Source organism: Mastigoproctus giganteus, chromosome 2 (genome assembly GCF_048544385.1).
Source record: "Mastigoproctus giganteus isolate SK-2022 chromosome 2, ASM4854438v1, whole genome shotgun sequence".
Taxonomy (NCBI): domain Eukaryota; kingdom Metazoa; phylum Arthropoda; class Arachnida; order Uropygi; family Thelyphonidae; genus Mastigoproctus; species Mastigoproctus giganteus.
In genome coordinates, this window is record NC_143576.1 from 195406995 (window position 1) to 195479083 (window position 72089).

At 38.3% G+C, this 72089-nt stretch overlaps 3 long non-coding RNA genes across 3 annotated transcripts; all 3 read right to left on the reverse strand.

The window, feature by feature from the left end:
* Positions 1–26868: 26868 nt before the first annotated feature.
* LOC150089882 (uncharacterized) lies at positions 26869–34176 on the reverse strand. The gene is made up of 2 exons (XR_016546688.1): positions 34133–34176; positions 26869–27101 (listed from the first exon to the last, which is right to left on the reverse strand). It is a non-coding gene; the product is annotated as an uncharacterized LOC150089882 (long non-coding RNA).
* A 4555-nt stretch (positions 34177–38731) lies between these two features.
* On the reverse strand, positions 38732–43083 carry LOC150089883 (uncharacterized). Its single transcript, XR_016546689.1, has 2 exons — positions 43011–43083; positions 38732–39058 (listed from the first exon to the last, which is right to left on the reverse strand). It is a non-coding gene; the product is annotated as an uncharacterized LOC150089883 (long non-coding RNA).
* Positions 43084–49788: 6705 nt separating this feature from the next.
* LOC150089884 (uncharacterized) lies at positions 49789–51760 on the reverse strand. The gene is made up of 2 exons (XR_016546690.1): positions 51719–51760; positions 49789–50110 (listed from the first exon to the last, which is right to left on the reverse strand). It is a non-coding gene; the product is annotated as an uncharacterized LOC150089884 (long non-coding RNA).
* Positions 51761–72089: the final 20329 nt, after the last annotated feature.

Below are 72089 nucleotides of genomic sequence, written 5' to 3' on the forward strand. Positions count from 1 at the left end.
TTAAGCACACCACATTATTTCTGATATGCTATAATTCGCTTTAAAATTAAACAGTTCGAATATATGTATAGAAACGGGAGATTTACAATAAAAAATAAATTAATGATAAGTTTCGTAAAGATCAGTTTTTCTCGGTTAAAATATTCAGTGGATTAATTGCAGATGGGGCTGCATCCTCATGGCATCCTTTCTTATCCAACGATAGGGTTCCTTTCAACACTCATTTTGGACAATGTGTCTGCCTATAGCCTTTGGTCATTGAGAAACGTGGCGGGATTCCTATTTCTCCAATCTGCTTGATCGGGATTATACTTCTGGAACAGAATCTTCAATAAATGTCAAGGTCCTCTGATGTCGGAACGCTATGCTGTTTTCATCGTATTCGCCCTTTGCTTGCATTATCTCCTCAATGTAACAGTCCGATATGCTGAAAACTCATGTAAAGACTCTCAATTGATGAATATGAAATACTGGGCAAGCATCAAAGGCAAATATTGTTGAGATATCAGAGACGTAGTGTCACACAGATATAAGGGATGCCGAATTGGAATTTGGGGAGTACAATGTGTACAGAAAGGGAGGACGGGTTAGGCTGTTAGTTAAGAAATACATGCAGTCTAAGGTCCAAACTGACTCAACAAAGCACCATCTAAGGATGGTGCAATGTTGAGTCCATTTGGTGTTAAATAAGCACTGAGAAAGCAAAAAATAACTGTAGGAGTGTGTAACAGGACGAGTATAATGAACAACTATACAGAAAAATAGTGCGCCGGTAAATCAGAATATTTTATAATGGTGGATTTTAACTTCGCAGATATTGACTGGAACTTGTCGATTTGTCACTCGCACACTAGCAACTGTTTGTAGATTTGTCGGATCATTGTTTTTTAAGCAGCATGTTCGGAATGCACCAGATGGAGTAATACTCTTGATCTGACTGATTATCTGTAATGATTCTTGGTTGGGATCAACTTATGATTCTGCCAACGGTGAATTCTAAATGAGAAGCATTCAAGGAATTAACCTTGGAGGTTACTAGACTTTCCACTGTGAATAAGAAATACTATTCAAGATTTAGGCTAAAATGAATGTCACATGAACTGAGGCTCGTGGCAGAAGAGAAAATGTATGAGATGCATTTAAATTGTCTGGAGAAACAGAAGCCTATGCTAGATATAAGCTACTCTGTAAACAAAACAAAAGAATGGTAGGCTAGTGAAAGCAGAATAAACTTTTGGCAAGAAAACCAGCAAAGACGTCCTCACTTTTATAAATTCTAGAAGGAAGGGGATTAATCGCATTTGTTCAATTGATATCGATCGTTTGACCGTTGACGATCATGCTCATGTAGCTGAAAAACTGAACGAATATGTTGTATTTTCATTCACACATGAGAAATTCTCTAGGGATGTGGAGGGGCGAAGCTTTTAAAACGCTAACACGGAGCTGAACGATTTTGTAATAACTGAGAGCGAAGTGGAGGATAAATTCTTGAAGTTGAACATAAGGAAGGCATCTGGGGTGGTTGGGATCTGTAAAGTTATATTTTTGCAGAATCATCAAGGCAACACAAGTTGTAGTTCAGACATGGCATGGGTTTGTTAGGAGGAAGTCTGTTCTGACTAACTTGATTGGATACTATATCGTGTCACAATGCAACTGGATGCAAAAAGTAATTTTGATATTATATACTTAGATTTCAGGAAAGTTTTTGACATTGTTGCACATGGAAAACTGCTGTACACACTGGAGTAGTATGGCACTAAGGGCAAGTTGCTGCTATGAATAAAGAGATAGTTCAGTGCAAGAAGACAGAGTGAAAATCAATATATCAGGCTTAATGCCCAAGTTTGCAGAAGATACGAAGTTTGTGAGGACGATTAATGACAGTACACCATTGCAACAGGATCTAGAAAAGTTGGGCAGATGGGTTGAGAGGTGGAAACTGAAGTTTAACATTGACAAAACAAAATACTGCATGTAGCAGAAAACCCAGAGAAACATACCAACTGTGTACTACACTCAGGTTGTTCGAGAATTAAATAGACCTGGAGGTAATTATTCCCCCAGATACGAAGTTTTCAGAACAGTGCAGAGAAGTTGCCAGAGCAGCTAATGGGTCTTCTTCGTGATATAAAGGAATTTTGTTAGCAGGGATAAAGAGGTGATTATCCCTTTGTATAAGGCAATCGTCAGGTCACACCTTGATTACTGCATACCGGTTTGGTGGCTTCATTTTAGAAAGGATGAAGACTGCAGGAACGAGTAATCAGAAGGGAAACGACATTCGTGAGGGCAGAAAAGGATTGCTCTTTCCAAGAAAGGTTTAATTTCTGCATATTGCAGCCAATGGAGACTAGGCACCTACGACGTAATTGACTGACGTCAATAACGCCTTCAATGAATTTAGCAAGCTCAGTGCTGATGGGATTCTTCCTCTTGCTCAGATTACAAACCTGAGAGAGCATAAACTGAAATTAAGGAAAGACAGTTATAGATGTGCGGAAATTTGACTTTATCCAGCGGATGGTTGATTGCGGAAACAAACTTCCAGTTGTCGTTCTGGAAGTTGATAGCTTAAATAAACTCAAGGAGGAACTAGACAAACCTTTGGAGTGAATGGACATTTGAAATGGGAAGTTTTATTATTTATTATTATATTTTTTCTCTGGCTTATACTGTATAAGCTTGCTTTCTAATCTCCGTTCCATCCACTAATGCTAATTGGCGTTTCTTCTCCCTCGTGGCTTGTGTAGATACTCTTTCATTAATTTAATTATTTTTCCCTTGTTTTATTATATGTACATTTAACTTTAATATTTTAGCAGTATGGTTATCAAGTTTATGAAGACATGGAAATTGGTGAGATGATAAGCACTTCAACCTCGTTAAGTTTAATCTGCTTCCAATTACTTAAAGAATTTAATTATTCTCAAACAAATAATGTTGCCTCATGGCAGTTGTTTAAACACACTAACTTCAAAATAGTTTTTTGTACTACAGATTTCTTTTTAATATTACGCGAGGTGCAATTTATGAATAGTATTTCTACAAATAACACATTGGTATATCATATGAAAGGCAAATATATTCACAAGACTGAAATCAACGTTAAAACAAAAAAAGAGAGTGAGAGAGAGAATTAAAAAGCAATAAGTTTACAAAAAGAGCATATAACAGTAATTCGGTTATGTCTAACTGAAACAACGATTAATACAGCTTTAACATTTGGAAATTGTTAAAAGTGTGTTACATTGACACATTGCTATTTTGAAAAACCAGAAGTTACCAATATTTTCTAAAAAATAGTTCTCCGGATTAAACCAAATTTAAAAGACAAATTAATGGAACAAATCAACAAAAATGTACATCGATTAACCAATGAATTTTGCCCATTCAATACTTGTTATTACTCTTTACTGATAGAGGTGTTTTTTTTTTTTTTTTTTTATGAAAACCCCAAACACGAGAGGTATTATAACCTACAGTATTTAGTTTGGAGGTTGGAAATACGAGAGAAGATATTGGTTGACATTGGACATGGACTTCTGTAGAATAATTTTCAGGAAATACGTATGAAGGAAGGTTGTTCCAGAAAACGGCAGTTGAATGAATAAACGAGGAAGATGAAAAGTTGGTTCAGTGAGTTTGAAGTTGGACAGTAAACGGATGTTAGCTGGTAGTGACACGTGTTCGGGCTGTTTTGAAAGAGAGAGCGGGAATTATAGAAGCCAATTCAGAAGAACAGTGCCCATGGAAGTATCAGTAGAAGAAGAGCATGCAGCAGAAACAGTACGTCTATGAGACAGCGAGTGGAGAGACTCTGTTAGAGACGAATCATTACTTAACCTAACTGCCACTTCTGAATGGAATCTAGAAGAGGGCTGATTTTCGATTTATACAGAATGAACAGCTGTTTGGAAGAAAAGTAACGCCGAGAGCAAAAGAGAAACCCAGGTTTTTTTAGATGAAGAGGAAGCAATATTTGAATGTGCTTGTGCCAAGAGAGATTAGAAGTCAGGGTAATCCCCAGAAGAGATATATCATCTTGCTTAGAAATCGGAGTGTAACCAAAGGTAAGCATAGGAGCAGAAGAATCCTTTTTGCTAGATATAAGACAAGACTGAATTTTAGAAGGGTTGAAATCAACTAAGTTGTCTTTGCCCCACTGGAGAATTACCTGAAGATCGGCATTTAAGGAATTGGTAGCAGATTTTCGAGAAGTTGAAGCTGGTTGAACAGGGCAAAGTTTCTCAAAATGGAAAGTGGAATGCAATGTGCTATCATCGGCAAAACTATGGATAGGATTTCCAATCAATTGAAGAAGGTCATTGATATACAAGAGGAAAAGAGTGGGGGAAAGAACTGAACCTTGGGGAACACTAGCATTAGTGAAAGAGTTAGTAGACAGAGAGCCATCTACCATCACCCGCAATGGGCGATCAGAGAGAAAACTGGATAACCAATTACTAAAAACAGTTGGCAAACCATAAGATGGAAGCTTGTTTAGAAGACCTTTATGCCAAACACGATCAAAAGCCTTTGAGATGTCAAGAGCAACTACTTGTGTTTCACCTAACCTTTCCATTGAATTAGTCCTAAATGGGTAACATAAGCCAGAATATTTCACCGAACCTTTCCAATGAATTAGTCCATATGTGCGTAACATAAGCCAGAATATCACAAGTGGATCGACACTGACGGAATCCATACTGGCGATCGCTGATCAGACGGAAGGTTTCTAGGTAGTTTAAGAGTTGGCGGTTAATTGATTTCTCCATTATTTTAGAAAGAGTAGAAGTATTTGGAATGGGACGATAATTGGATGGGAGGGATTTGTCACCCTTTTTAGGAATTGGCTGGATATGAGCAAATTTCCAAGCAGAAGGAAAAACACCTTTGGAATAAGAAAGTGAAAAAAGGCGGCAAAGAATAGGAGTAAGTTCAGGAGCACAGGCTTTGAGAACAAATCGAGAAATACCATCAGGACCTGCAGCTTTCTTGGCATCAAGATTCGTCAAAATCCTTCTCACATCCTTTTGACGGAAGACCACAGTAGGCTTTGAATGGAGCAGGTTGGGAATGATGGGAGGTGTTTTACCAAGATCATTGATAAACGAATTGGAAGAAAAATGGAATGCTAGCATGTCAGCTTTATCCTTGGCTGAAGTGACAACATACCATCTAGCTCTGACAGAGTTGGGAGCAAAGATGGGCAAAAGTTCCGTCAAGAGACCAGAATGCTCAGCTACCATTACGGCAAATAGCAAGTTTTCTACTCTTAGCCTGTTAAAAATCTAGTTTGGACAGATTGATAACTGCTTTACAATTGTTGCGAGCCTTTCTGTAGGCAGAAAATAAAACTGAAGAATTGGAAACAAGCTAATTACGATATGCAACGTTCTTCTCTTGAACAGCCTTAGCACATTTATTGGAAAATCAAGGTTTAGATAAAGGACGAGATTTTAAAGTTGAGTGCGGAATAAAGGATTCCATTCCTGCAAGAATAATTTCACTGACACGATCTGAACAAACGTTGACATCCGAAGTTTCGAAACAGTAATCCGACCAAGGAAAAGAAATCTCGAAGGTCATCTCATTTGGCATTCTTGAAATGCCAAACAACACGAGGTTGGGAATAGCCATGAGATAAAGGCTCCATTGGAGAAGAGACAATCACCAAGTTGTGATCTGAGATCCTGAAAGGACCAGCCAATTCGAAGGTGTACTTAGAAGAGTTGTTTGTGAGAAAAAGATCAAGCGTGTTGGCCGTATGGTAAAGATTGTCCGGTATTCTTGTAGGTAAATGAACAATCTGTACAAGGTCATTAGTAATTGCAAAAGCCTCAGCATCTCGACCAGCTGGGTCAGTGTGACTAGAAAACGGAAGCCAGCTGGAGTTGTGAACATTAAAATCACCAAAGAAAATTACTTCACTGTTAGGAAAGTTGGACTTCAGAAAGTCAAGTTGCAAAGAGAGGAAGTCAAAGAGCTCCACGCAATTAGTGGAGTTGGGAGAACGGTAGAGACAACAGATGAATTTGACACAATGAGGTAGAGAGATTTTAAGCCAGAGAAGATCAAAGAGAGGAGATTCCAAATTGCCAAGTCTCTGACAGGAAATATCAGAACGGACATATGCACAAGTACCACCTTTGAGGTGAAAGGAATCATACAGTGATTAATTTGGGCAACTGAGATGAGCAGTAGTTGAATCAACCGATAACTGAGATTCTGTCAGAAAAAGTACATGGGGTTTGGCAGAATGCAAGTGGAAATGGACATCGTTGAGATTAGAATTGAGCCCACGTATATTTGTGAAATGAATTAGGAAGTGCTTGGGAGGTTTAGATCTTTTCGCAGATAAGTTTACTCTATTAGTTTGACAATTCATGGTGTATTCAATAGTAAGAAAAAGAGGAGGGTCAGGCTGTATGAAGTAATGAAATTTTTGGATATGGCATACACATAGTAAGAATATTCCCAGATCCTTGACATAATGTCGCCTCGAAAATACCCCATGCATACACACTACTCGGACTCCTTCCGGATCAGCTAGTGCAAGATTATACACTAGCTGATCCGGAAGCCTCCTAGAGAGTTACCAATAGGTTCGGTCCGGTGTACTAACTAGCAGCCGGCCTGGGAACACCGTTTTAGAGTAAATAATTATTTTTAATAATACAGTACTTTAATAACAACTGACCTAAATTTAATAATAATATTTATAATGACTCTCTTCACTCTTCATGTTTTGGCTGTCCCCAAGATTTTAAACTGCATTTATAACACAATGCTTTTAATTCTCACACGACAACAAAATTCACTATGTATCAAGTTGCGCTGGTATTGTACTACTTTTCAAGCCTTTAGGGCACTTGTGGGTACCACAGTTAATATAATCCCCGTCATCCCCTCACCTGGTGGAAAAAAATTCAATTCGAGTCCTGTTGATGACGGAAGAATTTTTATACTCGTTTTCAACAACGTGGCTAAGTTAGTCTCTCTCAGGCCAGGGTAGCATGGTTTTTTCTGCCGGAAACTCAAGTTTGTCGTCCACAAACAGAAAATCGAACCACAGAACACACCTAATTTAAAGACAGTATACACGGAGCAATATGGCATTAGTCGCTGATACTCCAAACACCCCATTCAACAAAAGAAATACCTTATTTCAGCTGTATCACAACTTGGGAACCTGAAATCGCATATTGCACGGCAGCTCACTTTCTGCAAAATACCTGAACAGCTTTTAATATTGAGACTCAAGCTGTCCAAATTGCTGAGGTGTATGAAACCAGTCATAGAAATATAGCATTATCTGAGTTTGGGCCCAAGGCCGTGCCTTCAGCCAAAAATCCGCTGCTTGTCTGCCCAGGTAATACTTAACCAGAGTCCGAAGCACTGGCGTTACAAAAGTAATCCTACTCCAATCAATTCTTCTTTTGTAGTCTTCTCGGGTGGGTTGTAAGCCTCCGAAATCGAACGTGGCTGTAATACCAACATTTGAGTACTGTCTGCTAACTACAGGGTGTGACAGTTACTATTCGATTTTTCCGTTTCGGACAACCAATTAAAGTTCCCTGTATGCTTTCGTTTCATTTCTTCGTTTACTTGCTGCCTGAAGCCTTTTAAACTTTGCGGTTATTCTATTCCAAAATGAAAACATGGTGAAGTTTAACTATTTGGCTGAATGCAATGAAACTTTGTAAATGCAAGTTTTTTCTGCAATGAGAAATAATTCCATTGCAGCATCTATGACTTTTCTTGATAGCAGCACAATCTGAATAAAGGGAAGAATAGACTTCGAGCATCTTATAAAGACAGAAAAAACTCACTCCTTTCTGCGGTATTTTTTAAAGACATTTGCAGTCTATAACTGAGATAGAGAGACAAGTGGAAGAGAAACTGTTGAAGCTAAACATGAAACAGGGGTTTAGATGGATGAATATCATATCGTATCTCATTCGTATTTATAATATTTCTTGATCTCAAACTAGATATCATAGGGTTGAATATCAAGAAATCTGTTGTATCTGTACACGAATGACTGCTTTGTAAATTGGTGGACTCTAATAATCGTATTAATAAAGCCAACCACTGTTTAGTTCTAGATTTTTTTCTTCTTTTCCCACAAAGCATTTCGCTTGTTGGTTTAGAAGTGATCATCGTTCCATATTTTTTCAACCTTCGTTTACTGATGGGGCTCCACTTCTTTTTAAAATACCAGACACGGATGCTGATATCTTAAATAGAATAATCGAAAAATCAAGGGGAACTAAATGTGAATAAACAGTATATATTGAAGGTACCATTTTCCAACAGTGGGCCAAGAAGAATTTCTTAACAATGTCACCGACAAAGACATCGTCGGCGCTGCTTAAAGGAACCCTGCAACTGAGACGACCACCCCAGATTACGATTGATGGGACAACTATCAAGTTCGCCAGTCAACTTAATTACCTGGGTGCCATACTAGACAGTAACTTATCCTTCCAACCATACCAGTGATCAGCAAACTATTTGAGAGAATGCTATATGCCCGAATTGACACACATTACAAGAGTGCTGAACTGCACATGTCTACCCAGTTCGGCTTTAAGCCCGAGTCTTCGACAGTAGAGGCACTTAGACATCTGCTGTACGGTGTGACCAGTTCCAACAGTAAATACTACCTAATCATCTCCATAGATTTTGCCCGGGCTTTCGACACCATTTGGTGGCCAAGTGTCCTGGCAAGGCTAAGGAGGGCCAACCTTCACTGCAATTTGTATCTCACTATCAAGTCTTACCTTACCGACAGGAGTATTAGTGTCGTGGCACCCTATGGTAGGGTAAACCGCAGTGTCTGCAGGGGTTGCCCCCAGGGTTCTGTCCTGGGGCCGCTGTTGTGGAACATTGTCTTGGAAGAGTTCCTGGCCATGGACCTTGGTGATGTCCAAACCCAAGCTTTTGCCGACGACTTAATCTTGAAAATTGCTGCCAACAGTAGAACCCAGTTGGAGGTAAAAGCAAACCATGCCATCAAGATACTACAGGACTGGACCACCTTACACTGCCTAAAAATCTCACCAACTAAGACATCCTCAATCTTACTGAAAGGCACCCTTGACCTGCACAGGCCACCTCAAATAAAGGTGAACAACACCACAATGAAACTCCAAAGCCAGCTTAAGTACCTGGGGGTGATATTAGATTGTAATCTTTCCTTCAAGCAACATCTCACACATCTAAGAACAAAGATAAGGAAGTACTCTGCACTGTTAGCACGTGTGGTCCGTCGTGACTGGGGACTGAAACGTCGCGTACTCTCCTTATATTATAAAACGACATTCCTACCAGCTATAACATATGCCTCTGCGGTTTGGTATCACAAGGCATCAACCGCCGTAAATAGACGCATAATCGACTCAATCCATAGAACTATCCTGTTAACCATTACCAGAGCCTGCAGCACCACTAGCACTGTTGCCCTACAGGTCTTGGCCGGAGCCCTTCCCCTTGACCTGGACATCATACGTACTGGAATAGCCTATTATATAAACAAAGGAATGCCTTGCACCCACCTAGACTACACAGTGGATAACAATGCAACCCACAAGGCTGAAAAGAACAGGCTGCAGAAATACCTAAAAGAAACCTGGCAATACCGCTGGACAAACACAACAAAAGGGAATATCACCAAAAAGTTCATCCCGGACGTAGACAGAGTTTACCCCATTCTTCCAACCTGGCTGCAACCCGGACTTTACACGACCTACCTCCTTGCGGGTCACGGGGCTTTCAATGCAAAGCTTACAGCATTGGGAATAGTGGAGGATCCGCGTTGTACTTGCGGGGAACAAGAAAGCTGGGTGCACATTATGTTTGAGTGTGCCCAATACGAAGACCTTAGATGCAGACTAATAACTAGAGTTCACTATCTACCGAGGGATCTTGAGTCACATCTACTAGATACACAAGAGGAATATTTAGCCTTAACTGATTTTGCCCAGGGATTATTTACCAGGCGCCAAACACTAATCGCCATATACAGAAGACCTTAAAGAAATGAGACAAAACAAACCTGCAAATAGCAGCGAGATGACACAGAGGAGCCGACTGTGCAGACCTTGGACTGAGTACAAAATGAACTGGGAAAAGACAAGTGACAATATATTGTCTAACCACAAGAGTCATGATTACCGCCAATGGAAGCGAAAAAAAAAAAAAAAACACCTTTAAATAGTTGTGACATCAGAACAAAGGGACACTGCCCCCAGACCTTGCAGCATAGACCCACTATATAATGACAAAAAGTAGTGTGAGGACTATCAAACATCACGGAAGGGATAAAACCCCATAATGACAGCCAGTAGACTTGATTATGACCCCAAGATAATGACCAGAAAATAGGACCCAGACCACATGCAGTCTGGAAGGATGACATCCCAGATTTAACCCCCTATTAGTGTCCCACCTAGATGAGACTCAACGGCCAGCTTTTAGGGCCTGAAAACAGATGGAGACGACATACGTGGCACTCTCCCGCCGGAACAGCCTATTGGCGACCCAAATCAGCACTCTCTTGAGCGGATCTTTCTTTCCAAACTCCTGGGGAGGAGAGGCTTGCCTCTCCTTGCCTCCCCAATTTTTCTCACTCTGGTGGGGCACGGGAATGCCTCACTACCTGCAGGGGCTATCTACTCTGTCGGGCCCTTATTTCCAACTTCTTCCCCCCAGTCTTCATCCTTCCCCCAAACTTTTGTCTTGCACAGCGTTTAGCCCTACATTTCAAAATCAAAAGAGAACATCAAAATTCTTGCCCGAACCTATTTGGTTTTTAAAACTCACTTTCACCGCACAGCCCCACGTCGCATACTATTAATACTAACTTGCTAAGTATCACTAATATCAACCTCGATTTATTTATTTATTATAATATTTTTTTTTTTTTCTTTTGGTCCTAGCCACTGAAATCCCAGGAAAGTAAGTGGCAAGACCAGCCAGAGTACAAATATTGGTAACACCCGGCCGGCCTCCCTGTGGCAGGTATTGGTAACGTCGGGTCTCACTAGGGGCCCGGCGGCTAACAGGTCGGATGAACAATGGGCACAACAAACTACACAGTACATATCCCACACACTTTTAAATCTCTGGCTTGTCCGATACAGAGAACATACGCGGAGATGGGAGAAATCCCAGGTGCCGTCAGACCCCGAACATACCTAATACCTAATAGTGCTTGGAGATATTTATTTGCAAAGGAAATCTCCTCCCCTGGTCTACAGTACAAGGATATTACGTAGAAGGCTCCCATGGCTGTAATCAGGTGGGCGCAAGCTGCCCATGGCATACAGAACTGTGTAATTTTCGTTACTGTAATGCTTGTATAGCGCACAACAACAGCAGTCAGGTATTATGCTGGTACAAGCGTATGGTCACAATTCGATTTGAATGCAGTGTTCGCTGAAAAATCCGAGGTAACTCACGACAGAAACTTCTACCGCCGACGCCTAAGAATAACTTACTAGAGCTTCGATTTAAGAAGTCTTTAAGAATTCCTTAGATCGTACCCGACAAGATTCGCAAACAGACAACACCACCGCTTGAGTAGCCGGTGAACATTACTGCATCTCGTCCACCTGCTACCCAGCTTCTGCGCCGCCATTTTGAGTTTTTCTTGATTTACTCTACATTACACTTGTGGAACTATTAAATTTTATTCTGGATATATTTGTTCATTAATTGTTATCAAATATCGGTTTAATTAAATCGAATATTGTCAACCAGGAATTTGGGGAAGGATACAGGAACTGATATTAGTACAACGACCGATATATGTAGGGGCTGTATTGCATGTTTACGGAAGAGATGCGTCACACAAACCAAACATAACACAGAGTCAACTTGCTTTTGCACAATCCATCGTAATTGGTCTCTTGAAATTAGAAATCCGTGTTATAGAGTGATAAATCATGGTACACGGTTTTCCAGTCTGCTGGCTGTGTTTGGGGCGAGCTGGTGGATGTCTGCAGAACTTTATTTACCAGAGTGTGCCATCGGAAGTGTGATGTTAGGCAAAGCTGCTGTCATTCTGGGATGTTCCTCGTGTCTTGGACCACTAGTCGTAATTCCTGGAACAATAAAAGCCTTGACATTGACATTCTGGACAATTTCGCTCTTCCTACACTGTGGTATCAGTGTATATTGGGAGAGGCACTTTTCTGTTTCAGCATGATAATGCCTCGTGTCATACTTCATAACTTGTAGTGACTCCCAGAGCATACACCTGGTAAACAGATCCGTATGCCAAGATCAGTTTCTTTCTCACGGTATCTCCCTAATTCCATATGCAACTTTAGCTTTACCATAATGCCCTTAATTGTTCTGGAGACATAGGCGTGTATACGCTTCATTAGCCTCTACAGAGCGCCGGCCATAACCCCATAACCATTGGAGTGAATTACATTGCTCGACAAAATTAACAGAACACGTAGAAAACGTTGTGTAACTCGTGAAGCTTGCGATGAAACGGGAAAAAAATTGGTATGGTGGTGTATCATAGAATAACGATGAAATGAGGAAACAGCTAAAAACATCGGACAGGTATAAGGGATATTTCTAGGGTGTGTGTGAGAATTATCAAAAAGGTCACATTACAGAAGTCGATACAAGATGCTCGAAAATATGGTCACATCATATGAGATCATTACGGCGTATGATCCCCTCCAATAGCTAAACAGATCTGACAGCAGCAAATCATGCTCGATATAAGGGTGTCTATGAGATTCGTGGCAACAAATCCCATTTTTCCAACAGCTCAAATATTATCTCACCAAGTGACCAAACTATTATTTTTAGGCCACCCGAATAATATAAATTCATCTTCCGTGAATTGTGTATTATATTCGTGAATTGCGTGTGTTCTATGGTCGATTTTCCTGTTTTGAGAGACGAACAACCCGAGTTTCCGGGAGAAAAAACCTTCCCACCTACACCTGAAACCGACTAACTCAGCCACGGATCTCACGAGGAGTTGGCTGTCGTCATACAATGCGACGCCCAAAGGCGTCCCACACGTATTCAATCGAAATTAAGTCTGATGATTGTGCTGACCACGGCAGTCCTTGGATATCTGCAGATTCAAGATACTCCTCCACCACTTGAGCCCTATATGCAATGGCGCTGTCGAGCATGAAAAGAAAATCTATTTGTAGGCTAAAACGGGACTCATCAGAGAAGAATACTGTACCCCATTTGTCAGGGGTCCACATCATATGTCCATGGCACAGTTTCGACGAGTTCTGCGGTGGTTTGAGATGAATAGAATACAAATCACTGGCTTCCTTGATTAGAGTCCACTGTAATTGAGCCTTGTTAACAGCCCAGTTGGAAATATTTTCCCCTGTGTGTGCATCAACCTCAACAGACAGCTGATGACGGAACCCTATGATGTCTTGCCATCAACTGTATATTGAGGTTGATGACAGGACATCGTAGGATTCCGTCTTGCTGTTAGAGCCAGATAGCTGTCTGTTCTGGTTGCCGTAGCCCTTGGAAAACCTTGGTCAGCTCTTCTTGTAATGGTTCCTGTCTCCTGAAACTGCTTCCATAATTCCGAGACGACGCTGCGTGACACATTAAACCAACGTGCCACCTGCGCCTGCAACTAAACGACTTCAAGTCGTCCACGGCCCGCCATCTCAAAGAATCATCTAAATGACGATGACTTACCATCCTGAGTACTGGAGATGTGGCTATCCCACTGAACAAGCCAAAAAACTGGAATAAAGTGATGTGATCGCAACCCGTGTTTTTATAGGTATGAATAATTTGCATAACGTGCGGCTCTGTAATGTAGTAAGATCGATTTCTATTGGATACCAGGAATTTCACACTAGAGTGCGTATTATAACAAATATTTACCTTCGGCAATATTCATGAAAGACATTTTGTTCTCTTGATTTTATCGAGCAGTGTAGAATATTGGCTTCGGGCCAGGCTAACACACCCTCAAATGATCTCTACATTGAAGGAGAAACAGATCAAAATGCCACCTTCTTTTTACAAATATTGATTCAGAAAAGGCCAACAACAACACAGTACATAATTAAGGCTCGTGAGTCGTATTATATCAATAAAAGGTTCTTCTTTGAAACATGCAGGTGTCCTTTTACTTTTGGAAATATTGTACTTATACTGCACTTTATTATTATACTTTTATATCAGCCATTTTAATCTCTGCGAGAATCGTTTTCGGTTGCATTTTGTAAATGTCACAGGTAGTCTAGTGAGAACTGAGCAGTAAATTTTTTTCCAGATTTTGAAATAATTAGAGAGTGGTACGCTCACGAATTTCCTAACAAATTCATAAAAAAAATTACCAATGAAAAATTAATTTTCAGGATTTCAAAAAAGGTAGAGAACATTTCGTGATTAGCAAACATAAAAGGTGCTTTTTTTATGTATTTTTTTAATTAAAGAATTAATGACAAATTAGTTAACGCAGTGATTTTATCTAACAAAATAATTTTCAACTGGTGTTTGTTTAACTATTTATTCCAGCTCTAGGGATTATGAAGATGAAAAGTATGATTTTCCTAATTGAATAAAATACCTTGAATGGAACAAAATCTTTTTCTTTAGATAACCGCTGAAATCCTGGATCTGGATGCACCAGGATGCATTTATTCGTGTTGGTATAGTGCCCTTTGGGCCCACACAGTAACTAGGCAGCTGTTTTTCAATGGCATGTGAAAAAACGGCCTACGTTTCACTTCTGTTGAATAAGAGGAAGTTTTATGAGCTTTTCTTCACATTGTGATAGTATCAGTGAGTCTCCGGCGAGAGTTCTATGGTTTTTTTAATACCAAAGACTCCGATTTTTCAATCTATTGATGTTAGAAAAACGTACAGAATAAAAGACCATGAAACTGATGTCTCGTGGTCTGTTGCCTCGGTATATATTTTTAGAATCAACGTGATGTCTTTAAATTGCACGTAATCTGTAGTTGTTGCTAACTGATTTTTCACCCAAGCACCTAGGGGCAGGAGGTGTGAGTATATTGTTCTTGTAAACTGCACGCAGTGGTTGCCTGTTTTACTGGATGAAAAACTCGTGATTCCGAGCATAACAAACGTCTACAACAACGAAGCTTTAGTGGAGATACGCTGTCACTTTGAGAAGCATATTCAGTGATAGAAATTCTAAATCGAAGTATTTAAATGTAACTGAACTGAATAATCAGATAAAAATGGCGTCATTCATAGTTTCTCCGATAAAAAGTCTTTAAATGAATAACTAAACGTGAATTGGCGTTGCACCTCGAAAATGCAGTGAAGATTTTGTTGTGACGCCCATCTTTCTTTATAACTGCAACTGCAGACAGCTTTTCGAAAGTTAATTAATAAGACTGATGATCAACGGCGATAGAATTAAAGTTGGTTAGACGAGTAGTGATTTCTGTTTTATTGATTGGCTCAGCGATTTCATGTGATTCATCGTTGCTGTTTTTAAGGCAAAAAAAGAGTTCTCTTTTTTATTTTTTGCTGCCTAAAACCCTACACAACCAACAATCTACTCTTATATTTGACATGAACAGGATAATCCAATGAAACAGTCAATAAGTCGAAAGCCTGAAATTAAACCCAAGCAACATTGGTGCTGGGTGAAAAAGACTGAAGTCGTATCAGTGCAAAATACAACGGAATATTTCTTTGGATGGTCCCATCCTCTGGAACCGTTCAATGAATAGCGTTACCGAAAGATACAATATTACAGACTCAACATTATGAGGCTTTATAACCTTAATTGCTTTGGCACTTAACAAACATCTGATCTATTTTAACGGTAAATGCCGCATACTACTACTGTGCTACTAATCGTTTCTATAGAAACATTTGCACTTAGCAACACGAAGAAAGGACTTTCCTTTCCTGGAGACAATGTCAGTCATCTTCTACGACTGTGCAAGATGTCACGTGGATGTAATTGAAAAGGTGCAAATCCTTGAACGCCTACGCCATGCTTCAGACATGTGTCAACGCCTCCGTAGCCGAGTGGTCATGCGTGGGAGTGCAGTAGCACATGCTCCTTGAGTAGATCGGGGTTCAAGCCCCTGATTGCTAAATACGGTGGATCTGCCAACCCGCACTGGACCAGCGTGGCAGATTATGGTCCATTTCCCTCAAAATGAATTGTTGAGGAGGCTTCCATTCTGCAGTGGGTTGATAATGGCTGCAGTTTGGTGTGAAGTTTGCTGAGCAGTGTAAACAGGCGACAGGAACGGCCATGATGTCCTGTCGAGGATTTATCGAACATTATCCTGTAGTGATAGGGAGGTCATAATCCCATTGTATAAGGCAATTGTAAGAAGGCATTTAGAAAACTGTATTCAAGTATTCATTCCACATCTGAAAAAAAAAACATTGAGCTTCATGAAAGGGTTCAAAGACGAGCAACACACATGGTGAATTCGGAAAAGGAAGACCGTAAGAGGAAAGACTGATTATGTGAACTACAGAGCTGGGCAACCGGGCATCTCAGAGATGACCTGATCGAGGTTTATAAGGCTCTGAGAGGAGTCAGTAAAATGAATGAAGTCAGATTTTTCACTGATGTAAAGAATTCCAGAACTAGGGGCTATAAATTCAAATTAGAGGAGAAGTGTTTTAGACTAGATTGTACGATGCTTTTAGAGACCGAGTCGTTTATTACTCGGAACAAATTGTCTCGTCATATAGTTGAGGCTGACAGTTCGAAGAAATTCAAAAGGTCAACTGGATAGTTACTTACGTGGCGAGGTAAGAGAATAATTTTTCAATTTTATTATTTATTTTTTTACATTTTTTAGCTGGTGCATTGCATCAAAGGCCTGTGGCTTCCTTGCACACACTATACGACTAATACTGATATTAGTATTAGTAGTAGCAATAATAGCAGTGGTAAACAATGGAGAAAAGCAACCTTATACAGCACCAGCATAAAAAAAGACACCACTTCCAATTTCACCTGTCCATCACGTGGAACAGTTATCGTTCTTCCTTTAATGTATTCAAATTACCCACCTCCACAGCACCAGATGGGAGTTTGTTTAAACAATCAACCACCCTCTGGGTGAAGGTAAATTTTGCGCACGTCCGACCTCCAACCATCCTTCCACAATTTGAATTTATGCTCCCTCATGTGTGTAGTCTGAGCAAGAGGAAGGATTCAATTGGTATTGCGCTTATTCAATCCATTCAAGACTTTAAACACCTCAATCAGCTCTCCTCGCGTGTACCTACGAAAAATTAAAGTTTTTCGTAGGTACACGCGAGGAGAGTGCTCACCTCATCAAGCTTTTTGCTCTTCTCTGCACCCTTCCGACAAATCTCTGTCCTTCCTAAAATAAGGTTTACAGACCTCTAAGCAGTACTCAAGGGATATGAAACTATTGCCACACTTTCTGCGAGTTTTCTCAGGCAATGAACACCTAAGGCTTGGCTAATACAAAACGTCCCCTGGAATCAGAGCTCCGTAACTCTGCCTTCGTCTAACTAACTTTCTATTTAGAAAATTAGTTACAGAATTCAAGAAGTGTTCGGTGTTCCATCATGTTCAATAACAACTGCGCCATCGAAATTTTTCTCCCGAAGCGGCATTCACCACATTTCCAGCATGTAAAAACATCTAGCCATTCCGGTTACGTCTACCGAATCATGACCAATTCCCATATTTCCTATCATAGGATAGGAAATATGGGGATTGGTCACGATTGCCATTGTCGGTCTCCTTTTATCGTCAACAAAATCTAGGCTCTCTCAACTCAATCGAATATTTATGGGACGAAGTCAAAAGGACTGTCCAAGAGACTGATCTGCCACTATAAATAAATAATCTGTACGTGTCGTTAGTAACAACACATGACTAGTTTTACTCAGCGAGTAGCTAGGAGTATCAAAAGGTTGGTAAGGAAATTATTATTATTTATATAATATCTTTATTGCAATCAGCGAAAATAAGTAAATTGGATGCCTGATGCAATGCCTATAACAGCAAAAATGCCAGGGGTTTAACACAGAAAGGAACTAAAACTGTAAAAACAAAAAAATAAGTTGTAAACACAGGAAAACAGTTTTTTTTTCACAATATCAACAAACCGATCAAGGAAAAACAGTGACAGTCACTCGGTTGAAGACGAGAGCTGCTCCCTGATGATACGTCTTCTGTAGGCTTTGTCCTCAATGAATTTCTTGTTGTCAGCATCCTATCTTGGACGTTTTGGAGCATCTCCATTGGCAGGAATCTGTCGCCCCTCCACATCACGAACTGTAAAGAAGGGAGGACCCTTAAGGGTTTCGGGGGAATTCTCCAATTACAAATCTACCAAAAACTTGGGGTATTGATGGTGACGAGCAAGCGGAGGGTGAAGATCCGTTCTGAGACGTTTCTGTAGTTTAGAAGTTTGGTCATTTCTGAAATATGTGTGAGGAGTGGAAGCTTGTGCTTGTAGTAGTAGTAGTAGTAGTAGTAGTAGTAGTGGCATGTGATGCAAGAAAGCAAATGTATGAGCTTATGCAGCATCAACCAAAAAAAAAAAAAAAAAAAAAACCATCCACCATAGAATCCAGTACTCATCAGATGAGACGGTTTTTAGTGTGTTTTTTTCTGCCAACGCCTAGATATCAGATCCGTTACTCAGCGAGTAGCCAAGAGTATCAAAACTTTTGTAAGGAAATTATTATTATTTTATAATATCTTTATTGCAATCAGCGAAAATAAGTAAATTTTACATGGATGCCTGACGCAATGCCTATAACAGCAAGGCGGAAGAAACCGGTAAATATATATTGAAGGGTGAACTGAGACTCTCCGACAAGAATGAGGTGTTGTTTGGCAAGCCATCTGGATCGGCAGACCTTTTTGTCAATATCTGCGACATAGTGTTTAAAGCTGAGCTTAGGGTCAAATATGACTCCGAGATATCTGTGCTTGGTTACTGAAGGGATGGAGGTTCCATGGATTTTCAGGTTTAGTAGAGTAGGCTGTGATTTGATCTAGAACACCATTTGTGCAGATTTATTTTAGTTAATCAGAAGAGAGAACTGTGCTAAGTACATAACACGAGTTTTTAAACTGTTGATGACGGTGTCGGAAGCAGTCTCAGGTTGGTCGGTCTCATGGATCCGATAAATGAGCTTCAAATCATCTGCGTAGCTGAGAAAATCCGTTTCCTAGCACAGGAATGGGTTGATGGCAGTAAAGTGGAGCCCAGAAAGAACTCCGCTCTGGGGAACACCTACTGACTTTCCTAATGAAGATTTTTTATTCACTGTCAGGTGAAGTACCCTGATTGTAAAAGCGACTTTAAGAATTCAATGATATTTCCTTTAATCTGGTATCCCTCCTCACATAGCTGAAGGAGGGGCTGGACGTCAATGCAGTCGAAGGCAGACTGGATATCTAGATACACAATTTCCATCTCCTCCCTGTCTTATAGAGCCTCCAGAATGGTGTTAGTGGTTGCCAGCAGGTTGGTGATGGTGGACCTGCGTTTCAGTGCATAACGGATAAATTGTGCATTACATGGGAGAACCTGATTGGTTAAGATGGGAAGAAGGCACTTCTCCATAACTTTGAGGATGCATGACGCTTTCATAATTGTTCTGAACTGTGATACTGAGGTAGCTCCATGTGTTTTTTGGAATTGCCCGAACTGTATATTGGTTCCAGGCTGTTGGGAAACTTTAAGTTGTGAGAATTACATTTAGGATTCCTAGAAGCGCATCTATGATGAAAACACTTACGCTCTTAAGGATAAATTATGGAATCCCATCAAATCCAACACATGACGTTGGTTGATGGCCTGGATGAGCTCTCCTTTTGTAATGATGATGGATGCGAGGGTATCGCACTGACAATGTTGTGAAGGTTCTTAGGGTCTGACTCATACTTGGGCTTAAATCTTGTAATGTAATCAAGTCATTTGATCGGATTAATTTGTTGAGGGAAATCATCATATCCTGCCTTAAACGGTGTCTTCCTTACCTTGAGTGTTTTATCAATGTAGGCTTTCAAAGCTTTAGATTTACTTCTGTTAAACTGAGCACTGGTTCTTGAGTGTGCTGTCCTGTCTATTATGTCTGATGTGGCTTTCCATTTTGCATGAAGCCTTTGTTTATTCTGAAATTCGAGGCTAAGCTGTTGTTTCCGCCATGCATTGATTGCTCCTGCAAGAAATTGACACGGTTTTTGACGTTGCAGATCAAGCAATGGAATTCAGCCAGCAGGTAAGAAAGTGCAGCCCGAGCTGTGGATGATATTGGTTTGTGGCATCCCGAAGAAAGATGGAGGCTGCAAAGCAGCATTTCTGTGACTCGAGTAGTGGACACAGTTTTCTTAATTGGTAGGTGATGTTGCCATGGTGTCTTGGATGCAATTAGCAGACAGGGGGCTATTGCTACGTGGTCTAACATGAAGGCTGTTTCAGGCTGGATGTCTAAGGCGAGGCTGTTTGTTGCAAAGATTAGGTCTAACAGGCTAGTCCTCTAGTAGGGGCAAAGTTCTGGAGAGTGTGTGTCCTACTGCAGCCAGATTAGAGGATAGGAATCTGCGAAGACTGTGTTGGTCTGAGTTGATATTGAAGTTTCCACTCACAGGTAAAGTTGCTTTGGGGTAGCATTGATTAATGGTCCAGTTAGAGACCTCTTGTATAGTGTTCATAACTGAGGATGGGGGGGATGTAGACTGTGCACACGTCAAGTCTGTTGTCTTGGACACTGGGTGAGACTCTTGCAGCTTCAAACAGTTCAGTCTTCAAAGTGGCTGAGCTAGTCAGTGAGAATTTACGTGTGTTGAAGAGAATGCCTACACCACCGCCAGTCCTCCGCTCTCTTGAGGCAAAAATGCCAGAGAAACAAACAGGGTGAGAGAAGGCGAGGTCCTCTTCATTAGGGGGGAGCCAAGTCTCTGTAATGCAAATCACGTTATACAACCTTGATAGGAGAAGAATTTCCATTGTCTAAAGCTTATTCTCAGGCTTCTACCTTTTTGGTAGAAAATAGTGCACATCATTGAACTTTTGATGTATGTCCTGGTTGGAGCTCTGGTGGCTTTCGAATATCGACTTTGATTCGTTCTGGAAGTAATCCTCACTTTAATCTTCATATGTCCCTCAGCAGTTGGTGGCAGGTTCTTGTCTCTTGGCTGATTTGCTTCTATGAGGCTGTTCGGACTTTTGGAGAGGTTCGGGACAGTATAACCTGAATGCTTCTCCCCTTTCTTAGACTTGATGGTGGGTCTGAGTCAGCTCTTCCTTTCCTTAGTCGTGGTTTCATACCGTTCAGGAGACTGCATCCCGGTTGAGAGACGTTTGGATGGGTAGAAATGTTTCACGAGTGCCCCGGCAGGCCAAAATGATGCAAGGCTGATTAGTTTGTAGTTAGATTCTGCAGAAGTGATTTTGAATGATGCATAGTATTTAGTTAAATAGAGTTAAATAACATGAACAAATTTAACAATTTTTAAAAAATTTACTGCTTCAGAAATACGAAATTTTTAGAGATCTTCAAGTACCGTGTTAATAGACTAGTGAAGGATAGCGATAGCTTAAAAAGCGGTACTCACCTTGAATTAATCTAATTTGGTAGTGGTACTTCCGATGTAACATGTGTTACAGTTTGGTTGACAATTAATGAGGTATATTATATTATTGAGATCGTTTGTAGGATATTTGTGTGTGCCTTTATAGGTGCTGAAGAAGGATCCTAATTTGTTGTAGGTGGAAAAAACAAGGGAGATATCAGTGTCGTTAAATAGGCGGCGGAACTGTCCTGCTAGTTCATTGTGATAAGGGAGGACTATGCGGATGTTTGTTTTTTTTTTGTCTTTGGTTGGGTTGTTAGATTTAATTTTATTTTTAGCGATGGAGATTGTGTTTAAAATAAGTTGATGGGGGTAACCTCTGGATATAAATTTGCCGGTAAGGTATTGGATTTCGTTGTGAAGATCGGCAGGTAAGGAACTGTACTTTAGTGTATTGTGAATTTGATTATATAAAACTGCCTTTTTAATGTTTAGGGGGTGATGAGAAGCAAAATGTAAGTATTTACCGGTGTTTTTATTTTTCCTGAAAATTTTCGTATTTAATTTTGTGCCTGTTATATAAATAGTGGGATTGAGGAAATTTATCTGATTGTTTTGTCCAATTTAAAGGGTGAATTTAAGTCTGTCGTGTATAGGCAACAGATCCATCATTGATAACCTCTTCGTAAAACTCAACTCTATACACGACAGACTTAAATTCACCCTTGAAATTGGACAAAACATTATCTTGGATTTGGTCTCAAAGGAGTCTAATAAAGTTTGATCTAATTCCAATAAGAAAGTTGGTAACAGTTAGTTAGGCGTTGGGGAAGAAAGGTTGAATAAATTGTCATGATCGGCTTTTTCGGAATCTTAGAGAGAGAGAGAGAACAACGAATGAAGTGAGTTAAATCATTGATTTGAGATAGAAATTTCTTTTTTAGATAGGAACTTCACGAGGTATCTGGTCCATTGTTCAGTACAAACTGAAAGTTTGCACTACATTGTATATGCTCAGTACTGGATTTATAATGTAGGAACTGAGGGATTTAATGATAAAGAGAAGCTTGGACTATACAGTTATACATTCTCTTAATGTGACTTATAAGTTATTAGACACCATATTAGTTTATTTCAGAATTTTCCTTTGTTTAAAAAAAAAGATTTCTGGAAAAGTTTCTGAGAGAAAAAGCGTGATTTATAAAGGATGACTAAGTGAGCAGGTTTTATAAACTGATGAATAATTCCTCTTTTCTGAACAACCTCCAAGCGCAAAACTCCAGCTCGGAAATCCCGTGATTAATATTTGACTTTCAGCTCTGCTCATTAAGTATGCAAAATTTCATCAGTTTCAGTTATGTGTAAACAATATGTGCCAGTCATGTGGACTAAACTAAACTGTTTACCCACAATGCGCAACTGCTTCGCTTCATTTCTATACACGCCCTCGTGCTTGCCAGTTTTCCCATCGATTGTGTCCCGTAGCATAAGTCCGCGCCATAAAGCAGCCTTCTGTTTCCCCCAACAACAGACAATCAAAACCTTGGCCCCATTTCAGCGAAGTGAATATAATAGAGTATCCCAGGGATGGCTGCGGTGCACGCGCTACGCTATATTCCATCCTCGGGATTCGTGCCATAAGAAGAAATATGAAATAAATGTGTGATCACTTTAAATGAATAAAAGATGATTGCAACTCGGGTTACGGATCCTCATATCACCTCCAGGCGAATGTACTTTTCTAATACAGGTCATTCAGGATACTTCGAACGAATCTTAGGTATCCATTTTCGTAAAGGGGGAGGGAGTGGAAGGGCTCTCGTAACCCGGGTTCATTCTTACAAGAATATAGATCGGATCAATCTCCACATTTCCTTATGGTTTCATCTTTATATCCTCAATTTCCTCGCTGACAAAGAAGCACGCTTATAAGATTGATTCGGGCGTTGCTAAGCAACAGCATCTCTATAACAAAATTTTCACTGCAGCGCGTGTTGCCTTCTAATATTAAAAAAATAAGGAATTTTTCAAGAACTGCTTTTTTCTCAATTTTTTTTGTAAGTTTACTTCATATGACCGAAGTAACACATTGAATACAAGGTGGGTGGAGAGAGAGGGAAAGACTGAATGACAGATAACGGGTTAAAGAATCAGTAAGGGTGGAACAAAACAGGCAAGGTTGATGTCGGACAATTTTAGAACAGCCACGAAATCGTTCAAGAAGTTGGCAAGTAACGCCGAATACAAAATTGAAGAAAACATGCACGTTGTGTGTATATTACGTTTTTTGTTCGGCCAGGAATGAGGAGAAATTCGTTTTTGGTATGCTTAGACAGCGTACATAAGATGGATTATTATAGTTACGTCATTCTGTCTTCTGGCGTAAGTTTTAAGAGTCTGTCTTTGAGTAGAAATTCTTTCATAGACTCTTATGGTAATAGCCAAGAAATTTCTTGTCTGTCAGATACATTGAGCTTTCACTTCTTGTTTCAAATCTTGATATATGAATCCAACTTTGAAGTTTCTTCCTGCAGAGAGAGAAAAGTGAGAGGAATATAAAGTAGATAAACAGTATCTAACCTGGAAAAGAAGACTTCAAGAACAGAATAAGGCGAAGTTTTCATTTCTATTTATATTTTACATTAATTATAAAATAAATTAAGTTTTCTTCAAAGGGACACTCTCTGTCTCTTTTCTATATGAAATGTTTGGCTCAGTCTCCAAAAGTATAGAAGCTCTATAAATGCTTATCTATTCCAATAGCATCTAAAGGCTGGGTTGGTTATTTGTAGAGAAAATCCTACTCGTCGGAATGGTGGATTCGAATACTGTTTTGCAGCTAATATGCAGCTGCCATGAAATATGACTCCATCAATTACTTTATGGGCTGGTTGGGACCAGATGAAAAAAGTCGATATTGCACTTGTTGACCCAGATGGTACGTGAATGGCAACTAGACGAATTAGAGGATATTTGCGGTGAAGGCATTTGCAGATGGACATACAGCACCATAAATGATTCAGAAGCAGTTATTATTCGATCGAAAGACATTCCGTGGTCTCATTGTGTTCCATCTATCGTTATTATCTATTTTCTAACCAGAAACAACAGAGATATGTTATGTGATTCACTTAGTACGTGATTTACAACTGAAACTGATGTTGCCCCATCCAATGTACTTATGCCATCATCATCCAACACCTACTTTTGAAATTTTAACTTATTTGCCAAGTTTTTCAAACGTTAGAATTGCACTGGACAGTTTACTTTGCTTAAATTAAATTATAAACTGTTCAGTAAGTTCTAAATTATAAATTATGAAATGATCGATGTTATTCTAAATTGTAAACTGTAATTGTAAGATTAAATAATATTTGTAGTTACTGAAATGCTGGACATAATCACTATTCTGGATTGATTCCAAGACTTTTGAAAAAATCTGTACGTTGAAGTCTCTTTTTACAGCCTTACTCCACGAAAACATTTATTATAACAGTCTCCCATTGCCTATATTAATGATGATGGCATTCAGCTATCAGGCAACATATTCACCCGAAACCAAACCTCAATAACGACCTAATGTTCCTCGTTTTCTTCGTGCTATTATTATTATTTTTTTAATATTTCAAATGTTGTTATTTCTTGAGCGGTGTTGTTAGGGCAATAACCATCCGAAGCACCGATATTTCAATCTTGGTAAAGTGCGAAAAGGCCATTGAGGATGTACTTTAACTTTTGACAGATACCATAAAATACATCTCCTTATGATCTGTTTGAAAGCGGGGCAGAGATAAGCATTGCACCGTAAATATGTGTATTTCGGCGTGCAGATACATTTAAACTCCCTCACTCGATTTCATAAACGCACTGTATTACAGAGAGAAAGAGTGAAAGATGTTTTGGTTATCAGTAACGATTTAGCTTGTATCAAACTGAAGTTCGCCGATATCAGTAAGTGCAAAAGATAACTGAAGCTTCGATTTCTTGATAACATCATCAATTTCTAAGGTTACCGTTATCGGAGAAAAAATAGAAGGAAAAAAGAAAACACTGGAGGCTGTGAGGAAGTTAAGACATCTATCTGTTATCGAAAAGAAAAGTTGTTTCTTTACAACACAGCCTATATTGAGACAAATTACCCCCCAATAAGAATAGGTAGAAAATGTTATCATTGTTTGTTAGAAACCACAGTAAGAGTAAACATTTCTCAACGACTCCATGATCACAAAGAGGAATGGTTGCGTAGCAGGTCAACCTGAAAATAGAGGATCTTTCTTTTTTTACAATTTTTATATTTAAAGTCTTAATATTCAAAATAGTTACCGCTGTCATTATTCATATATTCCATCAACGTGTGTTTTCTTTAGAAAGCGTGGAACTCTCCAGGGAAGGATGTAGGGGTAATTGGATGGTGGGGACGAGGAATGTGAAGATTTAATGGATAACACGCATTCAAACTTTTGATTATTGGAACCAAAAGAAAAGAGGATTTATCTTGTTCAACTAAAAAACCTTGCATTAATGGATTTTCGCATCATCAGTCTAAGTCTCATTTCTACTCTGTTAGATCTATTAGTCATGTTAAAGGACATGAAAAAGATGTTTCAGCTCGCACGAGATAAATGTACTCAAATTGTTAATTTTCTTAAATGCCAGACATCCGTAGATCTGTTTAGTCTAGAATAAGAACAAAATTCCATCCTAAATTTGCTGTTAAATTTGTATACGTTTCGTATATTTCAGCCCCTGTTCACAAAGTACGGAAATTAATTGGATTGAGTTGACTTTTATGCATTCATCGCATAATGTAGCGTAATATTTAAAGTTTTTTTAGGAATATTCAGTGAACGTGTGTGTTGTTCAACGGATTCATGAAAAAGTATCTTAAAAATATATTACCAGTGCTGTTTACTGACACGGAGGTTTTTTTGGAGAGAACACTGGCTTCAAAAACAAGTTTGGTTGTCTTAAAATTCAATCGATAACGTGATTTGTGGCAAGGTACCAGACTGGCGAAGTTTTTCTTTAATGTTTACAAGGTTAAAATGAAAACTGCAACCAAGTTTACTTGTCAAAAAGAAAAACCATACACGCAGAAAAGACTATTCAAAAAGAATGACAAAAATAAGCTTAACAGTCCAACCAGGAATTTGATGAGTGAGTGTGATACTGCGACTGCTTTAGCATTTCTAACAAACAAACCTGAGAGCAATTAATCAATAAATAACAGACATTTTATTATCAAAGCACATTTACTCTGACAGTTTGTGAGAGAATGAAGGCTGGCTGTTTTGTTCTTTGAAGAGTCTACATGGCTTTAAAAGGCAAATCTTTCGATGGTTATAATGACTGCTTATCGTCTGTAAAGAAGAGGATATTCCGAAAAGCGGGAATTATTTCCTGCGTTGAGGTGATAAAACAGAACTTCTTTGGGCACTCTTTTGTAGTATGGCGTTGGAACAACGCTGGATTCCTTCGGATTTCCAGGGGTCACGCTGGAGAGGGTCAGTGCTGACACACAGCATATCAGCAGCATAACTAGGCGAAATGTAGCCTACAGAAAATATGAAAAGAAAATTATAAATTACATTTTCATTAAAAACAAGAAGGTATCGACGCATGCATAGAATAAAAAATACATAATGAATGATTGATTTACTAAGTTGCGCTGATATCAGGGCCGCTCCTCAAGAGAGAACCCAGGCTTCGTAGTGAAAATGGTCTAAAATCCCAACAACAAAGGAGGACTTTCCTTGCTGTCGTTTCCCCCAACGTTAATTATCGTATCTGGGCACCCTGAACCCAGATAGGACCAGCTTTGATCGTTATCATTAGGCTAGTGTTTAAAAACAGACACTTTTACCATCTTCATGAGATCATGAAGAGGTTTCAAGTCACAGATTTAGTACAGGAATATTATAAGATCAGTTATTAACTATTTAAAAATTTGAATTCCGTTTAAATCTAACCGACAGCCATATTAGATCCTAGCAATTTTAAACCTTAAGAAGTAGATTAAATAAACAATATTGCGTAAAATGTAAAGTTTATGCAGATAACATCAATAATTTAGAATAATTGCCATTTCGGCAGTTTGTATAGTGTTATAGGATTGAAGATTCCTTACTGGCATAAAAAGAGAACGATTAAATAAATTGACGGGATTTCTGCTCCCTCACACAAGCTATAAATTGTCCCGAGTTGAATTTCCATCAAATTGCAGTTCAAGAAGACTTCCTCTCTGGATGGAAAGCAGCCTTTATCAGCTATTTTCTCTTTGTGGCTAAGTCAGTCTCTTTCTCTCTCTTTGACATGGTTTTTGTCTCACAAAAACTAGATTTTTCGGGAAAACAAACTGCACAATACGCAACAGAGACAAAAGTACACTTTCTGGGTTTTTAAGAGAACTAAATGGGTATAGAATTCATTCTACTCTCTGTATAATTTAAGGGAAGCTTCATATCGAGTTGCTTTCCCCGTGCTGGACAAATTATTCTAAATGAATATGGAACTCATTCTGATCTTGGGGTATCTGATAGGTTGCTAAAGGGACATGGATAAATCATTGTAAATGGTAATCTGATATGGAAAAGCTCTTATTAACTGTTAGAGGGTTTTTTTTTTTTTTTTTTTTTTTGTATATACCCTTTTGGTACGTATCTGGTAAATATCTAGTGTGTGTGTATATATTTGGTAAATATCTAGAACATGTGTTCTAGATATCTGGCTCACATCTGGTGAGTATGGCCTTGGCACACCCAGGGTGCTGAGCTGAATATCATCATTCTTCTCTTTCTTGGTGACTCCTTTCTACTTCTGATTCTCCCTCTCTCTCTCTCTCTCTCTCTCTCTCTCTCTCTCTCTCTCTCTCTCTCTCTCAGGGTAACTCGGTAATTTTTTATTTGGCTGGTGCAGCATAAGCCTCAGGCTTCCTTGCACCATATGGCTAATAATAATAATAAAAATTATAATAGGAGCGCGATGACCCAGTGGTTAAGACACTGGACTACCAGCCTGATCGACCCAGGTTCGAATCCCGTCTTGGTGGAAGCGAACGCGGCTCTATTACACTGGGAGACCAATAAAATTATAATAATAAAAAAAAAAACATCGCGAAAGTTGCTCCATTGGACTTACCTTCCCAAGGTCAGAGTGATTTAAAAAAAATCAAATTACTATATTAGGGTTACCCGTAAATGATTACATTAACCCGTATTCTTGTCTGTAAATTGCGTGTGTTCTCTGGTCGATTTGCGTGTTTTGCTGGACGAAAAAAACTCAGTTTCTGAGGGAAAAAACCTTGCTATCTACGCCTGAGACCGACTAACTCAGCCACGGAGTGAAAAAAGCCCACTAAAGTTCCTCGCGTCATCGACGGGATTCGACCCCGGGCCTTTTCCACCCGGCGTGGGGAGGACGGTGACGATACCACTGTGCTACCCACGCAGACCAAGGTCAGAGTGATAAAATCAAATCAAATTACTATATTAGGGTTACCCGTAAATGAAATTACATTAACCCGTATTCGTGTCTGTAAATTGCGTGTGTTCTCTGGTCGATTTGCCTGTTTTGCTGGACGAAAAAACCTCAGTTTCTGAGGGAAAAAACTTTGCTATCTACGCCTGAGACCGACTAACTCAGCCACGGAGTGAAAAAAGCCCACTAAAGTTCCTCCCGTCATCGACGGGATTCGAACCCGGGCCCTTTCCACCCGGTGTGGGGAGGACGGTGGCGGTACCACTGTGCTACCACGCAGACTTAGGTCAGAGTGATGGCTGAGGTAGATAGCGGCGCCATCTGATGTCACTTCCGAGAACAAAAATGAACACTGGACATAAACCGAAGCTAAACAAGTCCGCCTCCATAGATGGATGATGTCGCAGAGAAATATTAATTATACTGCATCGAGTGTGGCCTAGGATAAACTCACTCGCGTTCAGGTTCGAAAAGTTGGAGCCAGTCTCCCGAGCAAGACAGTGGAGAAAGTGGCGCTGTCCCCCGTACGTACCACAACAGAAGGGCAAGACTATCCAGCCTCACCAACTGGAAGTGCTTCCTGTGCAACTGCGCTAGTTAGGGTTACTTTTAGTGAAGTGGAGCATTGAAATGAATACGTACATCATGCGAGCATAATATGAAATAACCAGGCTAGAGACCGATATGACAATGTACAGGTCGCGAATACTTACCAAGTGGTTGGAACGATTCCCGGATATTCAGGTCACTGAACAGCGACCTCAATATCCGGGAACCAAAGAAGGACCATCGTCATGAAGAACCTAACAGCTCCTGCCATCTTGAAAAAAATCAAGCAGAATGTGAGCGATCAACTATGTACAAAGAACAAAGAATATGGTCAATATGAAACCAGAGGAGGAAGAGCAAGAAGAAATACAACCCAGAGTAGTTGAAGTGGAAAGAGACAAAGTCATGTTATCCAGAATAGAAGACGAGTGGAAGAAGGCCCTAACAGAATTCGAAGGAATGGACCCCACAAGACCCCACGTGATACCTAAGCAGAGGCCAAGTAAAATCCTGTGGAGAGTAACAGACCACCTCGATCGGCAAATAATACCACATTACTTTGACAACAATTGTGCAAAGCTGGAGGCTATCCATACAGCCGTATACTGTGCTGCCATAGCAGCCACTAAGATTAATGGAAAACAAACGAGAGACCAGCAGCAGAAGAACCGAAAACAAAAGGAACCGCCCGCTTAGAAAAGAAGATCTTCGGCAGAAGATAGAAGAATATAGAGTCAAGATAGGTCAGTTGGCACAGTACCAACAGGGTAATAGATGTAAGAAATTGATTGGAAAGGTGAAGAGCATCCTCAAGAGAGACAGCTCCCACAGCAAACAAGAGACCAGAAATCAGAGAATAGGAAAATACTTGGACACACTGAAGCAGAACCTCCTCGCACTCAGCAAGAGACTACGCCGATACAAAGAGAGCTTACAGAGGAAAATAAAGAACTTAATCTGAGGACCAAAAAACCTTCTACAGGAAACTGGGAGAAGACGAGAAAGCAGTAAACGGACCACACAAAAAGAAGACGATCGAGTGGGAAAATATCTGAAGCAGTGAAGAAAGACATAACAGCCGAGCCTCCTGGATAGAAGTAGAATGGAAGAAAACCAAGGACGTACAAACGATGAGAGAGTGGGAGATTCGAGAAGAAGAAGTAAAACAGTCCATCAGGAACAACCACAACTGGAGAATCCCAGTAACTGATAACATCCACAACTACTAGTACAAGAAGCTCACTTGCACACACAATCATCTAGAAGAGCAGTTCACTCGAATGATAAGGCACCCGGAGACAATCCCGAAGTGTCTCACTGAAGGAGTCACACATCTGAAGCCTAAACACGAAGATACAAGAAATTCGGCGAAATACAGGTCAATCACCTGCCTCCCAACGATGTATAAGATTCTGATCAGCTGCCTAACCAAGAAGGTATCAGACCACTAGAGAGTCAGAACATAATGGCAAAACAGCAGAAAGGATGCAAGCGGAGGAGCAAAGGATGCAAGGAGTAATTAACCAAAAATGCCGCAGTTATGGAGCAAGCCTACAAAAAGCACTGCAACCTATACACGGCCTAAATTGATTACCGGACGGCCTTCGACTGCGTTCCTCATAGCTGGCTAATAGAGACTCTGAAGATCTACAAGGTCAATCCGATAGTGACAAACTTCCTAGGAGCAACAATGGGGAAATGGAGTACCACCATTAAGGTCGAGAACATCAGAACCAGACCAATCCCCATCAGAAGAGGAAACTTTCAGGGAGATGATCTGAGCCCACTGTGGTTCTGTCTAGCACTCAACCCGCTGTCCACCATTTTTAACGGCAGCAAATATGGATATAACCTCAAAGAAGGAAGAAAGAACCTGTACACTCTCACCCACCTGATGTATATGGATAACATCAAGCTCTACGCGGCAACCAAGAAGCAACTCGGGCAACTACTCTGGATCACTGAAGAATTCAGCAAGGACATCAGGATGGAATTTTGTCTAAACAAATGCAAGACCCACGCACTGCATCAGGAAAAATTAGTCGGCCGAAACTACCAGCTGCTGACTGGTAAAGAGATCGAATCTATGACCGAAGGAGAAACCTACAAATACCTAGAGATGATGCAGATTGAGCAGTTATAGCACAAGGAAATCAAGAAGTGCCTGACCGAAAAATATCATCAGAGACTCAGAAGCCTGCTGAAAGCAAAATTGAACGGAGGGAACACAGTTAAAGCCATAAACGCCTACGCAGCTCCAGTACTAACATACTCCTTTGGGGTTATAGATTGGACTAACACCGAGCTAGAGGATATCGTTCGAAAGACAAGGATAATGATGACCAAGAGCAGCCTCAGAAAGAGGGAGGAAGGGGGCCTGATAGAACAACAGAAAACAGCGATAGTTGACCTGAAGGAGTACTTCGAGAACAGCACCACTCCACCAGGCCATAAGGAAGATAAATAAGTGGTATACCCCACTGAACCTTAGCGAGGAGCCTCTCCCGGCCATACGGCACAAGAAACGAAGTTAGAAAAATGGGCAAAGAAGACACTCCAGAGCAGACAATCACATCGATAACATTGCTTCCAACGCATTGCTCGCAAGCGGGACGCTCTTCCCGAGACTGAAGAATTCATGCTGGCCATCCAAGACCAGGTTTGTTTGTTGTTTGTTATTTGGTTTTTAGGAGCATTAGCAACTAAGGCCATATAGTTCCCGGGATATGCAGTGGTCATTCCCTGACCTTTCCGCATCCTCCGTATTTGGTGCTCACTGGCTCGAACCCCCGTCTAATCAAGAAGCGTGTGCTACGCACTGCTGCTCTTGCCCACCTGGCTTCGGAGGCGCCCCAATACCAGGTAATCAACACCAGAAACTATAGAAAATACATCGCAAAGGAGCCCGGAATGTCAGATTACACAAGTCAACGATGCCGCCTGGCCTCAGAAACGGTCCAACACATCACTGGGACATGCAAGGTGATCACCCAGACTGAGTACACTCATAGACACGACCAGGTAGCCAGGATAATACATCAGAAGCTAGAGAGAAAAGATAATAGCGAGAACCTTTTTGGGTTCCAGTTTTGGCGCCTCACAATCGAGAGAGAGAGCATGTAACTTGTAAGGCAGAGGGATCGCAAACTTTTACACATTGAACCAACCCCCTTAAAATATTTCACTTCACCCCATCCTCCAAACAAGTGAAAATAAAGAAATTTGACACGAAATTTATCTATGAATATACATACTTTTATAAATTAATATCTACTTCAATACATTTAATCACAAATATTGAAATAAAATACGCTTTGCACCTGAATTAGGAATGGTTTGTCCATATTCCGTTTGTGTTTGCTTCATAAAAGCAAACACACAAACCTTATCCCAAAAAAAACAAGGGCGCCTTGTACAGTGAAGACCACATAAACTTCCCAAAGGTTTCATTGATTGTAGTTTCTGTAAGACGTTTCTAGCCTGATGATCTGAAAATGTCACAAAATTTTAACTGAGCGCATTAGACATATTTATTTTTTGACAGCTAATGAACTTCTGTTAGCTTCTTTGAAAAATAGACGAGGGAAAAAGGAACGCAAGTTTAAAATTTAAACGTAAGCGGACGTCTGGAGGACTTTTCCTCTTCTTCGTCTAAGTAAAGACTATGCGCGTTGAAAATTAGCTTATAAATGTATAGACAGTGCTTTTGAATCCTGCTAAACATGATTTACTAACCAAACTTTAACCTGCTGCAGAACAATGGGGAAATGGAGTACCACCGTTAAGGTCGAGAACATCAGAACCAGACCAATCTCATCAGAAGAGGAATCTTTCAGGGAGATTCAGAATGCAAATAAATTATATGAATGAAATGAATAATACCATGTAATGCACTATTTATCTAATTGGCTGTAAGGGACGGAAAGCTGAAATTTAGTTCTTTTTGTTTTTTAAGTCCTGTTGGAAAAAGGCTCAGGGTATTCTAAGCTGAGTTTATACAATGTTTACAAGTATGTCAAATGCGGTTTGTAGATGGTAAGCGAAGATTTATAACGTAATGGCATGCCATTGATTTGGTGATATAACCGTGCACTGTCAGGTATGAATACTTTGCAGCAGTATCTAAGAGTACCCAGTCTAATAGATTACCAGCCCCTGAAAAAACACCCACGTGAAGTAAATCAAAACCCAATAACAGTTGACCCTCAGCCTATTTTAGATAGATCGTACATAACTGAATTTATCACTCTAAATTATAGAAAATTTCAATTAACACGCGCCACCCAGCTGTCTTTTACGAAGCCTGTGACCACAATCAAGATTCACAGTATCTTCCCTTCGAGCCTAGCCAAGCTAATATAGCGTGGACCAAAAATAACCAGACGTATACTGAACAAAATATTTTATAATTAAAAGAAAAGGTAATTTCGAGATAATTTCCTTCTTATATAACTGGACATTACGATCAGTTATATAAGAAGGAAATGTGGTCATGCGTGCAAAAATAAAGCAAAATACAATTTGTATCTAGGTCACTAAAATGATCAAAGAAATACTCACGTTCATCCTCAATAATTCTCCAGCAATGCAGTTGAAGCCGATTTCTTGTCAGTCCGTACAGTGAAACAGGTCTAACGAATTTTGCGGGCGGATACAAGAATGACCACAACTTGTTTTACAACTCTGCAGGCCAGACAGATAACACCCACCTTCCAAAAGAAAAAAAAAAATCTCAAGAGCGCTTGCGCTAACCCTTAAAGTTATCAGTTGACTTTGACTGACCTTCCAGTTTTGTACCGAAATAACCCCATAGAATATCCACCCAACAGCAAGTAAAAGGAATCTCATCCAAGGGAGATCAATCAATAACTAATCTAACTGAAGATGAAAGAGATGTGCAGCGAAATTACTTCCATCAGTTTACAAAATAATACTCCAGTTCTCCTTTAAGGCTAAGACATGATCCATTTTTATTCGGACGAAACACTCGTTGTATCCTGAACTTAACACACATAATGAGACAACTCAGACAGGAATAGCCCTGGGGAACGTTCTTCAATTCAAAATCATTTCAGAAAATTATAAGCGAGGAAAGATCAGTGTTGGATGGGAGGGACTCGATTAAATAAATTTTGTTTTGACATTGGAATGAGTATATAAGACCAAGAGACTGATTCCAGTCATCACAATTAATGATGAAACACGTATTTAGTGACAAATACTTGTTGGCCTCCGATTGGCCCTCAGCATTACACGTTCTGAAAACGGCGTGAACTTGCCGTTTTAAGAACATGAACTTTGAACCATCCCAGGGTCCAACAGGATATATTTCGAAAATTTGGTAGCCATCAGCATTTTTCTTGTTGATTAATGCAAAAACGTATTTCCTTGAATTCATTTACGTATTTCCTTGAACACTCAGTTGAAATTTATGTCACGCGACTACAGTTAAGCCAATGGTGGACCATCAGTTCTTTTGTCATCCATTTAAGTCTATACAGTACTTTGAACAATAGCTTTATCTTAGTGGACAAAGCTCAACAGCTTCCAGAATAACTTTCTTGAACCTATCCCGTTTGGTATTTGAGAAAAAAACCATTTGGTTCCACTGAAGAAGACATAGAAGATTCTTAAATTTCTCTACGGTTTCCTCGATCTGAACTGAAGGCGGTAACGGATTCTACAGATTTAGAAGAATACTTTAAAATGCGTATAGGTCTCCGGGCACATCGTCCTGCCCATGCGTGAACATAATAGAATATTGCAGACTGTCGAGAGGCGAGATCACTCCTGAAAAAATGCGGGAAACAATCTTAGGATGTTCTGTAGCATTTGTTCGCCAAAGTAAAGATGTTTTATTCAAAAGAATCTTTTCTTTTGAATTTCAATATTTCCGAAAAGGATGCTTGCTTTAAATTACCCACATGGAATATACATAAAGAAAGTAGCTGTTTGGTTGGTTGTGCAGTCCCACGTTTGCGTAAACAAATCTGCAAACATCAACGGACAGAAGAATAAATGGAGAGAAAAAATAATAATAATAAATAAATAAATCTTCCAAGTGAGAAACTTAGAAGTGATGGAAATTCTGGCGAACCATTTCGTCATTAGAATTACGAACTCTTCGCGTGAGAAATCATTATTCCACGGAAGAACTTGTATTTATTTTTACTCCCTTTTTACCATAAAATTATAATAACAGAGTCATTTTGATAGAGGGGGAAGTATTCGATTTAACAGAGAAATACGATGGGGAAAAAGCATTAAATAGGAGTGAAGAATTTCTGAAGTGCTCAAAACGTTGTAATAAACCGAGTAGATAAGGTGAGCCCTGGAATCGACTCTGTGTGAAGATAAAAGAAGAAGCAGTGCTTCTTATAAGTGCAAAAATATTCCTCTTGAAGAAAGGAATATAAATTGAAGCATATTTCAAAGAAAATTGACAGATTCCCGTGAGATATGTAGCGTGTCAAAGAGAATTCGCAAACAATGTATCATTCCAAGCCATATATCTAATATTAGGGTAGACCACGGTATGATGTCCCCACCCCCAACCTTTCATGAATGTACGGTATGGTCTTTGGATTAGTCTTGTGATGTGATTTGGGAAAAATAATCATTTGTGCAACCTGTAGGCGAGCATAAATTATAGGGTAACAAAGTCCACCACAGTCCGAACAGGAACAGCGTATTTTCATAAAATTTTTGCCTTTATGGAGTGGAAGTACAAGATAGTTCACGCAGTTTCAAGACAATCGTTTGTTGGGAACCCCATCAGGAGAATTCAATCCAGTTAGCACATTTGCAACAATGGCCTGATTGCCTGAATTTCCAAGTGGAACAATATATACAGTTCCATTGTATATATTTGGAACAAAAAGTAATAAAAGCTGAAAAAAAAAGTAACTCAAATCAGTGACTGGATTAATATTTTTCTAAATGAAGGCTTTGTTGGTGATTGCTAACGCTGTTATCAGAGTTTTAATTGAGATAGCAACAGCTGAGGTTGTAATATACTGCCCTACCATTAATATCCGGATACCCACCTTTGATAGTTGATCACATCCTACCCAAGCAACACATATCAGATACAACTATAAATATGCTCGTGGATCTTGTTGTAGTAGGGTTTTAGACGCATCAGCAATGTAGGCCATATTGTTCCATGTATACTGTCTGCAAATTGCGTGGGTTCTGTGGTCGATTTTCTGTTTGCTGGACAACAAACCCGAGTTTCCGGGAGAAAAACCATGTTACCCTCGTTTGAGATTAACTTACCCAAATACGTTTTGAAAAAAGATACACAAAAATTCCTCGCATCATCGACAGGATTCAAACTCAGGTCACTCGTAGGCCTTCGAAGAGACAAAGAGTACGATTATGAATGCAAAATGCCGCAATCGACGTAGTTAACAGACTTCCCGCACTGATAATAGAGAGCCATATAAGCAATCATTCTTTATGTGACATTTTAGTGCCAGTGAAGATACCTAGGTCAATGATTGATGATGTGATCTGAAAATGAGAGCGGACTGGTACTGAAGCCTTCATAAAATGATCCGGAAAAGCTCCGAGCTGACGGAACGTGACCAAAGAGCTTTTCAAAGAATCATCCACCCAGAACGCAAGTTGATGTTGTCGCAGCACATACAGATCCCTCAATGAGCGATTTCGACACATATCATCATCAATACTGTGCCAAAGACGCTGCATGATATAGGTTACCACCGTCTTGTAGCTGTCTACAAGCCACTAATTACCCCAAACCATACGAGACACCGTCTTTTTAGTGTAAGACCAGCCATTCTTGTACTGTAGACCAACGGAAAGTTGCGATCTGGAATCACCAGTCAAAGTACATGGTCTACCAGTGTGATTTGTGACTGAGTGTGGTAGATTCTCGGATAAAGATACTTGCTGAATGGCATCGTACTAAGAATGAAGTTTGTCAAAGGCAGCATGATATTCTGGGACTGTTTTTCATGGTTTTGCCTGAGTCCAATGGTTGTTTTAGACAAACCATGAATGCTGCGGTCAGTCTGTACATCCTGGACAATATTCCTTACCTACGTTGTGGCAGCACGTCAGGAAAGCTCATACTTTTATTAGCAGGGCAACGCTCCATGTCATGCTGCTCGAGTTGTAGCGGACCGGTTTGAGAACATGGACGTCGAAAAGTTGGACTAGCCAGCCCCGAGCTCTGACCTCAATCCTATGGAGAAGTGGGATGAATGAGATCGTCGGGTGCGAGTGAGAAGAGATCATCAAAAAAATAGCTGAACTGGGCGCCGCTTGAAGGCTGAATAGCAGAAAAAATCGGAAGACATTCACAAAAATAACTGGTAGAGAGTGTTCCACGGAGACTAGAGGCTGTCACAAAAGCTAAAGGTTTCAGCACACGTTTGGTTTTCCAATAAATAAAAGTTGTTTCTAAATATGCAGGTGTCCGGATATTAATGGTAGGGCAGTGTATATTGCGAGTTATTCTTTATTGTTAACCCAGTCCTTCAAGCTACACCAAACCGGTTAAAGCATCTGATCTGTTCCTACTCATGCAAATATTGCAGTATACACAGGCACTTCCTTTGAAGTGCCTGTGTATACTGCAGACAGCGACTTTGCCTCCGTAGCCAGGTGGGCAGGAGCAGCAGTGCGTAGCACGCGCTTCTTGATTAGACTGGAGTTCGAACCCGTGACCACCAAATACGGAGGATGCGGAAAGGTCAGGGAATGACCACCGCATATCTACGGAGCAATATGGCCTTGGTTGCTAATGCTACTAAAACCAAATAACAACAACAACAACGACAACGACTTCTACAAGTTCGACTCCATCGACCTCCTTCTCAGACGACGTCATAGAGTATTAGAACCTGCTCCGGAGGACTTCATTACCGCCATGGATCCACCACTGTAGTGTTTCAACATTTTTGCCTGCTGAGATGATTGTCCTGCACTATAAAAGGACTTCTCTGTATACAATAATTTTGGTCCCTGTTGTACATATATTTTATATATTTTTTCCTCTGTAAATTCGTTAATGTTTGTGCTATATACAGCGATATGTCTGTGTATACAATAAAGTTCTTCCTTCTTTTCACTGATGTCATTTTAGTAGAAAAACAAAACACGAGCAAAAGTAATAAATTTTATTGTCATTAAATTAATCGAACGTACACATATAATGTAATGAATACAGTGGAAGCCAGCCAGTGATCGTGAAAACTGTCGATTATATTGTACTCTGTAGCCAGCACAGTACTACATGGTCTGTTAGCTTCATCACTTTTATCCACTGTACAGTAAAGGAAGGTTGGGAAATCGTGGCTGCTTTCCCTCAAATAGATGGCGTTGCAGTTTTTCCTTCAGCGTTTCCTCATCGGAAAGGTCTTCATTAAGATCACTACGTGCTTCCGCCTCCAGTTCAATTGGCATCGCGATCACGGATGTGATCAATAGGATGGCAACAAGAAGAATAGACAAGGTCTGGAAATAAATAAAATGGTATTATTACTCAATCTGTTTCTTTGAATGGAGGAGCAAAGTGTTTGTCTTGTATCATTGTAAACGTTTTATGTTAGCGATTATGTTAGTAAACATTCGACAAGTTCTTTGAAGGTCAAGAGATTAATTAATGCTACGATCACCAGATATTCTTAAAAACAAAAAGGAAGATTTCCAATGAAAATCCACATTCCTATGATATTTCAGACTTCCAGCTTGCATGGTTAGCAGATGCATTCCGGAAGTGTGATGCTCAACCGACCTCTGCGACCTACTTTAGTGCATTTACACGAAGGACGACAACCTACATTTTTAAATGATGTCACCAAGCAGCTTGTCAGGGATTTTGTCATTATTAATGGCCACAACTGGAAGAAATATTTCGTTCACCAAAGGACGATAAAGAGTCTTCAGCGTTCAATGATCGAATTCTCTTGTTTAATGAGATTCATTAAACAAAAGAAATTATTATTTTGGAATAAGAAAAAGAAAGATAGCCAAGCAGCCATGACAGGATTGAACGTGGAATTTCAAACCATTTCAAATTATTTATAAATAAATTGAAATGGTTTAAAATAATCTGAAATAATTTGTCATTATTTACAACCACGTAATATCCATCTATCAACACATTTTCCGTTACAATATTTTCTAGGATATATCGTGCCTTGAAAACCTCATAGACTTTGTGGCCTGTGCTTCGTGAATTCTCTTACATTTTAAATACTCCAACGAAATTTTTTAATGCATCAAGAATTCCATATTTTCACAGACTGCTTTTATCGTTAACGACTCAGATGTTTTCCGGCTGACTTTAATAACTTTTTTTAACAGCCTGAAGGTCTCATCTTAATTAAAATACCATCGATAACTTTTTTCATGAATAATTACTTAATCACAAGTGGGAAAAGGGTTTTCATTAAGTGAAGTCACGAAAGGAAAAATGAATATTTATTATCTAGCCATGAAATAAAAAAATGTAGGTACACTGGCGATCAAAATTCTTATCATTGTTCCTTTAAATATCGCTTTATTGTAAAGAACAGTTTCCATTAACTCCATTCATATCTTCCACCTGGAAAGTGTTTATAGGTAGGAAGGTGAAATCTTTGTTATTTACTGTTATTTCTATACAGAGAGTTATAAAAAATAGTAAATTACAGCGGACCAACTAAGACTAGATTATTTCGTCCAAATAATCCATTTCGTCCAAATTACCTTTAATACTTATTCAGCAAATGTCTAAATTGTGGTATCTTTTCTGAGATCCGCAAGACAGCGATGCTGAGAATTATTTTAAAACTAGGGAAACCAATAAGTGATCCAATATCGTATAGATTGATATCTATATCACTGTTATCCAGTTCAGTAAAATTCTTGAGAAACTGATTGCATACTTATTAATCTTTTAACTATTGAGCACAGTTAAGTCAGGTTACAATACAGATTCCGACCAGAAAGAGGTTGTGAGGATTCCCTGTATGAAATCATTAATATCCAAAAACTCAAGCTTTAAATTCCCACTTGCCCTGTTCATTGATTTTGATGGAGCATTTGACTCCTTGTGGTGTCCCAATATTTTCAATCTTCCTCGAACTGCTGAATATTTCCAACTACTTTACCGACTGATTAACAGATATTTCTCAAATCGATCAGTTCTTGTACAGACAAGATACCAATCTGCTCTTAGACCTTTTTCTCGTGACTGTCCTCAGGGGTCAATTTTGGGACCTATTCCAAAATTGACCCCTGAGGACAATCACGAGACAATCATGACAAAATTCCGTTCCGGCGGAAAGGAATTCCGCTGGTGTGGAATTTCGTAATGGATGACTCACTGTCTGGGCATCATGATCTTCAGAATATTCGAATGGTAGCTTAAGTCTACGATCTTATACTTTTAGCTTTTGGCAACTCTAGACGCGATTTGAAGAAACAAGAAAATATCATCTTTTCAAGGCTTGAAAATTGTACTGACAAAAAAAAACAGGAATGATTGGGTATTAAAGAACAACACTTTAAGAATACTTTACAAATCAGTGTTTATGCCGATTCTAACTTACAGTGCTTCATATTGTTTCAAAGGTTTCTCTTATTTGCAGTTCATGCGTGGCTAGCTTCATTTCAAAGGAATTTCTTGTTAGCTATGCTTAGGACATACAGAACTGTTTCCATCTCAGCTCTTCACGTGGTTATAGGAACACTTCCTTCGGATCTTCACATCTTTAAAGGCTTCACTTATCACATCAGAAATGATGTCCCGCTACAGTTTCAAAACATAGCAATTGATAACACTGTTGATCTCACCAAAGAAAGAGTACGAAGTTGGAAAGAACTTACAGTATAATGGCGAAGCAGATGAAATGATAGCTAGAAGGGAACCGTCGCAAAACTTATATTCCAGATTTATTATTTGTCCTCGATATAATCAAAATTAACCAAATATTTTCACGCCATATAACAGGCCATAGATTTCCCACCTTCGTCTCTGAAGTCGGGTCACACAGTTGTGTACCGCTTCCTTGTAGCATGGACGGGTACTGAAAAGCAGCGGTCACCTCTGTGATTGCTGCTTCCTAGTCGCAAAGTTGCCAGATACAACTGAAAAACACAATAATGCACACATTGTACAAGCGCTACACTCATTCCTGGCCTTTTACAAAGTTCTGTAGCATCACAGAATATTACGTGGAATTGCACTAACGTTCAGGAGTCGCCCAACATACGTTACAATATATGTCCTACATGTCCCAGCCCTTATAACTGGTTCTGTGCGGATATTGCAGTGGCCTGGTACGAATCCCATCAATGATGGATGAACCCTTGTGGTCTTTTTTCCCTCCGTGGCCAAGTTAGTCGGTCTTGTACAAGGGTTTCACTGTTCTCCCTCCTCCCCTAAAATTGGTTTTGCACAAACAAACAAACAAGGGTGCTGAGCAGACAGAATCAAACTATCGCATGCACTTGGTTTGTAAAAGGGAGAATTTTCTAGTAGAAAAACGTAAATCCATAGCGGTGAAATTCCACCAATGTTGGAAAAGCAGCGTATTGAGGATGTTACAGTACCAGTCCTCTTACAAAGTACCAAAATAAAATCGTCAGTACAATGACTCACCACGAAAAGGTTCCTCCAGATTCGGTACAGAATTTTTCGGATTCTTGGCTTCATATTTCATTACGAATGAAGTATTCTGAACATTTGTTAACTGTCACTTGACCTCTTAAAAAAGTAAAGAAATATGAGAGCAGAATTAAGCTTTAGTATAAATAAATCTTTATTACGAAGTACAGAATTACAACACAAAATCTCATCACGGTGACGAACGCCAGGGGTTCGCACTACATTAGTAACAAAGTCGGTCTTTTGTTACATTTATGACAGGGTGAAACCAAGATAACAACCACCGAGAAGCAGAAGGAAAAAAAGAGCCACGAAACGTATGATTGTTAGACTCTATTTGTAGCAGATTCTGAACTTCACACAGGTGAAGTGTTTCGTTTCGGATACCGATCGCGTTCCCCCACAAAACTCAACAGACCGTTAACTTTTCGGAAACGTTCAGAAACCGTGGTTTTTCATCCACCAAACAGCAAACCGATCGAAGAACACACGGAAATACAGGTACAGTGTATTGACAATTGACGCCTCATAGCCTTAAGTTGCCTTTGTGCTTAAGTAACGCACAGATGTGAGAAATCAAACTTCAATTACGCATAATTTGTGACAAGAACTATTATTTTCCTTTGATAAAAGGACACAGCAAAGGTGTAGGTTAACAATTGCTATATACAGTTAGAACGAAGACTTAAAAGTTATTATATTGAAACTAAAATGCGCAGTTTATAGCAAGAAATCACGAGATATTTTAGAGAATTCTAAATCAGAATGAAGTAGTGTAATTACGTCTTTAACAAGGACAATACAAAAGCTTACCTTCATGGCGGAAAGACGCTATAAGTTAACGAATTCAGGTGTTCTACTGAGCCGGGCCACTGCTGTCCTTCTTAGAAACCTTGGCTGAGTTGTTTCATAACAACGTCTATGACGTTTACAGGTTACTGGGTCATACAAGGTCAACGGTGAACTATCCAATGGCGTCGCGGGGATGTCTCGAATATTTCCATAGATTAAAAAGGAAAAAAAAAACTTTTTTCCTAATCACAAACCGGTCCCTATCCACTGTTTACGTTCTTAAATAGTGCTCTGTTATTTGTTATTCATCAGTATGCAAAAACATTCCAATTATGAAGGTGTCAGTCCTAATTACGCTCGGCATTCACATCTGACAAGTTTTATTATTTTTTGTTTTCGGAAATTATTACGCCCTTAATGACGTAAGGAAACCACCAGTCTCTGTGGTCGCTCAGTGTCTGCTTGTTTATATTAAACCAGGCGTAATCATTATGGTAATTACACGAAGGACGTATCTTTCTAATGTAAATTTTAAATGGTAATAAGGTTGGCAAGCCCTACTGGTATTCGCTTGAAGTAACCCAATTAGTATACAAATGAATAATGAAATCTTTCCATTGGAACAGCAGCGATTATTTAGACAGGCCAAAATCCAGGGGTAAAATACGCATTATGAAACTCCTCGAGAGTACTTTTTTATAAAATCTTATCGGTCTGAATAGCCATTAGACCGCAGTCTACTTTATAGCTAGCTATGTGAGCAAACGATATACAGTCAGTTGCCAATTTATTAGATACCTTTAAACTTTTCATTAAATCACATATTGGTCGCAGTCGATATAAAGCAAGTACCAATTATCGCACTGCAATTCAGTGCGATAATTGGTGACAAGAAAGACTTAAGAAGCTCGTGGTAGTCGGCGCCAGATGCACCGATGTAAACTCGGAAACTTGAACCCTGTTGGGATTCTCGCACACGACCGTGTCTTGGGTGCATCGAGATTAATCCAATAACCAAATAACAGCCAATGGTGATTCTACTGTCGAAAACAACTCGTTGATGGTCAAGTGTTGTCAGTGTCTTGAACATCAACGAGTTGATGGTTGTCAGTCTCTTGAACATCAACGAGTTGATGGTCAAGAGACTGACAACACTTGTACACGATAATAGAAGGCTACAGTCAGCCGAGTGACAACCAAATACAACTGCATTAACCGAAAAGATATTTCAGAACAAACAACTCTTCGTACGTTGTCACGGATTGGGTATTGCAGCCAGCCGATGACGAAACCGGGTTTCACTCGTGTCTGCAAACAACAAGGCGTAGTTACAGTAGGCTAGGAAATACCTATACTAGACTACATGAAATACGGAGAAAACTGCATGAGTTTATGGACCCATCGTGTCAGGGCAATGTAGGCTGGTAGTGGCGGTTTAATAGTGGGGGAATGTTTTCTTAATGCAAATTGTCTCTTTGGTGCCAGTGGAGCAACATTTGCATGATACAGGCTAATAATAGTAATAATTATTATTATTTTAACAATCCCCGGGTGTAACCCATATCTGTCTGTAGAAGTGGGTTCACAGTCTGATTTTCTTGTAGTGCAGGCTGAAAAACCTGGAATAACTAAATGGGAAACCCTACTCTCTCCGCCCGAGATCGGCTACCTAGAGCCTTGATTGAAGAGGACCACAGAAATTCCTCCAGTCGTCGATTGTTTGTTTGTTATTTGGCTTTTAGGAGCATTAGCAACTAAGACCATATTGCTCCAGGGATATGCGGTGATCATTCCCTGACCTTTCCGCATCCTCCGTATTTGGTGGTGATGGACTCGAACCCCGATCTAATCAAGAAGCGTGTGCTACGCACTGTTGCTCCTTCCCACCTGGCTACGGAGGCGCCTCAGTCGTCGATGGGACTCGAACTCAGACATCTAAACAAGTGACAAGTGGCAAAGCCACTATACTCTCACTGAGGACCATGGTTCAGGTTACCTGGAAATTGTTTCCCACCAGGCGCATCTCTTCAAGGCTGCAGTGCATCTCTCTGTGAATGTGTTCTTCCAATAAAATAATGCGACCTGTCACAAGGCCAATGGTAACGAACTGGTTTCATGAAAACGGACGTCAATTCAGCCTACTGCAGTGAATTCTCTAGTCACCAGGTCTCAATAAAATTGAGCATCAGTGCAATGAGGTAGAAAAAGTTCTTCGGAGTAAAGATCCTCTACGATCCAGTTGGCAACAAGTGTGGGAAGCAATTGAGTCAGCATGGACCAGCATCCCTGTGACACACTTTCGAAATCTCGTCGAGTACATATCACTACGAATCCAGGCTATTAAGGCTACTCCTTATCAGATATGTGTACCTAATAAAGTGGCTACTCTGTTTTTATTTGTACATTAATCCTACGTATATACATGTAAAAATGTTAAATGTTTATACGCATGTAATCTTATAACGTCGGTTCTTAATAATCCTACAATCCTTATAATCCCTCAATTCTATAGTGCCATAATCCCATTGATCCTACGACCATTGTAATCCTATATTTTATGTACTCCTACAGTCCTTATAGTACGTAATCCATATAACCCTATAATTTATGCAATCCTAGCGTCCCAATGGTGTTTCAAATCGTGTGATCCTACAATCCTTACATTATAATCCTGGTGATCCTACGATCCTTGCATTATTATAATCCCGGTGATCCTACAATCCATCCACTATTATAATCCTGGCGATCTTACAATCCTACATTATTATAATCCTGGTGATCCTACAATCCTTACATTATTATAATCCTGGTGATCCTACAATCCATCCACTATTATAATCCTTATATTATTATAATCCTGGTGATCCTACAATCCATCCACTATTATAATCCTTACATTATTATAATCCTGTTGATCCTACAATCCTTTCGTTATTATAATCCTGGTGATCCTAAAATCCTTATAGTACTATACGAAGTTTCAAACTCTACACTGATATTTTCGCTGTTTTAAATTTTTTGCTGCCTTAAAAAGATGTTAAAAGAAAAAAGTTCTCCATATGTTATCCTGTAACAGATTCTCATTCTAATACGCCTCTGCCTTTTGTGAGTTCCTTTCTCACGTTGCAGATAAAGAGCCAAGTACTAGTATTTACCTAAACAAATTTCGCTTTCGAGGTTCGGATTACTCTACCGATAAATCCAGCAGAGTAATTTTTCTTTAACTGCATCTCGCTCTTCTGAAATGCGTCCCTAAAGACCCGTGTAGTGCAGCTGGAGAAACCTGAGATTCGAGCTGTAATAGTAAGTAAAAGAAATACATTAATTCTCCTCAGCTCCCAGGTAGCAATCACCTTTCGGTAATAGAATCCGACCTCGATTTAAGACTGTACTTAGCTTCATAAAAGCGTTCTTGTTAATATTTGATATGACAACTTGAAAGCACATTCCCAGAGTAAGGTTATTAGTATCAACCACCACTAATTGGTACTGTATTCTTGTTTATTATGGCTGGTTTAGAAACTATGCTGCTTGGTTAGTGCTGCCCTCTTTTGCTAAAATTCTAAATTTTTCCTAAATATTGGTAAACTAAAATTTCTTTCGTAACTTTTTAAAAATTTTATACAAAATGAACCTAAATTATATTTTGCGAAATTAATTCAACTTATTTATGTAAACCATTCAAAAGAATATAGCGTTTAAGAACGTTTAACATTATAGAGGAAAATTATATGGGGATAATTATTGCGTGAGTTGAATAAATAAATGAAATATTAAATATTATTTATTGAATAATGTATTGTTGAAAAAACAATGAACCAAATATTCTTTACCAACATAATAAACCGTCTCAAACCTTAAATAAATTAATTACTGATATTCTTTAGCAACATTACAAACCATAAATTAATACGAATGATTTATTATATTTTATATTATTTTTTAAAGGACGTCAAAAATAAAATAAATTAAAGTTAATATTTTCACTCACTTCTTGAGACATATGAAGATGCTGACACCGTAAACAAATTTTCGCTGTTTACAATTTTTTGGCGATTTTTAAGGATCTCGTTTTAAACAACGATCTTTAAAAATAAAACTTTTCTGAGCGTTCACAAGATGAGCAGGTGGTTGCGGGAGAAGCAAATTATCTGTAACCCTCTTAATCCGGCAATGGTTCTCCCTAATGGTTACAAAAACGGTGGCGCTACACTTCACAGGTGTCAATTTTCTTTTTAATTTCTGTAAAAAGTTTGTGTGCTTTTTAAATTCTGCTGAGAGTTTACCAATATTTCATCTTTTATTAATGGGTTACAATACTTATTGTATGACTTTTTTTTAGTTTTCACTAAAAAATTTAAACATTTAAAGAAAGGTGGCCTACTGTCGATAGGCCACCAGACCGAGTCGAACGCTGGTCTAGTGTCGGTAGACAGGTAAGACAAATGGATTGCTCAACAGAAATCTACAACAGTCTCATTAATTACTTAACTGACAGAAAAATCACTATCAAACCGTCTTCCATAGCATAACCAGGTCTATATTTAGAAGCTGCCTTCAAGATTCCATCTTAGGCCCGGCTGTATGGAATATGGTGCCGGATGAATGGCTCAGTAACTCCTTCCAGCTTACCTCCATGTTCGCGTACGCGGACGATCTTCTCGTCGAGTGGTCTCACCCGCGCCACCCTTGAGTTGCAGGTAAACGATGTCCTGTCTGCTCTTGTACGTTGGACAGAAACACATATGCTTACCATTTCCACCGCCAAAACGAAGATGCTCCTCATCAAGAGAAATCTGGACTTACGTAGACCTCCAGTTATTCGCATTCAGGGTGCGTCCCTCAAATCCTGAGTTACAATAAATATCTTGGAGTTATACTAGACCATAACGGAAATTTTTTCCCACACCTGGACTACATCGAAGCTAAAGTAAAGAAGTACGTAGAGACGCCGGTTAGGGACTGGGGACAAAGGATAACATCTTATGGTGCTCCCGTTTGGTTTCGCAGGTAGACACAATAACATAACTTTCGCAAACAAGATAAACAAATCAAGCGGATCTTCTTATAACATACGACCAAGGCTTGCAGAACCACATCCACTCCAGCTCTCCAGGTGATCTCTGGCAACCTCCCTATAGATCTCTACATTGTCTACTGTGGCCTCCTGCATTCAGCGAGGTATAACGTTCAAACCAAATTTCTCAGTATATCCACCCTTGCAGAGGACAATCACTTTTTGAACAAGAAGTCTAAAAAGGTTATTGTGGTCAAAATTTACCAATTTATGGCAGACCCACTGGTCTTCTGGATGCAAAGGTGATGCCAGCAGAAACTTCATTCCTGAAATTAGCACTTAAACAAACATACCATGGCCTGGTTTACTCCAATCCTGGAAACCAATTCTATATATTGACCGGACATTGACCGGAGAGGGAAGACTGGACCCATCTCCTACAAGGCTTCACAGTTTACCTTGACCTCCTCCAGACCAACCCGCCAGCCGTTGATCCACTTCATTCGCTAACTGACAAGGAAGCATTCAATATATTCTAAGCATTTTGTACCGCTCTCGTCAAACGTAGAAGAAATTGGTGATTATACCAACTATGCTACCCACGAAGGCGTGTGGAGTGTGAAAAGCCGTTCCTCCTGTTGTAATTTCTCATCAATACAGAGCTTCCGTTTTCCTTGAGAATAAGTAACTCGGATTTTTCCTACCACCTACATGCAGACAGGCCTATAGTACATAAAATTAACAGGCATAGAAACAATGAAACTATATATGCTTAGTTGCTTCGACGAATATCCCAAACAGTCTATGCCTGTTATATCTCATCACTAAAGAGATGCACTTGTTATCATGGAGCTCTGAAATCCGCGAAACATTGGTGTTTTAATTTTAAAGTAACTCGTATAGTTGAGACAGACAATCGATTGCAAGACGGAAATCTCGTCATCGAGAATTTAAAACGAACCTGCCCCCCCCCCCTATAAAGTATAAATTGTAATGGGAAATGCCTTGAGGATCAGGGTACGAAGGTGGGGTAGATTTTTTGTAAATAAATTCAATGAAAACTCAAATAAAATAAAATTAATATTCAAATAATTCAAAGTCAATAAATTCAAAGCTCAATGAAAAAGACATTGAGCTTCTTGAAAGGGTCCAAGGAAGGGCAACTCGCATGGTGAGATCGCAAAAGGGCGACCGTACCAAAAAAGACTTCGATTGTGTGGGCAACAGAGCTTGGCAACCAGGCACCTTAGAGAAGACCTAATTGATGTTTATAAGACTCTGAGAGGGGTTAGCAAAATGAATAAAGGCGGAATTTTCACTATTATAAATAATTCCTTAACTAGGGGCCATAAATTCGAATTACAGGGGTTCAAGTTGAGACTAGATTGTAGGAAGTTTTCTTTTAGGGAGTCCTTGATAGCTGGAACAAGTTGCCCTCGCTGGTAGTTGAGGCTGATAGTTTGAATAAATTCAGAAGTCAACTGGATAGTTACCTACGTGAGGTTGGGAAGCGCATAATTGTTGTTGACTTATCTTTTTTTGGCCGGTACAGCAAAAGCCTGTGGCTTCCTTGCAACTTCATAAAAGATCTTTGCATCCTCGGTTTGCAGATTACGAGTATATACATACACGCAACAAAATACAATTAATATATATATTTTTTTAATAATTAAAATCCGATAAAAGAAGACACGCAATTAAAAACACTACTATTAAGTGAAGATTGCATTTATTTATTGGTGAAAAGACGAAAACAGATACAAAATGAGATCACTGGGTGAGCGCAACTACAAAATTTTCAGTAAGTGACGTCATATGTACGTCACTGTTCATTGCAGTATTATGAGAAGATTGTTCTACTGGCTCTGACTATTGGAATTGTCGAGTTGAGGACGTCCATCCATCACCGTTTACCAGCGTATAACAGGGGAAGTTCGGGAAAACGAGGTTGGCTAGCGGAATTAAGATGAGTGCCAAGTTGTTCCTTGGAAACCTCCCTATAGGAACCTAGAGATCGACTTCCTGAGAGCCTTCTTGAGAAACTGCTGTAGCTTACTGCAACGTGGACGAAAGCCACAAGAAGAACGAGGCTGAGCACAATGGCCTGAATGAGAAAAATCAAATGAGAATCTAAGTAATTTGGAACAGCTGTTTACTATTTTCAAATTAGTTAACAATACACCGAAATATAAAGGTTGTATTCACTAAATGGTGTTTACATTTTAATTAATGTGAATTTTCCTGATTATTGGACTTTTTTTTATAAATAAAACTTTTGGAAACAGATTTTTTTTTTACAAACTACGTATTAAAACAAGTAAATAAGAGTGTTTGTGCATTTTTTTCTACCTGCTCTGCTACATAAGAGTGTTTAGCTGATGTAAGCCTGTCCAATCACGACTGGAATGGGAGGGCAGCGTCATTGAACGAGAGAGCACTCAAATAGTAGTCTTGACCTCATTGAACGCGGTTAACTGTTGCAATAATCCACTAGATGAGAAAATAAGAGAATGGGAATGTTAGAATTCTTTGAATAAATGTACTATTACGTAAATTCCAGTGTCCTGGTTCACATAGTTCAGTAGATGACATCGAATGTGTCATATTAGAACGACTGTCTGTCTGACGATGATCGGTTAATTATAACTCCAATCTGAATAGTGTATGGGACCTGCATCGTTGGCTACAAGAAAAGATCAACGTCAGATTTGACCGTTTCCAATATCAAATACGTGACAATGATCTGTTTTAAAATCGAACAAATATAACGTTTCACCAATGGAAAAGACTATTGTTACTTATTCACGGTGGATACCACCACCCAGATGGCCGTTTCAAGGCTATTTGACCTATCATCGTTGGGTGGATGGGTAGGTACCCTGGTGTTGCAATACTGACAACTCATAACCGGGTAACGATAGTCTTCTGCATTGGTGAAGCGTTACTTATTTGAGGTAGTGCAATATTAGGCAACTCGTTGTGAAGGTATTCACAATATGAGATATGATAAAAACCATGCCTTTTTTTGTTATTAATTAATTAAATACATAAATCATGAAGTATTCCTATTTGCTTATTATAATAATCACATCAGAAACGTTTACCACTTGTTATAGTTTAATTGTTATTAAAATCCAAGAATAAATAAATAAACTGCACTACGAAAGTGTGGGCACCGTAATACAATCTGAGGCACTTGTTGCTAGTTATTTAACTTATTAAATCACAGATTCAGTGTTGTTGCTTTTTTCAACCGCTGTGATTACGAAATATTAACAAACGTTGAGTGAATATCAAGTTGTGAGGTGTTCACAGGGAAGTTTAAACAATTAATATATTATTAATTAATTAATGACTAATTAATCGGTAACAATATAATCAGTTATTTAATTTTTAACTCTGTTAATCACAGAAAAAGAAAAAGATCAATTAATTTAAGAAATATAACGCACTACGTACATTATCTGTTTGTTTTTATGAGATGGGACTAGAAAATTGTACAGTATCTTTGTGGCTTACTAGGATAACTGAAAGGGAAAATTTACTGTGTCCTGCAAATCTATCTTTCAACTCTTACAATGGTCCCAAGTATTAACATAATAATACTAAAAATGCTGTTTTTAATGAAATTTCCAAATACAAAATACGTAAAATAAATCGTTAAAGATGACATAATACACGAACACAATCCAATATCAATTGGGATGCTTACCTTGGTAGCAACGGTGGACACCATCGTCAAAGATCAAAGAGTGTACTGGAGAAAGACACTAGGCCGTTTCAAGGACTTACTGGGAATATCCACGTAAAGACACGTCCGTTCCTTTTATAATTAGCGCGACATCAAAGAACTCATTGGAGAAATTTCTAGGTCAACCAGCACGTGCATGGGGCGTTTGCAGGTTGTTACTAAGAGCGTAATGCCGACGCAATTCATGCGGAAAGCTCAAATCGCCAAGAACAATTAGAAGTTATTAAAATTTATATCACGCTACTTAGAACCTAGATATCGGGAAGAATAAACAAGGTACGTGCGTATGTGCACTCCTGGAATATCCATCAAAGTCACGTTTAAAGAAAAAAAAAAGTCGTTTTTGAACTTAGTGATTAAAAATAATCACAGTCGCTCTCGCAAAAACAAAAATAAAATACAGTTCAGTTCAATTTATAACTCAAAGAAAATTTAATGCTGTCATATTCATTTACTACTTAATTATTCTTTGTTACTGTGTACGCTGTATCTGTGAATTAAATTGAATACATTTAGATGTAAAAAAAATGTTAACGCTCTCTGATAATTCATTGCAAATGAATGTACGAAGCGCATCGAATATTAATTGTAGTCAACTACAGAATATTCTAGATTGTAAGCCTTTTTTATTCTACCAACGATTTTCGTATTTACGTGAGCTTTTTGTACTTTGGTTAACTTTATTTTTAGGCGATATTTCAACGCAATTAAATAAAATGAAAATAAAGCAAATGGTACAATGACAGTTCGTTATTTTCGTGCATTGAATATATATATATATATATTTTTTTTTTTTAGACGTAATTCTTTAAAAGCTTTTGGAGAAATGACTCCGAATAAAATTCGAGTTAATTAATTATACGGTCTTTAAAGATATAAAAGTTAATGTAGACGTTTTGCCAAATCATAAATCACCCTTGGGGGAAAAACATTGAATGTCACAGATTCACTTTGATGTTTTTTCTGCTCAAACAATAATTCCCCAGAGTATCTCACAAGGTGAAAAATTGCACTGGTATGCTCTCTTCCTCTGTCGATATGTTCAGAACATCCTTTTTGACAAACAACACGCCTCTTGCAGCTTGCCAAGGAGTGACGATTTCATTTATCACGTTAGCAGAGTTTGAGAGAGCGTTGAATAGGAATGAATGTCTAACGGAGTATATCCATTAGGCAGTTATTGATTTCAAACTAATGCATTTTTACTCATTACCAGCCCTCGTGAATACCGGGTAGAAAAGACTTGAGTTCGAGTCCTGTCAATGACGCGAGGAATTTTTATGGGCTTTTTTCGGCTTAGTTAGTCCGTCTCAGGCGAGGGTAGCATGGTCCCCCCCCCCCCGGAAACTCTGGTTTTTCGTCCATCAAACATAAAATTGATCATAGAACACATACAATCTAGCCTTAGTCGCTGGTGCTCCTAAAACTCTGCTCCAACAAAAACAACATCCAATATGAGGAAAACCGCATTACTCAGTGAATACTTTCAGTAATCGGCTAAGGGAAGTTATAGGGGAGGGATGCTATTCCCTATTGGCAGAAAGGAGTTAGATGACCCTTACCAGAACCCCTTTATACCATCCCAAGTCCCCGGAACTTGGAATCTTTGAGGGCCAAGGCCCTTCCCTCGTTTTTGTAATCGATATTTGTAATCAAAAGAGCTCTCTACTATGCTGATTATGGTGTTTATTATTCTAATAATAATAAAGGACTAAAAACTTATTGCGTGCATACAGGGCGTCTATAAAATATCTGAATGAGTTCATTCAGGAGCGCACCTGTTTGACAGAGGACTTAAGAGATCCGAACAGAACTATTTTTATAAACAATTTCTTTTTATGTTCTTTGAAAATATTAAAATGAAATGCTTATTTCTAGGATAGGCAAACACTCAGAATACCTCCCTTCTGAAAGAGACTAAGTAGCGCTTAAATCTGAGTTATAAATTGTACTTTTGGGCGCCCTCTGCAGTCATGGGAGTGCCCAAAAGTAGAATCACCCCACAACCACCAGCCGAGAATGGCCAGGGTCTCGATGTCTCCTGTCCATTAAACATGCTAATAAATGTTTTTACCTTAACATATAAATAATTTCAAATGAAATTTTCCATCCCGTCATATCAGGTCCATGATAATGTTTACCAGGAAATCGGAATTTTCTGCTAATCAAGAAAGTGCAAAATGTTTTGATTTTTCTTTTTTATGAATAATAACTTGCTATATATGGACCTGTTTCAGATTGCTGGTCTAGTAGGGCCAGTACTTTCCACTATGCCAATAATTCGTGAATGTATATTTATCTCTTTATGTGCATTCGGTAGATACATTCAATTTTTAATTTTTTTTTTTTAGTCATTTAAGAAAACACAACGAATTTATCATTAGTTAGTGATTTAATTACGTGATTATTAATTATAAGGTACTAAATTTATTACAGTCTATTGTTGCAATGAAGTGCTATTTCAAGTAGTGCAATATTTATTTATTATTTTATTTGTATTTAATCAAAATGGAACGAAAAATGATCTCACTCATATACAGCCAATCAGCTACATTTTAGTTCTCATTCTTCTTGGAACTGTTGGACCCTTACAAAATGCTATTAATTCTGCGGGCCTCCTTGATAAAATTAAAAACGGTGAGTTGGGTAATAAACTAGTTCCTCTGTTTTTATTTGATATGCCATTGAAATGGCAATAGCTCAAACCACAAATGAGAAAAAATATAAAAGTAACTAATTCAATTTTCGTTATTGTTGTTGTTGTTGTTTACAATCCAACCTGAATTTTTTTTTGTACAATAGAGAGAGGAGTTGTTACTGTACAGCAACCAACTGAAAAAAATCATCGAAAAAGTGATAGAACCGACTAGTTCTATTGAACTAGTCGGTTCTATCACTTCACGAGAAAGGGATTCTATAATAACAGTGAGCCTGGCTGTCAAGCCTATTGGAAATTCAGTCCTCTCTGCTTTCTTTATTTTCTAGAGAAAAAAAAAATTCGCATCCATTCTATTTTAGATGATCCAGTAGATAATTTCCGCAACAGCCAATAAATCAAGATGCATGCAGAAAGAAAGATTTTATCAATATATTCATCATTCTGCATAATTTGCGTAGCCCAAAGAAAGCAATAGAGTTCTACTGATACTATACAATCAGGTTCTCATTTATCAAGCACAGTTATTGATTTCTGCAAAAATAATATCATTAATTGAACTTATAAAGCATTCTTTCTGTTTTTTGAATTCGTTCTTTTTTACACCTCTAGTGTCTCCAAAATTACACCACAAAGTCATGATCCGTCTGTTTTAGACCAGTTTTAAGAGGCCTTTCAACAATTCAGCTGACCAATGGATGAGAAATAGCAGGTAAACGTATGGCTATTTATGTTTTACCAGGCATCGTAAAATTTCCATTTCCACTTGCAACGGCACTATCTAATATAATAGACCACATAATAACTGGATTTCCTAAGGATATTTCCTTTTAACTATACTAACGCAAACTTCTAGACACGACTATCAGACACCAAGGGGTCCACGGACCCCCCGTTTAGAAACACTGAGCTAGAGGGTGTACATATCAATAGATATCAATATACGTTACGGGATATACAATAGTTTACAGATTGAAACGGGATATACAATAGTTTACAGATTGATTACACAACATAGACTAACGCGGAGATATAATTTTGTTCCACATCAAGTAAATTCCAGTGGATTTTACAATTTAGAAATCATCTATAGGTCATATAAATTCACGGAGTTGCAGGTGAGCATATCCGTTATGACAGCTACACAATGAAGCACTTGAATTGAACTATTTGACGCCACAGATCATGCTAATTTTGTTTGTACCTTATACAATCAGGAATGATCAAGTACCAAGTGAAGATCAGAAACAAGAGTAATAGGTAGAGTGAGCGCTACACATCACTACAGCAATGCAGAATAACAAGACTTACTGATTTGCTAGATTTTCAGTACAAGGAAAATCTCAGACAAGATCCTCTCCAGATATGTTTTCTTTCTACAGAGCATTTTAGCATCAATTTCTAAGGTGTTAAATATTTCCAAAGGGTTGGAGGGAAACATCCTTTCAAGAGATGTAAGCCATCGTAGGTTGCTTGCTATAGGAAGGTTATTCCCGTTATGCCTACCTCGATGGCATGGGAGACCAGCGAAAGATATCTGGGGAGTCTATCCTTTTTGAGATGAGCTACGCAGTATAAGGTTTTTGGTAACTGTCTGCTGTTTCCATGCTATTGGTGTAGGGTTTAAGGCTCATCAGCAACTTAGGCCATATTGCGCCATATATATATATAAATGTCTGTAAATTGCGTGTGTTCTATAGTCAATTTACTGTTTGCTGGATGAAAAACCCAAATTTTCGGGAGAAAAAACCACCGTGGTATTGTGTTCAGATTCACATGAAGAATGGCATGTGAAATTAAGAAAATTTTGCAAGTAATCTTATTCACCCAATGTTGATTCCAATATTCAATCCCAAGCTGAGACTTTATGCATGTGTTGGGGGCCGAGGAATAAAGTGGTATGGACATAAGTCACCTCTGGATGTATGGATAATGGCATTAGGATCATGACAAACGACAAGTTCTTACCCAAAGCTACTTTATGTCTTGGCCCTATTGTGTTTTTAATGATAGTAGAATGTGAATCCTCCATATTAGACGGGTTCCGATTTGTATACTGTAGTATATATACAATAGTACTGTATATACTGTAGTATATGTCAATATATGTGTCAATATATATGTCAATATATATACACTGTAGTATATGTCAATAATAATTTGTGTTATATATATATATATTTTTTTTTTTTGTAATCCGATATCGATCTTTTTCAATACCGAAGCAACTCACAGTGAAGGTGAGAAGTGTGCTCGGCATAAATGATCTATTACCCATTACGAGGAAAAATATATAAATAAACTTTGTTTTTGTTTTGTTGTCTTGGTTTATGATCCTGGTTTCTGGTTTTTATTTCTAAATCTAAAATTGTAAACGTACGACAGTTATCATTCAGTATTTAAATTTTAGTTTGGCGCGTTTTTGTAGGATTTTAGGAGCATCGGCAACCAATGCCATATTGCTCCGTGTATACTGTCTGTAAATTGTGTGTGTTCTGTGGTCGATTTTCTGTTTACTGGATGAAAAACCCGAGTTTCTGGGAGAAAAAAAACCACGCTGTCCTTCGCCTGAGACCGACTAACTCAGCCGCATTGTGAAAAAGGCCCATAAAAATTCCCCACGTCATCGACGGGACTAGAACTTAAATCTTTGTACCCGGTGTGGGGAGGACGGTGATTCTACCAACTGTGCTACCCACGAGGGCACTCGGGCTTAAAACATTTCTTGTAGTCAGATGGTTAAGTAAATAAATAAACAAACCATTTATTTGCTAGTTTATACAGGAGGCCCATCACGGCTATGAAGTCATGGGACAATTTAATACTTTTGGAGTAATGTTTTTTTCGAAATATATATATTAAACTTAAGTCCAACACTCTTATTTAAAGATTCACTAGTCTTCTGATCTTGACCGACAGTCAGAACTAGAGTTATATGGCAATCGAATTTAAGATTAATTAAATATAACTCTAACTAGAGAAACAGCCTATTCATTTGCTGCAGTCTAGTGAGAAAAGTCAAGGCTTATTACAACTTGCCTGCCGCTTCCGATGGGCTTTTTGTGGCTGTTCCATTTCGATGAAGTTAAGCAGGTTTCACTGTATAGACCACTATGTCAGTGGACAATAATTCCGAATTGACAAGCAACCGGAGAAGTCTTTCACCTATAGTAAGCACCTTAAAACAGACATAAAATGTATTATTTTCTATGATGAAACATTATGATGAGTCTTCGAAATATTCACATTTATTTATGTCATGTTTTTGTATGATTTAGCAGGTTTAAAAAAATGCAACTTTGAACAGTTTCACTTTATGCATACATCTGTGGATGAGGTTACAAACTGAACTGCGCAATGACAAGTCTATTCCAGCTCGGCAATTTGAGTATTTTGTGGTCCTTTAATTTCATCTAGTTGTGTCATAAGGTTGTTTACCCTCACGACGAAATTATGTGAATTGTCATAAAACCATAAAGACCTCATTTTTACTTCTCATACGAGTTGAAAAGCAATAACACAATAGGGTGGCAACAGACTTAGCGAACCCATTTCCTTTGCCTCTTTCGCACTACTGACGTTGCTTGTCTAGACAGGGAATTCCCAAGCAGATATAGTTTACTGAGATAATTAAGAGAAAAGAAGGATAGGGTCAACGCGGGATTTTACCAGTGATTTCGTTCATTTCTCTATAACTATATTAGGAAATAGTTTACTATTAACTCTTTCCTCTATCAAGTCTTTCGCTCTATGTAGGTCGTAAAGAATGGAATTACCCTAAGATGACTGTGTGGGAAAGGGTATTGCGGAAATAAAGAGGTTTAGGTGTACTGACCTTTAATATAATTCATATGGAAATAAGATGAATTATTCAATAGATAAAAAGTCCTCACTAAGCTGAGGCATATTTAAATTAGGTTCTTAAGTATTTAGTCAAACTCAATCAGAAACAGAAAATTCGAAGCAAAAAGAAAATTTAAATATAGCGCATTATTAAATATACATATTATAATCTAATTTATAATAAATTGGAATTATAACTTACGATTTTGTGGTACTAAGATGTAACATTTAGTTCAAATAAGCTACAGATTGATGGTATGTCTGTGGTCTGTTTTGTCTGGATGAAAAACGCGAGTTTCCAGATGATAACTGTCCACTGTTATCTACGTCCATTGATATAAAGGCTGGCAGATACTAGAAAGAGAATCGTGAGCTATGTGGTTATGGCTTAAACTTTTTTGTTTTCATCGGCACAGAAGTTTTTTTTTCACAACACAATGCAGAACTAAATGGTTCTAGAACTAGACGTATGAGATCAGCGACTTAGAGCATATTATGCCTTCTATATTATGTCTGTAAATTGCGTGTGTTGTGTGGTCGATTGACTGTTTGCGGACGAAAAACCCAAGTGTTCGAGGGAATTCTAAAGTCAATGAATTACTTATTGACAATTGTACCAACTATAAGATAATCTATTGAGAATAGCTATGCCTCTTTCTCTCTCTCTCTCTCATTTCCAGTATATTAAGATCCATCTATAAGATCCACTTATTTCATACAATATGTTTGAGTTTGTCATTAGTCTGTGTGTAGAGGGTGGGGTTACTACTAATCTCATTTGTCACATTTCAGTCTCCGTTCTACCCACAAAAACTCCGTAATATCATTACTCCTACAGGAAAACTTTGAACTATAAATCAGGAACAGCACACGCCTCAATCACAAAAAGAAAAAAAAAATAGATTAATTTCTAATGAAATGTAATTGTGCACAATTCATTTGTGCATTATTATCAGTCAGTTCGGCAACAGGCAGGTAAAACTTTTCGATTATCTGTAAAAGGCTGGTCGATTTTCTCTAGATCTTAAATTACGTATTTATAATTCCCTATTTTTCCACTCCCTTCCATGTTGTTCTATCTTGTACAGAAAGTGAAGCTGTAGTGACCACTGCTGTTTTAGCAACAACTGATGAAATTTAACACGAAAGACAGAATTTGCTAATCCAACCAAAATATTATCATTCAAGTGGCTTAGCGTTGGCGTTTATATTTGCATGTTCTATTCAACACCCACACTACCACAGATTTTAACATAGGTAAGCGAGCACTCAAACTCTCCAAATCTATGCTAAACCCATATATTTCTCAGTACAGTAATACGCAACTGCTCCCATCACTTTGTCAGCAGTTGATGATGACGGCCAACTGATGTCTTGTGCTGTATAGATCAAACAGAACTTGATAATGGTAGAATTGCTCATATTGGACAACAGTCGAACTCGCGACTTTTATTTCTTACACACGCTGTACAGATCCAGCAGTATGGCTTAACATTTTGACTTAATGCTAGCGAATATCATTCTGTAGATTTTATTGGGATCAGAGCACACGTATTATCTAATAAAAAATACTCCTGAGTACCTGAATATAGACCATATGCATAATCTTCAAATAAAACGTAATTTTCAAAAATCCAGGACTTGCTATTTTCTCTAGATTGCTGGATTTATGAGGTCCTACTGCATCTGAAACCCACAAATGTTTTTTGAGAAGGAGGAGACATGGTCTTTCATTTTTAAAATCTTCATTGTACTTGCTCCCATATGAACACACACTAATGCCCGATATCACAGGCGCCTCTGTAGCCAAGTGGGAAGGAGCAGTAGTGCGTAGCACACACTTCTTTATTAGACCGGGGTTCGATCCCTTCACCACCAAATACGGAGGATGCGGAAAGGTCAGGGAATGACCACCGTATATCCCCAGAGCAATATGGTCTTAGTTGCTAATGCTCTTAAAAACCAAATAAACAAACAAACAGCCCGATATCACGTTACAACCATGTTTTCCTTTGCTTTTAAAGGTAATTATATATATATATTTGAATTGACGTACTGATGTAATTCAGCATGATAAATCCAAATAAATCTATAACGTAGGGAGCTATAAAAGCGTGCACTACGACAGCACCACTTATTCCTAATGTAATATGGTACAGAATGCATCTAGTTAGGATTTAATTAGTGTACAGTGTCCATTGAATTAGGTCCTTCGAAGCATAAGGAATAGCAGTTTGGGTTACAAATACATGAAGCGAATTGCAATTAATAAAAACTCTGGAAGCATATTCACCCTCCTTGCCTATCCTTCATAAATAATAGCTTAGATGAAACTGACTTTGGCTACCAACTAAATGCATCTGTATTTATACTATAGACAGAACAAGACACAGATTTAATATGAACTTGATGTAAGAGGATCAAAATATAGCTGAATTAAATGAGCCGGCACTGACTAGGATGAATGTGATATTTAAATACCAATGAAGAAAAATATAAAATGTATATTCTGTAATTATACCTGCAACGTTGTGCGAACAGGGCGAGGAACAGAAAGAAGGAAAAATACTCCTGTGGATGTTAGGAACGTCAAGAATGGTATATATTATTAAGAACTAAAGATACTGAAAAGTAGATAGAAGCACTGGGCATTACTGAAAACTGGAGAAAAGACGGAGTATGATGAGGGAATAACTGGAGAAGGAAAAACCCGTGGAAATGAGGGGAATGAGAAAAGGCCAAGTGGAAAACTCCGTGAGAATTTACACCTAAAGATATCCACAAGACTTCATGTAGAGAAGATGATAGAAAAGAACACGAACAGTTGATAAAGAAATGGTCGAAGCTTCCGATACAAGATTATTTTTCAGGCAGTGCTCGAAATAGAATCAACTCTAGTACGCTAAACATATATTATCAAATTATATTTAAACGTCCGTGTGATTTGCGTACTTGTAAACAGGCCCATATCCTTTGTGCACTATATTTGGTTTAAAAGGAAGAAATGTTTTTAGCCTACTTTCCAAATATGGACAGTGACTAATGAGATTACTGTGTGTGTGTGTGTGTCCCTTCTGTGATAACTTTTATGTATGGAGTTCCTAACTAAACCAGCTAATTCTAGACTATTCCAACCAGAGTGTTTTTATACAGATTTGCCAATTTCAGAATCGGCACTAAAAGCACCAAAAAATACCATAAGTTTTGAAATATTAAAATCTGTGAAAGTCAGTGTAATAGAAAGGTAATAAGAATCGCTCTTCTCGACGACAACGCGGTTAGAAAAACTTTTGTCCAGAAAGCAAGCTAATACAACGTATTAAACAAACCAATTAAGTGTTTTCTTATTCCTTGTAAATCTTGAGTGATTTATGGAGCATCCTCCACAATTGTTGGAGCATTATTGGATCCGAGGAGGTCAGTAGAGATTGGCGATTTGAAAAAGTCTCCTCTATTTTCGCAAAGGGAAGATCACAGAGCGAAGCGACTAGTAACATATCCCTAAGCTTGACTTCTGTTTCAGAAAAAATACAGTTCAATTATAGATTATATCTTTGCAATTCTACAACAACAAAATTTACAGTAGGAAGGGGTTGTTGTTGTTGTTGCTGTTGTAGAATTGCAAATATGTATATAATATGTCTGTAAATTGCGTGTGTTCTCTGGTCGATTTGCTGTTTGCTGGACAAAAAACCGAAGTTGTCAGGAATAAGAAACCTCGCAGTCATCGTCTGATACCGACTAATTCAGCCCTTTGTGAAAAAAAACCCATAAAAATTCCTGGAGTCATTGTAGGGATTCGAACCCGTGCCGTTTCTATCCGGTACTCTGACCGCGATATTTTTAAGAGATTATTGAAATAGATGCCATTATCCAACACGTTAAAAGAAATTGAGAGCGTACAACATTAGTTCTGTTTATAACTCCTTATTAAATGTTAAAAAAAAAAAAAAGTATTTGTATAACCTACTCAACCGAGACACAGGGGAATAAAATTGTACACTCTATTTGAAACTTTAATTTTTACAATAAAATAAATGAAAAATAAAAACATCGTACTGTATTATCTGACGCTCTTCTTTCAATTAAAAGATCGTATATACAGTAATTAAAGCATAATGTCCGACTACGTACAATTAAAAAAAAAAGACAACTTTTTAATTTCTGTAAAAAAATTACCTGAGAGGTCACGTGATCTCCCATTTGGCAATATGGAGAAATAATACTTTCTTGTCAATAATCTTCCAACTCTCTTATTCTTTCTTCTTCCCTCCCTTTCCCTCCTCCTCTTCCTTTCGTGGAAGGTGGATGGAAGGAGAGAGGCATTGAGTATCCCCAAAAATGTTGTTGCGGGGCACACAATGTGCAGATTATTCTTCGCGTTATAACATGTACGAAACAAAAAGTAGCAGTCATTAATATGATCCGAGGTCCCCCCCACCCCACACCACGGGAATGACAACGTCATGGCTTTCTTTATTACCACATTTCCACAATCGCAAGTCCTCCACACATCTACGGCACACTTTATGGGTGGTGCTCAACTTTGATCTTTGTCACCTAATTTAATTTCAAAATATGCAACGTATGCATTTTTCACAAAGGATGTTATATCTTACCTTTGCTTCCCCACAACATACGTACTTACCGCAAAGGTGCTGTTCACACAACCACGAATTGGCATTCTTAAAGAATATGAAACTCACGTTAGAAGCAGTACCACACTGAAGGCAGTGGAGAGTGAAAAAGACCTAGAGGCAATAAAGCTCTTTGAGCATTGCATGCTAGGACAGGTCATGGTGTTTTGACAATAATATACAGGAATTTTTCAGCAGGGACAAGGTGATGGTTATCCCATTGTACAAGGCAATGGATCGCTTGGAACCTGTGCAGAGAAGATCAAACAGATTATTCGGAGGAACAAAAGAGCACTCTTACCAAGAAAAACATGAGTTCTGTAAATTTCGGAGTCTGCAAGGTAAGCAAGGTAAATCATTTGCGAAGAGAGACCTGATTGAAGCATTTAAGGTTTTAAGTGGATTGAGTAAATTAATGCATTGCTCTTTCTCGGACGACGCACACGAAGGGATTTTACACTTAAATTGGAAAAGGAAGTGCAAGATAGATGTGTGAACTTTTGTTTTCAGCCAGAGAAGTAATTGATTGTTGATTAGACAAATTACACTGGCCACAGTGATTTTTAGCCTACACATATATTAACTGTTTGCAGTCGATTTTTATGCTAGATTTCGAAATTTAATTCTTAGAATTTCACATCAGGTCACAATTTCTACATATAGGCTTTTATGGTTACCCATAATACGTATATTTTGCTAAAATTTAAGGAAGTAGATATGACACTGATCTGTTATATCTGCTTATCATAATATTCGCATGTGTTCATAGATTACAGTAATGTTGAGGACTGTTAACATGTTCAACTCTCTCTCTTTCTCTCTCTCTCTCTCTCTCTCTCTCTCTCTCTCTCTCTCTTTCAGTAAGTGTACAGTTTATCAGTATTCTATTGCACATTGTCTGGTTCTTCTGGGTTTTGCTTAGCATTGTATTGTTCCATTGTATGGTCCTTTTTCACAACGTGGCTGAGTTAGTGTGTCTTAGGCGAGGGTAAGATGATTTTTTCTCCCGGAAACTAGTTTGTTTGTTTTTTTATCCAGCAATAGCAAATCAACCCCAGAACACGCAATTTATAGACGTATTACATAAGGCGCAATATGGCTTCAGCTGTTGATGCCCTTAAACCAACAACAACAGAAATAAAGCAAGTGTCTGAATTACCATGACGAGTTCTGCCACTTGTGAGGACAGTTTAAACTCAAAGCAAGAAACGATACATTATTATTAAATGGACATATTCTTTGTACTTTGGTTGCAAAACTTGGACGCCAAAAATATGCTGTATTATGCACCATAAATCCGAGAATATGGTTAGCTGGGAATATTAAAAGTATGCTTTTGCTGTTCTTATGGTGTAGCGCAACCACATCGACGATTGTTATTTCTCCATTGTAAAAATATCAAGAATATCCAGAAAAAGCAAGCACAGCATCAAATATCCTAATATATTATCTGCTCTAAGACTTGTTCCACATAATGAAATTCTGCTGATACCAGAATCCCCTAAATCGTGAGATAAAAGGAAGCAGTGATGAATCTAGCGAGAATTTTTTTGTTGCACACTTTGCTAGGCCGCCCTCTTCGACATATTTAGAATACCATCCAGAAAATTATAACGCGTCGCATTTAATTAAGCAAATAGAGTTTAATGACTTAGATGATAATTTAAACTTAAGTATAGAATAAGCAGAACCCTATGGTTCTATGTTACAACAGTGGAAGTTACTTCAAGCAAGAACTAAAATTACAGTATATCGAAAACGTCGCAAAGTGCTTTAAAAATGTTTCGTTAAGGAAGAAGAAGGTATGATGTTTTTCTAAAGATATTAGTGGTCTTTTGAATGAACTTGGCATTGAACAAAACAGTTTTTGTTCTTTTATTCTGTAGTTTTCTGTGTTTGGGGAACAGTCGAGCAACAAAAAAACGTTATATTGTGCAGAAGTGGAATAAAGAGGGGAAATTTTTACCATGGAGGAGTAATAACCATGTTCCACTGATTGAACCAGAAAAGGTTCATTTTTCACAGTTGCATATAAAACTTGCATTAATGAAAGATTTTGTTAAGGATCTAGATAAAGAATGAAGTGGATTCTGCTACCTAAGGAAATTATTTCCCATTTTAACAGATGCAAAACTGAAAGAAGGAATTTTCATTGTGCCTCATATAAAAAGACTCCTCAAAAGTAATATATTTAAGAAAATGCTACTAGACACTGAACTAGCAGCTTCGCGATCATTTAAAGCAGTTTTGCATAGATTTTTTGGAAGAAGGAAAGAATATAATTATGAATCTCTGGTGTCAATTTTACTGCAATGTTTTAAAGCTATGGGCTGCCAAATGTCTTTTAAAATTCATTTTCTTCATTCCTATTTTAGTTTTTAACTTAAAATTTGGAAGATGTAAGTGATGAGCATGGGGAACACGTTATCAGAACATATCCACGATGGCAAGCAGTACCCAAGTCACTGGGCTATTACCACGATGTGCTGTAAGATTACCTCCGGTTTCTTAAGAGGCTAAACAAAATGGACTATAAAAAAACTCTCTGAGTGGTCACATTTCTTAGAAAATAAAATGCATGTAGTATTTTATGTTTGATCAAAGTTTGACAAGTATTATTAGAGGGAAGGGACTAATGAAGTGAGAAGTGTTTTGCTTTTTTTGGCTGTTACCGTATAATCTTGTTTTATTCCTTGCATCCTTTTGCCACTATTATTAATATTATTATATACTGTTATTATTTCCAAAAAAATATTCAGGGTGAAAGAAGGGAACCGCGATTGAAACTTCGCTAATTTAGGAAGCTTTTTCCAGGAATGTGCTGCCAATTTGTTAATGAGGGACTCGATAGAAAAGAATGTCATCTAAAAGTCATCCCAGGTTACAAAAAAACTTGTTGAATTTTATCAGAACAATTTTTTTAACAAGGGGCTCACACAAATCACAACCCCCAGCCTCCTCCAAGACATCCCTTGCTGCTGTTACAAGAATGAAAGAGAAAAAAATTGCGACACTAGATTGGAAAATTTTGTCTCATCCACTAGATATTCCATACCCTGTTCAACCTGATTATTACTTATTCAGATCTCTTCCGTAATCCTTATATAGAAAAAGGGATATTTTAAACCAGAATACAGCCAAAATTAAAAGAACTATTTTTTTTTTTCTGCTTCAGAACGTGTCCGCTTCTATCATTCAAATGGTTGGTCAAAAGGTGATCGTGGAATGGAGAAAATCATATTCTCGAGTGAGTTATCATAATACTTTTATCGTTTATAATGAAACCATCGCGTAAAAACGACCATTTATTCCAACCAGTTGACATTTTCATTAAAGATAAATGAAAGCAGATAGACCAGGACTGCCTACGCATTCCACTACTGTAACTTAACATAGATTATATATTGTTACTGTTCCATTATCTTTAATTTCAGCGAATGTCTACATTGTATAATAAATCGCTAATATTCAGGAAGCAGAGTAGGAAAACTGTTTTCAAAATGTCTTTCTAAATGCCCACAAGAGTATGCTCCAGAAGTTTTCGGGTCACCTACCTACGGCATAAGTTGTTTGTGTCCTGTTGCTAGGGCAATTCTCTCGACATAAAAATATATACATGTGTGTGTGTGTGTGTCTGTATATATATATCACTTACACGAACAACTCTATCAAAGTGCGACAACGCCTGACAGACTACGTCTGTGAAATAAAAAAAATAAATAAATAAAAGGAGCGTGTGATTCAAAGCTGTTATTTGCGGTAATTGACTTGTAGCCCACGTCATTTTTGGCCTTACTTGATAGCCTGATTTTGTCTGGTTATGTCAGAAGGGCCATAGCAACACAATTGTGCAATTGCAAGAGGTAGTAGCAATTGTGCTCTTTTTCTTAGACGAGAATAAGTCGTTTCCATAATATGTAAAGGTTGTAAGACGTGTTTTAGATGGCTTACGTTACGCTTTTACTCATTGCGTTCTTCCTTCTCTAAAAGTTTCCTTAAAGTACCTAGCTATGTGGAATCCTTCTCTCAATAATACTAATCTATATGCATTAGCGTATATCGATTTTCTACTGAATATTCCTGACAGCTGATGAAGATTTAAACTAGCAGGTAATAACAAATTGTGTGCATTTATGCAAAAAAAAAAAAAAAAAAAACCGCTACTCAACGCTTACAATCAGCGTTCCTCTTCACAGCGTAGAAAAAAAAATGGCTTCGATTCTTCGGGAAGAGACGTGGAGGTGATCATTTATGGACTTTATGTACATCCTGGCGGAATAAGTTGCTGGGCAAAAAGCTCAAACACCGATTTACTCCTTCAGGATCTACACTGATTGGACAAAAATAATGGGATACCTACCTAGTAACGGGTAGGCCTATCTTTCGCCCCGATAAGGGCAGCCACGCGGAGAGGCATTGAGTCCACTAGTACACGAAAGCGTTCCACAGGTATTTCCGTCCATGCTTGCTGCACCGCTGTCCATAATTCCGTCGCATTCTTGGGTGGATGATCCAATCAGAGGACACAATATACTGACATCACTATGGATGTGAGATGTCAGTATATTGTGTCTGTAATTGCGTGCATTTTTTTGTTTGATTTGCTGTTTGCTGGATGAAAATCCCAACTTTCGGGGATGGAACAATCATGCAGGAAATTGTGTACATTGTGCGAGTCCTTGCCCGAGATCGGCTAACTCAGCCATGGTGTTTAAAAAGCGTATAACGGAATTCAAACCCAAGTCTTTTCCATCTGATGTGGGAGAATGCTAACTGTAACCACTTCGTTACCGGCAAGGACCTGCAAACAGACAAACCGACTGTGCAATTAACTCAATTTACAGAAATAATGTGCTGACGACTGAGGCGACAATAAGCCCTTTCATTAAGGAGGAAAAACGTGGAATTGTGAATTGCTGGCAGTAATGTTGGGATGTGAGTGAGTTTGGAACCATTAAAAGAGGGTTCTTCCAGCTGTAGGCTTTTCAAGTAATAAGAGGGTGACTTATTGATTTTCTCCCACTATGACCACGAGTTACATAATCACTGGGCGTGGCTTAAGGGCCAAACTATTTGAAAGAGGATTAGAATTTGACCCCTTCTGTTCGTGCGGTGAGGTTGAATCTTGGAAACATGTCATCCTTGACTGCGGGCTTATGGCTCAGACAGGCAGAAATACTAAATAGGTTACCAAACCTAACAGAGAATAATTTTTACCTCTCTTTGTTCGGAGCCATACATCTTTGCTTTGCTTCAGGAATTCTCAGCCAAAGTTTTTAAAAGAAGACAGGAGGTAAGAACTCTATTGCAGGATACAAGTTAACTGAAGTGCTGCACATTTGACGACAGAATGCTTGCTGCACTGTCATCTTCATATAATGTTTGTGGATTATAGTGCGAGTTGATCTTCCGCTCCTGGAAACCCAAATGCAGACTTACATTTGTGAATGTGAATGGACTCTGAGTAAAGATAATGTTATTCTAAGTGTATATATGTAAATAACTGTATAACGTTACTTTCGTAGTTGGAACCGTTTTTTTCCGATAGTCCCCCCCCCACACAGGCCTGCGCAACCTTGGTGGGGGATTGCTGGCACTTACCGGTATAGCACTTCATCTGGTGGGTGCAGGATTTGTGCGTTATTGCACACACAGAGAATGGTTGATCCAGGTGTTGGTTGCTCCCTAGTAGTGAAAGGACTGACACAACACTTTATTCAGGCATGTTTTGCAAAGGTTCCGCGCTATCACAGAAGTAATAGGTGGAGATGGGCTTATGTCTAGAAGCCACCCTACATACCAGGGCACACATATGCATATGTATACAAGGGCTACAAGAGTATATATGCTGTATATAAATTAATTAATATGTGTTTTGAGAATGTATATACAGTTGTGTGTTAATAAATAAATAAATGAAAAAATTCACCTTAGATTTATTTTGACTCAGCATAAATATTTAATTTATTTAAAAAAAAAAAGGGATAATTACTCAGCGATAGTTACTAGTTGAAGATCGAATATTCATGTGTGGTGGTTATCACCTCCACCTAATACGCGGAAGATTCCACGTTCGATACCTGGCAGGCATCAGATTTTTTTCCCCCCTTACGTTTATAATCCAAAATCAAAGGTTGCGGTCAACGAAATAAATTTTTCGTATATTACTTAAAATTATTACGTTTACCAAGCCTCTTCTGAAATTAGTAATAAATAAATAAAACAGAAAACCACACACACAGGCAGATGCGGTCAGACCCCAATGAAAGTCACCCTTCCCCCAAGTCTGATAGGCCAATGGTCTTTTACCCTTTTGGAGTCTGACAGATACCTCCAACTAAATCTCGCTGTTTCTGTGGGCTCTCTCCCATTAAAAGTTTTACAATTATCAGATAAGCTTATAGAGCATGACGTGACATGTTTTTTGTTCTCAACTCCGAAAGATTTAATATGCTGTATTTTTGGGAAACGAGATATTTTTAATTACCATAGGCAATAGAGTGCTAACAAAAATACCATATAATGTCATTACTGAGAAATATTCACTCCAGGGCCATTTACAATAAGTTCTAAGGAAGATAATTATTATTCAAAAACTTAAAAATATATATATAGAATTATATTACGCATTTAGTTTTTGCTGAATCAAAAGTTAATATCATAGCAATTGAATCACTTGAATTTTCCTTCAATAATCCTTTGAGGTTCTTGAATAAATAATTTCCCATCAAGATACAGAAATAAATATTTATTATCCAAATGTCTTTACAGAGGCCAATAATAATTAAATTTTCTGTTTATACTCCGGGACGACCACACGGTCCAAGTAGTTCACAAAATAGAGAGCGAATACAAGAAACAGCATCGTATTTAGCAGTCACTGGCTTGAATCCCCGGTCACTGAAGGCACCTGTACTTATGCATCCTCTAGCTTGACCACTCGGCTACGGCGGCCGGTTGATATTATAGAAATATTTAGCTCTTCTTATATTTTTATAAGAAGTTCCAGAGAAAAACGACTGCAAATCTGGAGAAAATTTCTTCAGATTTGCAGCATTTCTTCAGATTTACACTGCACTTTGATGTGGAAATTAAAGATGCTACTGAGGATTTAGTATGACATGCAAAATCCCAGTGAGCGAACGCATTTCACAGATGTTGTGACTACTTCACAAGTGATAGACATTAACTATAAAAAGGCTATTTATACAAACCATCTCAATCCATTTCTTTTTTATTTTGTTAAAGAGATTCTTTCAAAGCAGATTTGTTATTTGTTTCCATTTTACATTTTCTTTTATGCTTCCAGTAATATTTTAAGTTGACTAACATTAAGCACAAATATGTGATTTACTTCCATAAATGAAACAATAATGTTTATTATATATAAAAGATTAATAGTTACAGTATTCACGTTTGGTTGGGATTAAAATGAGCTTTGTACCTTATAGTCACACTTTAAACTCAACCTTGGTGCCCGAGAAATAAGATTTGTTTCAGAAATTAAAAGTATAAAATTAAAGATTAAATTTAAACATTACAGATGCATTTTAATTAAGCATTAATTATACTATTTAAGGGCAGTATAGAATATTCAATGTTTTTCACTTGCATTATTATAGTAACAGTTCGCAAGACTTTCAAACGCCCTGACCAAAGTGCTTGTATGAAGCATACTGAGAGTGCACCTGCCATGACAGGACAGTTATTTTGGTCATGTTGGGCGCAATATTAAATATTCTTACTTTAAAGAACAAACATTTTTTCTACAAGATGCGCAGCCTATCTTGCAAATGACGAGAAGAAACTTATAGTCCAATATCCTGAATTTTATTAATTTCAGCTTCAATATATTGTACGTATTATTATATATTTTACGTTGCTCTAGGATTTTAAACGCATAAACAACTAATAACATATTGCGCCGTATATAGTATGTCTGTAAATTGCGTGTGTTCTGTAGTCGATTTGTTTTTTTGCTGAACTAATAACCAGAGTTCCCGAGAAAAAAAAAAATCTATGTTACCCTTGCCCGAGATCGACTAACTCAGGTCTTTTTCACCCGGTGTGGGGAGGACGATGATAATACCAAATGTGCTGCTCACGATAGCATATACGTTATATAATTCGTTGTTGTTGTTGTTGTTGTTGTATTTGGGTTGGTTTTTTTGGCACAAGGACCTCTTGGGTCATATTGTGCCTGTTCATGATTTGCTTGTCACTATGATCACAGTCTATTATACAGATTTATGCGTTTCAAATATAATTCGCGTTATTATATGTTAATTAACTACTGAGGCAGGATATATTTCGAAATAATTAAAACCACAAATAATAACCTTCTTAAATAGAATGGTTGTCATCCCAAAGTATCAAATTATATATTTTTTTGGAATAATAGAACCATACCTGGTGTTATCAACTAAGATTATTAATTTCTACCCCTTGGAAATATTTTTATAAACTTCAAAAGAGTATACAAGCTACCAGCAATTATGCTGTAATTAACAAAACAAACAAAAAAATACGAAAGGTAAATAATAAAAAATAATTGAATCGAACAGCGTAGTTCAGCTGCAATTGCGCCATCTTGTGTCAAGTTCTACTCCATTGTAATTCTCGAAATAAGTGTCGGCTGTTGCTGGTGAACAATTTCATTTGATTTTTATTTTATTATTATTTCTCTTTAGTAATTTCCTCTTGTTTAATTAATCACGGTTGTTTAATCAACTAATTAATTATTTGTTGCTGTCCTCAGATAGAACTGTTTCACAGAGTGAATTATAAGGATTACCTCGTTCTGTTCCCTTTTAAATCTTTATATAGTAGGTGGTCAATTAGCCTGTTACCACATACACTCCGCCTAAAAGTTTGGAATCATGTTTCATTTTTCTTCAATTTCAAAGTTTTTATTAAAATAGGACCAACTTATTTACCATTTTTTTATTAAAATATATTCTATTGTGTATATAAATCAGAAAACTTAAATAATATTTAATATTTTAAAATTTTCAGAATATTTAACTGAAGAAAAAATTGTACCACATTAATTAGTGCCTACAGTCAATCGCGGTGATGGTTCCATCATGATTCGGGGTTGCTTCTATTTTACTGGAGTGGGTAACATCGTCAGAATCGAAAGAATTTTAAGAAAAGAAGGATATACAAACATTCTTGAACATAATGCAATATCCTC